This window comes from Leucopleurus acutus, assembly GCF_964270905.1.
Source record: "Leucopleurus acutus genome assembly, chromosome: 12".
NCBI lineage: Eukaryota > Metazoa > Chordata > Mammalia > Artiodactyla > Delphinidae > Leucopleurus > Leucopleurus acutus.
This window is the reverse complement of record NC_139154.1, coordinates 688,495-759,986: the sequence shown is the minus strand read 5'-3', so window position 1 is coordinate 759,986 and position 71,492 is coordinate 688,495. Positions and strand designations below refer to the sequence as shown.

At 42.3% G+C, this 71,492-nt stretch overlaps 3 protein-coding genes across 4 annotated transcripts in view; 2 read left to right on the top strand and 1 right to left on the bottom strand.

Moving 5' to 3' along the window:
* Positions 1–15,906, bottom strand: part of MTHFD2 (methylenetetrahydrofolate dehydrogenase (NADP+ dependent) 2, methenyltetrahydrofolate cyclohydrolase) — a gene marked incomplete at its 5' end in the record, with an annotated part of 21,804 nt that extends 5,898 nt beyond the window's left edge. Inside the window, 2 exons of one of the 2 annotated variants that reach the window (XM_082852329.1) lie at positions 1,123–1,307; positions 15,806–15,906. In XM_082852329.1, coding sequence (XP_082708455.1) covers positions 1,123–1,307; positions 15,806–15,906 — 286 coding nt within the window. The remainder of the gene's footprint in view (positions 1–1,122; positions 1,308–15,805) is intronic. The other variant, XM_082852330.1, reaches the window with a different exon arrangement.
* Positions 15,907–31,866: 15,960 nt separating this feature from the next.
* MOB1A (MOB kinase activator 1A) lies at positions 31,867–50,953 on the top strand. Its single transcript, XM_082851287.1, has 6 exons — positions 31,867–32,063; positions 35,290–35,456; positions 40,127–40,220; positions 41,677–41,810; positions 45,904–46,067; positions 47,187–50,953. The coding sequence occupies exons 1-6, from the start codon at positions 32,050–32,052 to the stop codon at positions 47,262–47,264; spliced, it is 651 nt and encodes a 216-aa protein (XP_082707413.1). The 5' UTR covers positions 31,867–32,049; the 3' UTR covers positions 47,265–50,953.
* Positions 50,954–57,869: 6,916 nt separating this feature from the next.
* On the top strand, positions 57,870–68,394 carry BOLA3 (bolA family member 3). Its single transcript, XM_082852035.1, has 4 exons — positions 57,870–57,977; positions 60,136–60,259; positions 62,375–62,463; positions 67,856–68,394. Exons 1-4 carry the CDS (start codon positions 57,924–57,926, stop codon positions 67,919–67,921), a joined length of 333 nt encoding a protein of 110 aa, XP_082708161.1. The 5' UTR covers positions 57,870–57,923; the 3' UTR covers positions 67,922–68,394.
* The last annotated feature ends 3,098 nt before the right edge of the window (positions 68,395–71,492 follow it).

Here is a 71,492-nt window from a genome sequence, read left to right as displayed (position 1 = left end):
GTGGTCACAAACCACCTAGCTGATCTCCCTGTGTTATGCGGCTGCTTCCCACTAGCTATCGGTTTTACGTTTGGTAGTGTATATATGTCCATGCCACTCTCTCACTTTGTCCCAGCTTACCCTTCCCCCTAGCTTGATACTTTCTATATATTATGCTACATAATCCTCATCAACCTCATTTTATAGACAAGGCTCAGTGAAATTGAAACACAAGCTGGCTGGTGACAATCTTTCCAGTTCCAAAGTCCATGTTCTTTCCACTGTATCACACTACCTCCCATCCCAATGTCTAAGAAAGCCATGGCTTACTATTTTCTAGAGGTTCTAAAGGTTTTTCAATGAAAAGGGCAGGAGGCTTCATTCCTCAGTGTTAAAGAATAGAGTATACCAAGGGCTCACAGTCCAGTAACACTGGCCAGACACGCCAGTGGTATTACAGCCCTTCAGAAGGGCAGGCACACAGTTCTCAGACCAGCTGAGCTGGCAACGGCTCAGCTGATAAGCCGGCAACGGCACAGCTGAGATAAGCCGGCAACGGCACAGCTGAGCCTACCCACCTCTGGTCTGCGGCCACACAGAGTCTGCAGTATAGCGAGACCTAGAACACAAACCTCCCATCACTCAGACCTGTGCCTTCTGCACTCAAACCTCCAACCACTTCTAAACTGCTGATTTAATTGGCTTTGGAACCAACTGGTGGAGAAATCAAAGGTTATTTCAAAGAAGTCAGAGTCATTTCCTTCAAATCCATGACTGTTCTAGGCCACATCATTGAGGTCTCCTCAACCAAATGCTCAAACACCTCATTCCGACTCATTATTGTTCAAGGAAAGCAGATGTAAACTGTGTTCAGGGTCACCTATCAAATGTTAGACTAGAACAGAATTTAGATTACATTCTAGAAGACACCAAGAATACCAACCATACTCCTGCTGTCCTAGTCTATAAGCCTTCCCAATAGACAGCCTGATTTCTTTATGACAAATATTTGGATACAGTTCAATCACAATAGCCTCCTCTGCCTGGGTTTTCTAATCAGAAAAAGGAATCATAAAGTGCAGTAGAGTTTGCCTCAGATAAGTCTCAATGTAACAGCAGTCGGGGTCTGAGAGTGACACATACCCACATCGGCAGCTGCTCTGGTTTTGTTGAGGACATAGGAGTGACTTGCAGGATTCTCACCAACCAGGACGACGCTCAGGTGCGGCCGTCTGTGGCCTGACGCCACCCACTCTTCCACCTCCTGCCGCACTTCCTGCTTGATCTGCTCAGCAAGTTTCCTTCCCGAAATGACAACAGCTTCATTTCTGCAGAAGGCGATAGAATCACAAAAACAAATAGCTTGAATCCTTGTAAAGAGTAAAGATCAGGCTACAAAAGTGTTATTAAATACCCAAAACTTCAGGAGGTGGGGGAGGGGGAATTGGAAGGTGGTCAAAAGGCATGGTGGGCCCTCCTATCTGCAGGCCCTGCATTTGAGAATTCATCAACCATGGGTCGAAAATATTGGCAAAAAAAATTCCAAAAAGTTCCAAAAAGCAAAACTTGAATTTGCCCTGCACCTGGCAACTATTTACATTGTATTTACACTATTAACACAGCATTTACATGGTATTAGGTATAAATAACCTAGAGATGATTTAAAGTATATGGGAGGAGAGGTTATATACAAATACTATGCCATTTTATATAAGGGACTTGACCATCGGGGAATTTTGGTATCCTGGGGGTTCCTGGAACTAAACCCCTTCAGATACTGAGGGATGACTGTACAAACTTCTAGTTATAAGATAAATAAGTACTAGGGACGTCATGTACGTCCTACATTCCCAGTTAGTGAATTGGCTTTTAATTTATACATGCTTTTAAATCATTTCTCAGTTAGTGAATTGGCTTTTAATTTATACATGCTTTTAAATATATAAATTGTGCTATGCAGTTAAACCAATAAGCAATATGCTAGACAAACCTCAAATACCTACCACTCCCTACAACCACTCCTGGAAAAGACTTTCCTGATGAAGAATAGGGATTGGAAGGGGGACTAAGGCGATTCCATCTCATAGGTGGCAGTGTGCTCTACCCCGAGACCCCAGTGCCCCATCCACAGCTGACACACCTGGAGTAAGTATCTGACGCCAAGAATAACAATTTCTAGGCTGGCCAGTGGTCCAGCTGGCGCAAAAGTTTATTCACCGGGAGCGGTGGTAGTGAACTGGACCAGTAAACGCTCCTCTCTGAACTACATTCACACGCTAGAACCACAGGGATGAGAAACTGCTTGTTGGGGGTGAGACAATGAGAAAACTCAGACCTAGAAGAACCTTCAGTTCCCAAAAACATATTCAAATCTCTGAAAGCCTATCTCTCCCCAATAAGAATTAGTAAGAACAATAAGAACAGCTCTTCCTGGGTTCCAACATGTAAGATTCCTGGTTTTCTTATTTCCACATATATGCTTAAAGTTCCCATTATTTAAAGTAGGACAAGCATCTATTCCTTAAGAAAAAACACCCTGGGGACTTCCCTGGTGGTGCAGTGGTTAAGAATCTGCCTGCCAGTGCAGGGGACACGGGTTCTAGCCCTGATCCAGGAAGATCCTACATGCCACGGAGCAACTAAGCCCGTGTGCCACAACTACTGAGCCTGCGCTCTAGGGCCCGCAAGCCACAAGTACTGAAGCCCGCGCACCTAAAGCCCGTGCTCCGCAGCAAGAGAAGTCACTGCAATAAGAAGCCCGCGCACAGCAACTAGAGAGAAAGCCCGTGTGCAGCAACGAAGACCCAAAGCAGCCAAAAATTAATTAATTAATTAAATTAAAAAAAAAAGAAAAAACACCTCACTGAAAACAAGACTTTCCCGTTAGATCTTTGTCCCCAGTGTCATAAGGAATGCTCCAACCTCAACACCAATGAAGAATACAATTGTTTGAAACATTGAAACAATCTATTTCCCCTTATAGCACATATTTAATTCTCAGCGATAACATCAAGGTACTGGATATCTTGTATGGTCAGATATAATTAATTCTCAAGGCCACTGTTAATTAAAAACTTAAAAGCTTTTATGGTCTAAGCCTTCAATGCCTGCTTTTCAGTTGCACTGTGATTAAATATCTACTTTAAACCAAATCTCAATGTCTTAGATATAATGCAGTAATTTTATATCTAAACCTTATATTAAACATTAATTTGTATTTGCATCTTTTGAAGTATTAAGAAGATATCACACAGACACCCCTGAGCAGAAGTGTGCACAAGCACTTCTCTTGTGGGGGTCCCAGGCAGACTTTATCAACCCCTCAGCGGAGGTAGTGGGTGAGTACCTTTCTCAGCAGGCTTACAAATCTCTCTTAGGAAGCATCATGGCTGTACACCTTCCCTCCTGTCCTGGATTTCTCTTATTATCCTCCTTCTCTCCTGACTTCTTGGACTGTCTACTGATCCTTGAGCCTCCCAGCTGGCTTTGCCAGCATGTTGGGTGTTGCCTCTTTTATTTCTGTGGAGAGGTAGCCCTCCTCAACATCAAAAGGACCATATCCTGAGGGGAGCTGTTACCTTGTATTGTTATCACTGCCTTGTGGCCCTTCAGCCCTACCCTTCTATTTGTTTTTCTTTTGTTTAATTGATAAAGTTAACCCATTTAGTTGGCTCAGGGCCTAGGTCTCCTCCCTCCCTCTCTGAAGGATTTAGGCCCTGGAACTCTGGTTGCTTTTTCTCCCACTGGCTCTTGTTCCTTTCCTTGACTAATCCAAAGGGCCTACTCAGGCTTACCAACCAGGCAGATTTTGGGTGCTCACAGGGACCCCACTGTTGACACTAGGAGAATGTCAGGACAAATAACTACCACCTGGCCGGTATCCATCAGACTCCCATCTTATCAGGACATCCCAATAAAAAAATGGGGGCAACTACAACCATCCCGAAGGACTCGCTGCTAGGATGTGTTACCGAGTCCAAGCTCGCCCTGCCCGCTGCACGACAGGCCAACAGATGGGAGATGAGGTATTGAGACAAGGAATACGACTTTATTCGGAAAGCCGGCAAACCAAGAAGATGGCAGCCTAAAGTCTCAAAATAACCATCTTACCGTGGTTTGGATGCCAGTTTCTTTATAGCACAGAGAAGGGAAGGAGATGAGGAAATAAAGTAAAAGGCCATACGTTCTGCAAATATCACCTGGAATGGCCAGTCTCGGGGAGGGGACGTGTTCATTTCTTCTTTCTTGTAGCCATCCACAAGTGGAACAGGGTCTGGATGTTTCCCTGAACAAAGGCACTTTGGTTTAACATTCAGGCAGAGGGGCAGGGTTCCCCAAGGCAGGTCATTATGTATAGACAGTATCCTTTTAGTGAAAACAGCAGCAGAAAGCAAACGTTAAAGTAAAAGAAACAGGACTTTCCTGGTGGCACAGTGGTTAAGAATCTGCCTGCCAATGCAGGGGACATGGGTTTGAGCCCTGGTCCGGGAAGATCCCACATGCCGCAGAGCAACTAAGCCAGCGCACCACAACTGCTGAGCCTGCGCTCTAGAGCCCTGAGCCACAACTACTGAAGCCTGCGTGCCTAGAGCCCGTGCTACGCAACAAGAGAAGCCACTGCAATGAGAAGCCCACGCACTGCAACGATGAGTAGCCCCTGCTCTAGCCCCTGCTCGCCGCAACTAGATAAAGCCCGTACGCAGCAACAAAGACCCAATGCAGCCAAAAATAAAAGTAAAAATAAACATCAAATAAATAAATAAAAAGATAAAGTAAATGAAATAGATCCAACATGTAGTCTGATTTGGCTCTCCCTGCTACAGATGCATATTAACTAACTGGGGAAAATTTAGACAGGGTGGTTTAAGAAAAAAATTAATTTTCTTTTGCAATACTGTATGGTCCCAGTACAAACTAGGGGACGAAGTGATCTGGCCAAAAAAAATTGGGTCATTGAATTACAATACCATCTTGCAACTGGACCTATTTTGTAAAAGGAAAGGTAAATGGGGGGAAGTCCCATACATCCAAATGTTCATGACCCTATTCCATAATCCAGGTCTAAAGAACTGCCGGGTGTACCTGGCTCACACCCCTTTCAAAGTGCCTTCTTCACAGGAGCCAAATGTGTTAGATGATCTCTTTACGAGTCCACCTCCCCGAGAGGTCTACCGTGAACTCCTACCTCCCCCAATTGTGAGGGGGGACAGTCTTCCGGACCATTTACCCCTGATGCCGCATCCGAGGAGCTGGAGACACCAGACCCCCATAAATCAGCTCATAGATTTGGCCTTTGGCGTATTTAACAATAGAGAGGCAAAAAGGATTCAGGGACAACAGCAAAAAGCAGAGCAATTGGCAGCAGGCCTAACCACTGCACCACCTCAGGGTTACCATTCCTTGCGAAGACCCATGGTGAGGACAGGATCCAGGAATGCTGGATCAGAGTCACTATCTTGCCAAAAACCATCTGTTTTAAGTGTGAATGAGAGGGTCACTGGAAGCAGAACTGCTCCCAGTCCCGAAGGGGACTCGGAGCTCCCAAAGCAATGATGGCCAAGAGGATCGAAGACTGATGGGGCCTGGGACCCTCCCTGGCTCCCAAAGGACACCTGGTCATTTCTCCGGAGAAGCCTCGGGTAACCTTTGACATGGAAGGTAGGAAAGTTATTTTCTTATTAGATACCTGGGCCGCCTACTCTGTGGTGACTGATTTCCCTGGACCCTTGTCCTCCACAAGCTGTATAATAACAGGGATTGATGGAAAGCCCCACACCAGTGATTCACTCCTCCCCTCAACTGCTTGCTAGGAAATTTTACCTTTGCACATCAGTTTCTGCTCATGCCTGAGTGCTCCCTCCCCTTGTTGGCAAGGGACTTGCTCACTAAATTCCCGACAATAATCCAAGCTGGAGATCCTCACAGAGATAGCACCCACCAAGAAAAACAATTGCTCTTGGTCAGAGGAATCTACCTCAGTCCCAGCGAGAGGAGATCTCCATTCCACCCCATCTAAGCTTTTAAACTATGCGCTGTTAAACTAGTTCATAGTTCTAGAACTAAAGGTTGCTTTCTTCTGCATTCCCCTGCACCCCAGTATCTCTTTGCCTTTGACTGGACAGATCCAGACACTGAAATGCCATGAATGCCTCCACTCTGTGTCCTTATAAAATTCAAGCTGAGGGTGCTTACATGATAGGAATGGAATGGACCAAAAAAAAGAAAAAAACGTGGGCTAGAAATTGTCCAGCTACCTTTAAAAATGCGATCACGTGAGGCCATAGGCAAGCCGCCTCAGATCAAAGGCCTGACTGAGGGTCATAATTTAAAAATTTCTTAAACCCAGGGAGGATGACCAAAAGTGTTTGTAAATAGAGTACCAAAATGGGAGGCCACTGGTCTGACTAAGCTAACCATACCTGATAGAAATGTGGCAGAAGGACTTCTCCCCTAAGCTAAATGAGGAAAGTAAAACATACCTCAACATAGGTAAATGTATAGCAGTCCTTCAATATCATTGAGGTAGCCGCCCAATTCTTTAAAAAAAAAAACACCTGTCCTAATTTTACAAATGTAGTCTTTACAGGACCAGAGATGTAGCTCCAAAAAACAAATCCAAAACTCACAATCCTTTTACCACTCCCCAAACCTTCCCTATTTATCTGAAGAGGCTTGTAAGTATTAAACAAAGGGGAAACAAAGGAGGAACTTACCTGTGCCTTTGAGATGCAAATATCCTACCTGTTTTTTTTCCAGGAACCCTTATCTCTGCCATCTTTTTAAAATGCAAACTTTGAAAAAGGGGGTAAATAATTTGGAACTTGTCATGGACAAATAAAAATCTTAAGTATCGGGCTTCCCTGGTGGCGCAGTGGTTGAGAGTCTGCCTGCCGATGCAGGGTACATGGGTTCGTGCCCCGGTCAGGGAAGATCCCACATGCCGCGGAGCGGGCTCTCTGAGCCTATGCTCTGCAATGGGAGAGGCCACAACAGTGAGAGGCCCACGTACTGCAAAAAAAAAAAAAAAAAAAAAACTTAAGTATCTTCTCCATAAATATGAGTAAAAAGGGTTTATCATCTAGACAAGTGAGCTTGATTTGTTCCACCTGTCAGAAACCCAATTTTAATCCAACCTCCTTTGTAGACTGATGCTGTACGTGACTCTTGGCTAAAATTTTGGAATGGGAACTATGAGGCTTCTGTGTTTGTTTGTATGTTTGTATGTATCTATGTGCGTGCTGTAGATGTATGGTATTGCCAAAAATTAATTCATAAAAGAGCTCTATTTAGTTGACTTAAAGAAAATCAAGTGCTTATACAAATACTTAGAAATAGAAAGTAATCTGGCCAGAATGAACTTCAGGTTCATGTTATCTGTAAAATATTCAGTACTAAACTGATATCTGGTATTGAAGGTAGCTTAAGCTTGTTGGTTTGATTAATATAGACATGTCTTTAGAGTCATCAATGTTAAGTATAATACTTCTGTTGTGGGCTTCCCTCGTGGTGCAGTGGTTAAGAATTCGCCTGCCAATGCAGGGGACACGGGTTTGAGCCCTGCTCTGGGAAGATCCCACATGCTGCAGAGCAGCCAAGCCTGTGTGCCACAACTACTGAGTCTGCGCTCTAGAGCCCGTGAGACACAACTATGGAGCCCGCGTGTCACAACTACAAAGCCCGCGCGCCTAGAGCCCGTGCTCCACAACAAGAGAAGCCACGGCAGTGAGAAGCCTGCGCACTGCAACAAAGAGTAGTCCCCACTCACCGCAACTAGAGAAGGCCCGAGAGCAGCAATGAAGACCCAACACAGCCAAAAATAAATAAATAAAAAACACATAAATTAAAAAAAAACTTACTTAAAGAAAAAATACTTCTGTTCTACCTAAATTTACTAGACCTTATTATATGTATTGCAAATTTGTTAGCAAATTTAGTTATGGGAGTAACTCAATGAGGAAAAAACTTATAAGGAAGGTAAGATATGTGTTTTCAGTAAAAGAACGTGTGAGGAATGAAAAAATACTGAAAAGTTATGCCGTTTTTGATAACAGATTGTGTGAGTTTCTTTGCCTTTAATCTGTATTCGCTTTTGAGATCTCTTGACACTTCGGTTAAGAAATAAGTATTGTCTCATAGTGACCAATGATTTTATTTGATCAAGTGTTTTAAAACTTTTTGACAAACTTCCCAAATGTCAAATTTTAATTAAAGTTCTTTTGACTTTCAACTAACTTTGGGGTGTTTTAGAGGGCCCCTGAGGCATCTCAGAGAGAAATATTTAACTAGTATTATTTAGTATGTTAAGTTACATAGACAGCATTATCACAAGAGCAATAAAACTATTTAAAAAATACTGTATGGATGAATGTTATTAATATAGACATTCTAAAAATTATGTAAAGGTTCTAAAATTTGGATATGTCCTGGTATAATGCTATAGTTCTAGTTGTTATCTTAAAATGTTCTATGTCACAACAGTAACCAAGCTTCTTTATCAATTACACTGTAATCAGATATTTAACCTTTTAAGTCTTTTGTCATTTATAGACAGTTACTATTGTACCCTGATGCTGTTCCAAAAGTGCTTCATCTTCAAGAAGATTCATAGGGAGGCTACAGAAGCAGTTCCACATCAAGATGATGGCTATGCAATGATTCCAGCTCATGTCAACTTAAAACGAGAAGGCGTCCTGCTCCTGGGGCCCCTAGATCAGGCATCCAGAGATTTTTCACTCCCTGACAGGCAGGGTTGATGCCCCTACTCAGCCCTGAAGCAGCTACAGATGACAGACCATTGCCCTTCTGCTTCCCATAAGATTATGGGAGTAAAATCTCTGAGGGGGGAATGAGACAGGAAGGGGGCAGGGCACAACCTTTTAAAGAATGACATGGGGCTTCCCTGGTGGCACAGTGGTTGAGAGTCCGCCTGCCGATGCTAGGGGACACAGGTTCATGCCCCGGTCCGGGAAGATCCCACATGCCACGGAGCGGCTGGGCCCGTGAGCCATGGCCGCTGAGCCTGTGTGTCTGGAGCCTGTGCTCTGCAACGGGAGAGGCCACAAAAGTGAGAGGCCTGCGTACAGGAAAAAAAAAAAGAATGACATAGCCCAAGGACATGACATAAATTGGTTAGAACCAGCTAGGTCCAAGATGGTGGACAAGTTGTCTTCCACCAAAACTTGAGCCTCAGTATATGGTCATTGTAACACATCAGTGCACTAAATGACACACCCATATGACAGTTCCAAGGCCGACCATAAGAGGTAAAAAATGGGCAGTTGCTCAATTCCTGGAAATCCCCACCCATTCCCCCAAATAGGTGGAATACTCCTTCCACTCAACAACCTATGATTACCCACCCCTATAAAAACTGACAACCCCATACCCTGGTGCCTCTTGCCTTCTGAGATGGCCCACCCTCTGTCTAGTGAGTGTGTTTCTCCCTGAATAAACCTTCTTTCACTTAAAAAAAAAAAAAAAGAAGAAGATATCACAATTTTATAGCAAACCAAATGCATTTACCCGATTTTACATGATAATTCTAGCAGAGCACAAAATATATAAGAGCATTTCATATATACTCATGATATATTAAAGAACTAAAAACATGTTAATATTTACAAATCCAATCCAGATTTAGGGTTGAGGAGGACTTCTTTAAAAGGGCTTCACTGCTGTCACTGTTTGCAGATGACATGATACTATACATTGAGAATCCTAAAGATGCTACCAGAAAACTACTAGAGCTAATCAATGAATTTGGTAAGGTAGCACGATACAAAATTATTGCACAGAAATCTCTTGCATTCCTATACACTAATGATAAAAAATCTGAAAATGAAATTAAGAAAACACTCCCATTTACCATTGCAACAAAAAGAATAAAATATCTAGGAATAAACCTACCTAAGGACACAAAAGACCTGTATGCAGAAAATTATAAGACACTGATGAAAGAAATTAAAGATGATACAAATAGATGGAGAGATATACCACGTGCTTGGATTGGAAGAATCAACACTGTGAAAATGACTATACTACCCAAAGCAATCTACAGAGTCAATGCAATCCCTATCAAACTACCACTGGCATTTTTCACAGAACTAGAACAAAAAATTTCACAATTTGTATGGAAACACAAAACACCCCGAATAGCCAAAGCAATCTTGAGAAGGAAAAATGGAGCTGGAGGAATCAGGCTCCCAGACTTCAGACTATACTACAAAGCTACAGTAATCAAGACAGTATGGTACTGGCACAAAAACAGAAGTATAGATCAAGGGAACAGGATAGAAAGCCCAGACATAAACCCACATACATATGGTCACCTTATCTTTGATAAAGGAGGCAAGAATATACAGTGGAGAAAGACAGCCTCTTCAATAAGTGGTGCTGGGAAAACTGGAAAGCTACATGTAAAAGAATGAAATTAGAACACTCCCTAACACCATACACAAAAATAAACTCAAAATGGCTTAAAGACCTAAATGTAAGGCCAGACACTATCAAACTCTTAGAGGAAAACCTAGGCAGAACACTCTCTGACATAAATCACAGCAAGATCCTTTTTGACCCACCTCCTAGAGAAATGGAAATAAAAATAAACAAATGGGACCTAATGAAATTTAAAAGCTTTTGCACAGCAAAGGAACAAGACAAAAGACAGAAAGACAGAAAGACAAAAAGACAACCCTCAGAATGGGAGAAAATATTTGCAAATGAAGCAACTGACGAAGAATTAATCTCCAAAATTTACAAGCAGCTCATGCAGCTCAATAAGAAAAAAACAAACAACCCAATCCAAAACTGGGCAGAAGACCTAAATAGACATTTCTCCAAAGAAGATATACAGATTGCCAACAAACACATGAAAGAATGCTCAATATCATTAATCATTAGAGAAATGCAAATCAAAACTACAATGAGATATCTCACACCAGTCAGAATGGCCATCATCAAAAAATCTACAAACAATAAATGCTGGAGAGGGTGTGGAGAAAAGGGGACCCTCTTGCACTGTTGGTGGGAATGTAAATTGATACAGTCACTATGGAGAACAGTATGGAGGTTCCTTAAAAAACCAAAAATAGAACTACCATATGACCCAGCAATTCCACTAATGGGCATATACCCTGAGAAAACCATAATTCAAAAAGAGGCACATACCAAAATGTTCATTGCAGCTCTATTTACAATAGCCAGGACATGGAAGCAACCTAAGTGTCCATCCACAGATGAATGGATAAAGAAGATGTGGCACATATATACAATGGAATATTACTCAGCCGTAAAAAGAAATGAAATTGAGTTATTTGTAGTGAGGTGGATGGACGTAGAGTCTGTCATACAGAGTGAAGTAAGTCAGAAAGAGAAAAACAAATACCGTATGCTAACACATATATGTGGAATCTGAAAAAAAATAAAAGTGGTCATGAAGAACCTAGGAGCAAGACGGGAATAAAGACACAGACCTACTAGAGAAAAGACTTGAGGATACGGGGAGAGGGAAGGGTAAGCTGGGACAAAGTGAGAGAGTGGCATGGACACATGTACACTACCAAACGTAAAATAGCTAGCTAGTGGGAAGCAGCCGCATAGCACAGGGAGATCAGCTCGGTGCTTTGTGACCACATAGAGGGGTGGCATAGGGAGGGTGGGAGGGAGGGAGATGCAAGAGGGAAGAGATATGGGGACATATGTATATGTATAACTTATTCACTTTGTTATAAAGCAGAAACTGACCCACCATTGTAAAGCAATTATACTCCAATAAAGATGTTAAAAAAAAAAGATAACTGTAATAAAATCTTAAAAAATATATAAAATAAAATAAAAGGGCTTTGCTGATACAAATACCCCGGCAACATTCTTTTTTTTTTTTTTTTTTTCTGTACGCGGGCCTCTCACTGTTGTGACCTCTCCCGTTGCGGAGCACAGGCTTCGGATGCGCAGGCTCAGCAGCCATGGCTCACGGGCCCAGCTGCTCCGCGGCATGTGGGATCTTCCCGGACCGGGGCATGAACCCGTGTCCCCTGCATCGGCAGGCGGACTCTCAACCACTGCGCCACCAGGGAAGCCCAACATTCTTGAATTATAGTAATATCTGCCCTGTGCCAGAAATAGATTCCCAACCCTGGAATAGAATAGAGTGAAAGATTACTTTAAAAGGGCTTAGGACAGTCATTTATATTGAATGAAATAACAAATAAAGTGCCAGGAATATGGGGACTTCCCTGGCAGTCCAGTGGTTAAGACTCCGAGCTTCCAATGCAGAGGGCAGGAGTTCGATCCCTGGTTGGGGAACTAAGATCCCATGTGTCACGTGGCATGGCCAAAAATAGAAAATAAATAAATAAAGTGCCAGGCATATATATTCACTAAAAATTAATATCTAATTCTGTTGGCTAAATTTATACACACACACATCCTTAATATACAATAGATATATTTATCTATTTATACACTCATAAGGATAGCTTTATAAAAATAATCAGTGAATAGGACTTAGATTGCACTTCATTAAAAAGCTCATTTAAAAAAATGTTTTTTAAGTTCCTTTTGAAAGCAGTAAACTTAGAGAAAATGGTAGCAGCACATTTGGGCTAAGCATGATATAATAAAGTTAAGGACACAGGGTTCTGGGAGAATCCATTGTTCCAAGTTCCAAAGGCAACTTCTGGATGTTATGCCAATTTGCTTAAAAAGAAAGAAAGAAAGAAAGAAATCAAAGAGTAACAAGAACCAAAACAAAGCCACAAAGCAACGAGTATCTTTTACAACATAACTGTGTTTTAGCCCTCGCCTGCATACCACAACTCTGCCAAATGTGAAACACAGTCCTGAGAGGGAGTCATTACCTAATTTCCCAACAGTTTTTTTTTTTTTTGCCAATGGGCAGATAAAGTTACTGCTACCCCAAAATAAATGGAAATGGAAACTGAGATCAGTCCCAAGGGGAATCCAAAATTTATTAACCATATGAGCTAACACATTTAGAAGTGCTTTCACAGATGTTTTTAGAAAAATTTCCAATAAAATTATGCATCAACAGACTAGAAAGAAGAGGACTATCTAAATAAAATTAAAAACTGAAATCCAAGTCAGTAGCATCTTCACTTTCCTTCTAATTCAATAGTTTACAGTACTGTAATTTTCCATGAAAAATTAATATCAGGTGCATTTTACAATTCATGATCAACTTATTTTGGAAAGAGTTCTGTTATCTACTAATTAATGGAACCAGTAATGAGTGAACAAAGACACAAAGGGGGTTGGATCTAACATCTCTGAAACAGGAGATATTTTGCTTAGAGTTTTACATATATTACTCTCAGTTACCTTGGGACTATTATAAGCATGTTATACAGAACAAGAGACTGAGGACAGTAGAAAAAAAATTAAAACACAAACTGCTGCCTCCAAAGTCCATTTTTTCCTTTACCTCACTGTCGCCTAGACTACAGTACTATCTAACCATGAAAACTCTCACACTACCCCCCCCATAAAAAGGAATATATGCAGACCCATATTTTTTTTCATTTCTGTTCAATTTTATTTTATTTTAACATCTTTATTAGAGCATAATTGCTTTACAGTGGTGTCAGTTTCTGCTTTATAACAAAGTGAATAAGTTATACATATACATATGTCCCCATCTCTTCCCTCTTGCATCTCCCTCCCACCCTCCCTATCCCACCCCTCTAGGTGGTCACAAAGCACCGAGCTGATCTCCCTGTGCTATGCGGCTGCTTCCCACTAGCTAGCTATTTTACATTTGGTAGTGTATATATGTCCATGCCACTCTCTCACTTTGTCCCAGCTTACCCTTCCCTCTCCCCGTATCCTCAAGTCCATTCTCTAGTAGGTCTGCATCTTTATTCCCGTCTTCCCCTTAGACCCATATTTTTTAAAGGATGTTTTAATTTTACCAGCTAGCAGTAATCAAAGCAATACATTAGAACCCTGAATACCAAATGTACTTATTGCCGTCAGAGATGTGGAAACCTACATTTCATTCAGAAAAGGAAGTGAAAGGAGGGCATTTTTTGTGTGTGTTTTATAAATTTATTTATTTTGTTTATTTATTTTTGGCTGCATTGGGTCTTTGTTGCTGCGCGCGGGTTTTCTCTAGTTGCGACGAGCAGGGGCTACTCTTCATTGCAGAGCCTGGGCTTCTCATTGCGGTGGCTTCTCTTCTTGCAGAGCACAGGTTCTAGGCGCATGGGCTTCAGTAGTTCTGGCTCGTGGGCTCAGTAGTTGTGACTCGCAGGCTCTAGAGCGCAGGCTCAGTAGTTGTGGCACACGGGCTTAGTTGCTCCGCGGCACGTGGGATCCCCCCGGGCCAGGGCTTGAGCCCGTGTCCCCCTCATTGGCAGGTAGCTTCTTAATCACTGCACCACCAGGGAAGCTCCAAAAGCAGGGCATTTGTTACTGGAGAGTGTGAGGAAACTGTTCCAGTTCTTTAGGTAAGGAATTGGAGTATTTTTATAAATCTCTTCAATCATGAAAGCACATGTGGCCAGAACTCAGGAAGGGAGGAAGAGGGAAGAGAACAGACAGTAATGAAAGATGGGGCTGGAAAGGCAGGTCAGGGTCAGACTAAGAAAATCCTTAAATGTCCCCTCTGAAGTCTTCTTTCAAGAACGCATTAATCCCCATTCTGTGCTCCAACAGCACCTTGGAAACGTCTCTAATAGCATTTTTACACTGATTGGAAATTACATTTTCTGCCACATGTACGTGTTCTGCCTCTTGACAAGTATGGAAGTTCCACTAAAGAAAATCGCTTTTACCATCTCTGAATTCGCACAGCCTAGCACAGTGCCTTGATAAAGGGGCTGCTGTTTCAAGGCTTAGGTCTCTGCAGTGTAAAGGCTCTAAAGATTGACGGGAAAGAGGGTGCATAGCTTAAAGGAACAAAATCACAGCTCTCCCTCCACCCCCCCCCAGAAAAAGATTCTTCAACCTAGGTTTAGAATAGGAATTTGAATTGAAAATCACAGCTCTCCCTCCACCCCCACCCCCAGAAAAAGATTCTTCAACCTAGGTTTAGAATAGGAATTTGAGGTCCAAAAAAATCAGGAAATATTTATTACCTCCCTAAGAAAACGCAAACAGAGCTTTCCCTCTTCTCTTCCCGGGCGTTTACCACCTCAATTTACTCGGTCTGGCACTGACCGACTCCGGGTGGGCTGCAGTCAAAGTCCTGGTGACCACAACACATTTATTCCCTTAGGAGGGAAAGGGGCAGCTTGTAGAGCAGCGCGCGCCACACCCATGACCGGGAGAAGGAGGGAAGTGCTGGTACCCGGCGAGCAAGGCTCCGCCCTAACTCCCACCGCCGCTAGGGTCCCGGGAAGGGACGGCTCACTGAAGGCTGCTCAGTCACAACTCTTCCCCGCGCTCGCCAAAACATCTCCTCTGCTTTCCCGCTCTTGGTATCAGGGCCAAGGGCGGCCGGCAGGCCCTGGCCGGTGACCTCCGTATGCTCCCAGGTAAGTCGCTGAGTCCCAGGGCCCGCCAGCACCTCCGCTCCACACCGTGGGCCCCGTTCAGCCGGCGGACTGGCCTTGAGACAGGACGACGCCCGGAGCCTGCAGGAGGCCGGCTCCTCCGAAAGGCGGGCTCTCGATTTCAGCCCACACAGCCGAACGAACGCCCTGGTGGTAGGCTGCGGCCACTCTGGGATGCCACGTCGCCCCGCCACACCCTTCTCGGTGGCCACCACCTCCCGGGACGGAGATGCTCATGAAGGGAGTCCCCGGGCGGGCCCCGCGCTCGGTTCCCCTCGGATTTCCGCGCTAACCCAGACCCCCGACCCTCTTACCGAACTGCCGAGAGGTGGAAGGGGCGATGGTGGAGGCGGCAGCTCTGCGCCGGCCGGAGCAGCCGGATGGCCAAAGTGGATAAGAGGCACATTGCAGCCATGGCCAGCGCCGGGAGGCAAACGCGCGCGGGCCCTGCAGTTATACCGCAGCCGCGTGGCAGGCCCCACCTCCTGCCGGCACCCATTGGTCCCTGCGGCTCTCCACTTGCAGTCTGTTGGGCCGCTCGAGCTGAAGGAACCGATCGGTTGTCTTCCTTCAAACGTAGAGAAGCCCAGTAAAGCCATGCTGGTGATTGGAGCAAAAAGCGCCAAGAGCGGGGCCCTGGATGGTTCCGAAGGCTCGATAGCTTGCCGAGACTGGCTGAGGAAGGCAAGCCCCTGCCAAACGTTGTCACGGAAGCCTGGCCAACGCGTTCATTCACTGCCCAAATATCTGAGTGCCTACTGTGTGCCAGGCGCTTTAAGAGTGGATAAAAAGATAGGCAGATGGAATAGCAACTAATAAATGTAGAAGAATGATGCAGTTAGAAAACGACTATTTGGCAAAATCATAGTAAAAACTGATTGAGAATCATCAATGGTTGTCAAAACAACTGAGTGAAGTTGGATGAGGACCAAGTTATTTACATATAGGGTTGCCAGATCTTGCAATAAAAATACAAGATGCCCAGTTAAATTTGGATTGGGAGGAGGGGTCATACTTTACTAAAAAGGTATTCGTCTGTTACCTGAAATTCAAATTAAACTGGGCTACCTGTATTTTATCTGACTGGCTGCCCTATTTGCATAGTCTCAAAGTATCTCTCCCACAGAGTATTTTTTTAATAGCAAAGGGGGGGACTTCCCTAGTGGCACAGTGGTTAAAACACTCTGCTCCCAATGCAGGGGGCTGGGGTTTGATCCCTGATCAGGGAACTAGATCCTACATGCATGCCACAAGTAAGAATTCAAATACCACAACAGTGGAGCCGGCGAGCCGCAACTGAGGAGCCCGCCGGGTGCAACCAAATTAAAAAAAAAAAAAAAAGATAGCAAAGGGAGAAAATGGTACATTTACAGTGGAGAAACCTGACAGTCATCACCTTAAACAAGTGATCAAAATTAACACCAGTAATAGGACAAAAACACATTATATGCCCTCAGATATGACGCATTGAGGAAGACACACCACTTCATAAATCTTAGCAAGTCTGAATATTGAATAAAATGATTTTCCTAAACCATTGAATTCCCTAAAATTGTTACAGATTTCTTATTTACACAGTGAGAGGAGAGATCATAGACCTGGAATGTTAAAACAGTCCAGGAAAAAGGCACATTCCTGAAATTTTGCAATGTACTAGTAGATCTAATCGCAAGGAAATATCAGACAAGTCAAGACTAAGAGATGTTCTACAAGAAAAGCAGCCTGTACTCTTCAAAAATGTCAAAGTCATGAAAGACAAAGAATGAGGAACTTTTCTAGATCAAAGGAGCCTGGGCATGACAATTCAATGTAATATGTGATCCCAGACACACACCCCCAATTATTTTCTTTCTTTTTCCTTCATTCTTCTTCTTTTTCTGTCTCTTTTTTGCTATAAAGGACATTATAGGACAACTGGCAAAATAATAATAAAGTCTGTAGATCAGTTAATAGCATTGTATCAATTTAAATTTCCTATAGCTAATCATATTGTGATTATGTAAGAGAATGTACTTGCTGTTAGAGATAAAGGGACGTCATATCTACAACTTACTTTCAAATGGTTAAAAAATATATATATATAGGTTTTGTTAGGGCTGCAATAAAATACCACAGACTGGATGGCTTAAAAAAATTATTATTATATCTATATGAGATGATGGCTGTTTGCTAAACTTATTGTGATGATCATTTCTTGATGTATGTAAGTCAAATCATTATGCTGTACACCTTAAAATTATACAGGGCTCTATGTCAATTATATATCAATAAAATTGGTAGAAAAAAACAAAATTAATTTTCTTGCAGTTCTGGAGGCTGGAAGTACAAGATCAAGGTGTTGGCGGGTTTGCCCTCTCTTGAGGCCTTTCTCCCTGACTTACAGGTGGCTGCCTTCTCACTGTCCTCACATGGTCTTTCATCTGTGGGAGCACCCCTCTGGTACCTCTCTCTGTATGTCTTAATCTCCTCTTCTCATAAGGACACCAGTCAGATTTAATTAGAACCCACCATGACCACCTCATTTTAACTTTATTGCCTTTTTAAAGGCTCTATTTCCAAACACAGTCACATTCTAAGGTACTGAGGGTTAGGGCTTCTACATATGAATTTTGGGGGCGGTGACACAATTCAGTCCATAAAGATGTATATACAAAAAGAGAAGCTAATAAAGCATATAGTGAATATAGCATATTAACAACTGGGGAGTTGGGCGAAGAGTACGTAAGCATTCCTTGAACTTTTCCTGCAACCTTTCTGTGTGTCTGAAATTATTTCAAAAAAAATTTTTAAATCAGATTTCTTCCCTCCTGGGGTTTGAGGGAAAGGTAGACATACAGTGATCAGGAGAAGAGACTAAGAAAAAGACTGTGGTGCTGAGAACCCTCCAGACAGTAGGTGTGAAAGGTTGTACAGCTCAGAGCATGCCCTCAGGTTATATGCCTGGGTGTGATAACTCGCAGAATCTATCCCCAGCAAGCCCTGGTGAGGAGGACCTTACAGTTACTTGGACCTTGCAGCAGTGGCTTTGAAGAGGGAAAGGAACCAGACATGCCCAGATTTTAGGATACACAACCCTCTCACCACTCTGCAAAATTTTGGAAATTCTCTTTTCCCAAAAAGAAAACTCTTGAGAGTGAAAGCATGAGAACATTATTATACATTTTTTACTATGCTTAATGAAAGAACTTCCCTCCATGCTCCCACAGTATTATATTGAAATACCACTTGTTTAACAAAATTACTTTATGCTCTAATTTTTAGCCCAAATTCTGTGGGGTGCTCAGGCCCTTCTAACTCAGGCCCTAAATAGCCTTTCTGCATACTCTTTCCTTGCTCTGGCCTCCACTGAGCACATCCTGTACTTCTACCTGCTGTTTGATTGCCCTCCTCCATCTACGCCCCAGAACCACTGCTACTCATCCCCAAGGCTGCACCCCCAGACTGCCTGACTTGCCCATCTTGCCTATGGGCCTTCACATTAAGTGGCCTCACATGTTTCATTGACACATAAGGAAGAATTGGGACCACACACGGGCAAAAGAGCATTTTTGCTCCAACCTAATGCCGATAGGCAGAATTAATTGCCCTCTCTTTGGGGCTATCATAGAATATGAGAATACTCCTATGTCAGTCCTCAGAAGGACATCTTGATATTTGTGCATCTGTCTATCTCTTCAAATACTGAAACTGTGCAACTCAGATTGGGACTTACATGCTGGGTCTTTTTTTTTTTTGGCCCCATTGTGCAGCATGTCGGATCTTAGTTCCCCAACCAGGGATCAAACCTGTGTTCCCTGCATTGGAAGCATGGAGTCTTAACCACTGGACCCCCAAGGAAGTCCCCCATGGTCTTTTAATTGAGATCACACACCTGGTCTCAGGACCTAATGAAGCTCAGGTTCTTGTTGTCTCATCGCAGAAAGAATTCAGAGAGAGACAAAGTGATAGGTAAGAAGTGGATTTATTTAGAGAGAAACACACTCCACAGAGTATGGGCCATCTCAGAAGGTGAGAGGCCCCAAAATATGGCATGATTAGTTTTTATGGACTGGGTAATTTGATAGGCTAATGAGTGGATTATTCCAACTATTTTGGGGAAGGGGCAGGAATTTCCATGAATTGGGTCACCACCCACTTTTGGGCCTTTTATGGTTGGCTTCAGAACTGTCATGGCACCTGTGGGTGTGTCATTTAGTATGCTAATATATTACAATGAGCGTATAATGAGGCTCAAGGTCCACTGGAAGTCAAATCTTCTGCCATCTTGGACCTAGTTGATTCTAGCCAGTTTTTGTCATGTCCTATGGTTATGTCATTCATTTAAAGGTTGTGCCCTGCCCCTTTCCCTCCTGTTTCAATATGATGTGAGCTTATTAAACCAATACAATTCATATCTCATGATTCATTTCATTCATGCAAGCACAAAGCACATTTATAATCAAACATCTATTAATAATCATTCTAATAATAGCTAAGCTTTATTGAACACTCATAATGTGTCAGGCACTGTTTTATGCCCTTTGCAAATATCCTATTTAATTTTCACAGTAAGCCCATGAAGTAAGTGCTATTATTATGTCCATTTACAGATGGGGAAAATGAGGCACAGGAGGTTTAAGGAACATGTCTAAGGTCAGGGTGCTAGTAAGGGGAGGGCAGAGATTGAAGCCAGACAGGCTGGCTCCAGAGTCCATGCTCTGCTATTAAGTACTATTTATTGAGCATTTATTCTGTGCCAGGCACTGGGTTCAGCACCATCTTCTTTAATCCCAACAACCCTGTGAGATACGTATTATGTTCTGCATTTCAGATGAAAAAACTGAGACTCAGAGAGATGACCACTTGCCTGAAGTCACTCACCAGCAAGATGAGGCCTGGCATGGAAGCCTTCCCTCTAGCCCTCCACTTCACGTGGGCCTGAATATTTAATAGATAGCTAAGGAGAAAAACGGACCACACACAGGCGAAATCACTTAAAACGATAAATGGGTGAGAGAGAACTGTTGGGCAGAGGAGGCCATGGTGGTGGGACCCACAGAATTGGCAGCTAAACTCTAACAGTGTTCCACGTCTAGAAGGAACCACAGAGCTTATGAACACCAACACATTCCACCACCCATCAAACCTCCAGTGTAACTGATTTACCTGAAGAAATCAAGGACTCATTATCATCCCAGAGCAATTTCTAAGTAAGGACTATGCTGGGCACCCCTCATGACCTAGAGCTCATAATGGCATCAGGATAGCCACTGCAGTTGTGAAAATATTGAAATGTTTCTGTACCGATTGGTAAAACCTGTTCTCCCAAGCCCTCTGATTGTCTACCACACCCTAGTAGCCCTCCCTAGGGAAATTAATATCAACACCCAGACCATGATCCTGCTTTCACACTAGGCTAGTTTGGGCCATGCCTATCCATTTCATACCCCTGACTTTCTCTCATCTTAGAACATACTGTTTTTGGGGCAATGTGCCTTCTATTTCAATACCACCAAAGTAGACAGCACTAAGACAGGACAGCCCAGTCTCCGAAACACCCAACCAGAGAGAATTGTTCTTTTTTTCTTACTATGAAAGCAATTCATGTTCTTTGTTTAAAACACACACATGAAAAAAATAAAAAAATAAAACACACACATGTACGCATACACACTGGAGAATACAAAAAAGATTAAGAAGCAGAGATAAAATGACACCCACTCCAGCACCAATCAGAAACACCCAGGTTTAGGTAAATGGCACTGTGCTTGGAAGTAAGGATATTTTTAAAAAGTTGAATAAGATACAAACTTGTTCTAACTAGGTTTCTAGCTCAGTGAGGTGGAAGACAAATCATGTTAACATTGAGTAGGTAAGTGACAGAGGTATGCCCAGGGGTCTCTGGGAGCTGAGTGGAGGGACCCCTGACTCTTGGCAAAGTCCTGTCCTCGCCTTTATACTGGAATCACTTTATGGCCATAGTGAAAGTGTGGACTCAGGGAAGCAGGCCGAGGCGTATGTTCAGCCTTTTTGACAGGGCCATAAGGCTGACAGAAAACAGGAGAGCTCGTGGCTCACAAGCAGTCCATCCCAGCTCATAAGAAGCTGGGAACTTTGTTCAGAAGCCTGTACAGAAGCCTCCAGTGATTTACAGGGCCACTTTGCATATCTCCTTCATAAACCATTATAGGGTGAAAGGCAGCAGGTTAAGGATCCAGTGGTTGGAGAATATCAGCCTCAGAATTTTCAGGATTTAGGTTCTTTCTTCAATTCTTCTCATTCTTATATTTGAACTGGGGGTGGCTTCTGTTTCAAGGATTCTGGATATTGGGGGAGTCCGTGTAGCATCCTGAGGAGATGCAGTTCAGTTTTCTTCTAATTTCAAGAAGGAAGGAGACCTTACTTACTTGACAGGATAGGAAAGGGGGCAGGGAGTCAGACTGCGGAGAAAAGGGAACTAGTTTCATAGACCATTAACCACGTGCCAGGAAATATGCTAGATACTTCCCCTACATTTACTCATATAATCCTAATGTTCCTGTGAGGTCAATATATTATTATATCTATTATAGAAGAAGCAACAAAGTTAAAGTAATTTGCCCATGACCACCAGCTAGTAATGGCAGTGCCAGGATTAAACATAGGTCTGTCTTCATTCAAAACCCATGTTCTAAAAAAAAAAAAAACCCATGTTCTTTCACAAAATATGTCTATCACAGTTGTGTGAGGTCAGATTGAAGAGAGGGCATTTGGCAGAATGTAATGGCTGGAATGGAGCAAGTGGAACAGGAAGGTTGACAAGGTTACAGAACATTTAATGACATGCTCCTCCCCAAAGGTTGTACTTTATTAGCCTGCTTTCCTGCCTTCTTCCTTTTCTTCTCCTCTTCTTTTTCCTCCTTTTTCTTCTTTTTGGCTTGCCAAAAAGAACTCTTACTAAATTTTTATCATTTACAAAAATTTTGTATGATTTTTTTTTTTTCCTTGAGGTATGCGGGCCTCTCACTGCCGTGGCCTCTCCCGCCGCGGAGCACAGGCTCCGGACGCACAGGCTCAGCGGCCATGGCTCACCGGCCCAGCCGCTCCGTGGTACGTGGGATCCTCCCAGATCGGGGCACAAACCCGCGTCCCCTGCATCGGCAGGCGGACTCTCAACCACTGCGCCACCAGGGAAACCCTGTATGATTTTTTAAAGAAGAGAGATGATGTTTTACCAAAGCGGTTAAAAATACATGTTTCTAACAGCAGCACCAAAAATTGTTATGGAAAATATTGTTTATCTTCCAAACTTCAGTACTTAGATGCCAATCCATCATGTTCTTCCTTATTATCTCCTTAGAATTAATTACAAATAAATCAAAACTTGTATTTTATCATGAAAAAAAAATCATGAAAAAAAATCCTTTACACACTTTCTCCTTGTCCTCATTTTATCACATTCAAGATTAAAGGTGATGGCAATACTGAGGGAAATGATTAGCTGCAGAGAACAACATAACTAACAGGTAGCACTTACTATGTGCCAGGCACTGTTCTAAATGCTTTACACTTCATAACTCATTTAATCCTCACCATAACTCTATAAAGCAGTGTACTGCTATTATCCCCATTTTGCAGATGAGGAAACTGAGGCACAGAGTGGTTAGTAACTTCCCAAAGATCACACAGCTAGTAAATGGCAAATTTAATTTTCAAATCCATTTCCTTTTTTTTTTTAATATAAATTTATTTATTTATTTTTGGCTGCTTTGGGTCTTTGCTGCTGCGCGCAGGCTTTCTCTAGTTGTGGCCAGCGGGGGCTACTCTTTGTTGCAGTGCGTGGGCTTCTCATTGCGGTGGCTTCTCTTGTTGCGGAGCACGGGATCTAGGAGTGCGGGCTTCAGTAGTTGTGGTATATGGGCTCAGTAGTTGTGGCTCGCGGGCTCTACAGCACAGGCTCAGTAGTTGTGGCACATGGGCTTAGTTGCTCCGCGGCATGAGGGATCTTCCCGGACCGGGGCTCGATCCCATGTCCCCTGCATTGGCAGGTGGATTCTTAACCACTGTGCCACCAGGGAAGTCCCTTTCTTTTTTAAGACACGAGAGAAATAGCTTTTGAACTCTAGGAGAAGAGAAAAGACGTCAACAATACAAACTTTGGTTTCTGAGACTAATAATAGCCAACATATATTAGCACTGTTCTGAGTATTTTACATGTATTATCCAATCCTCTTATCAGTCTTATTATTGTCCCTATTTTACAGATGAGAAAACTGAGGTACAAAGAGGATAAATAAGCGCACAGGTGCACAGCTAGTAAGTACACAGCTAGTAAGTGGCAGGGTGCACAGCTAGTAAGTGGCAGGGTTAAGATAGCAAAGGAAAATGGCAAAAAATATGAGAAAAGGCATTAAAAACTTTAGAGTCTTTGGGCTCTCTTTGTGACTGAAGGCAGTCTGAGCCAAATTCTTGTCACCATTTCTTACTCAAGAGTATGCTTTCAAGGGGATTATATGAAATGTGAAAATTTTGAAAACTGTAAAGCACTATAGAATTTAAAGAATCATTCAATTAAAACCAGTTGAAGCAAAAAAAGAGTACACTTTCAGAGAAGGCTACTCCTCGGTGAGTACCACAGGACATGCCTGGGTGACAAAGGTTTTCATCAGTACATCTGGTTCCTGCCTGACTCTCCTCCCCCACAATGATGGCATTTATAAAACTTCTCTCCTACATCACCACAGTGGAACATGAAGATGAGAACACAGTCAGAAGATTTCCCCAAGGTCACCACTTTTATAAACTTTCCCTTCAGTCCTCTTCCTGGAACTTTCAAGATCATTCCATAGAGTTGACCCCCTCTCTTATCCTTCAACACTCTTCTCTTGTTTTTATAACATCCCCTCCTAGTTTCCCTCCTACTTCTCTCGCTGCTCCTTCTCAACCTCCTTTGCCAGTTTCTTCTTTCTATGTGGCCTTTAAATATCAGGGCTCCTCGAGGTTCTGCCCTGGCATCTCTTACTCTCTACTCTCCCCCTGGCTATTTTAGCCACTGCCATGGCTGTAAATATCTATATGTTGGTACCTGCCAAGATTATCTTCATCCTGGTCTCTTCTTTGAGCTTCAGACCTGTATATACCTGCATCGTAGATATTTCAGTGTTAATACATTCAAAACAGAACTCCTGATCTACCCCCAAAGCTGCTTTTCCTCCCATCTTCTCTATCTTAGTAATTGGCAACAACCAGCTAGTTGTTTGTGCCAGAAACACAGAACTTAGCCTTGACTCACAGTCAGCTCATCACTGAATTATTTCTCCAGAGTAGACCTCAGTTCTGTCTACTTCTCCCCATTGATCTAGTCTAGGGCAACTCCATCTTCTGCCCAGACAACAACAATAGCCTCTTAACTGCTTCCACATTTTAAAGTGTAGATGGCATCACCCTTCTCCTGAAAACCTTTCAATGGCTGGCCAACCGGCTTCAACTAAGATCTAAGTTTTTGGTGGCTGGTTTCAGCTTCCTCCACTCTCCCTTTGCCTACCACATTCTCATTACACTGGCCTCTTCCGGTGCCTTTTTTTTAAAAAATTAATTTTTATTGGAGTATAGTTGCTTTATGATGTTGTGTTAGTTTCTACCGTACAGTAAAATGAATCAGCTATACGTATAAATGTATCCCCTCTTTTTTGGATTTCCTTCCCATTTAGGTCACCACAGAGCACTGAGTAGGGTTCCCTGTGCTATACAGTAGGTTCTCATTAGCTATCTAATTTATACATAGTATCAATAGTGTATATATGCCAATACTAATCTCCCAATTCTTCCCATCACCCCCGCCACCCCCCACCCCGGTATCTATACATTTGTTCTCTACATTTGTGTCTCTATTTCTGCTTTGCAAATAAGATCATCTATACCATTTTTCTAGATTCCACATATATGTGTTAATATACAGTATTTGTTTTTCTCTTTCTGACTTACTTCACTCTGTATGACAGTCTCTAGGTCCATCCATGTCTCTACAAGTGACCCAATTTTGTTCCTTTTTATGGCTGAGTAATATTCCATTGTATATATGTACCACATTTTCTTTATCCATTCCTCTGTTGATGAACATTTAGGTTGCTTCCATGTCCTGGCTATTGTAAATAGTGCTGCAATGAACATTGGGGTGCATGTGTCTTTTGGAATTATGGTTTTCTCAGGGTATATGCCCAGTAGTTGGATTGCTGGGTCATACGGTAGTTCTATTCTTTTGGTGCCTTGATCATAGCAAACTCTTACCTGCTTCAAAGCCTTTGCACGTGCTGTTGACTCTGAACAGACCCTCTTCCCTCTCTCTTCATTCGGCTACCTCACCTTTTCGGGTCTTGGCTTAAATGACATCTCCTGAGACTCCCCAGTCTCTCTTAGGTCTCTCCTGTTACGCTCTCTTAATGCATTTTGTGCTTTTCTTCCTAGTAGTAATTATGTAATTCTTTGTTAATATCTATCTTCTCCAACTGAATGTGAGCTCCAGGAGTGCAAGGACCATGAACTGCATTCACCAGTGTATGTGACTGACAGAGGTCTGACCTTAGACTGAAGACATTTTCAAAGTGGAAACTTTCACATGGCTTCTTCACTGAGTGAATTTTCTGTGTTTCAACAAATTGGGATTTCTCTTTCATGACCTGTGACCTGAGTCATGAGATAACGAGCAGGGACAGCTTAGCAACTTTACTGTCTGTTTGTCTTTTTTCATCCACTTGTTGACAGGGGCTAAAACACAGGCTGCCAAGAGCACCAACTAGGCTGGGAGGGGCAGGAACCTTGCTGTGACCAAAGTGAGAAGAGGTGGGGCTTGAGCGAGTTTGTTCAAATGATGAGACAGGACACTTACACAGAATGAAAATGCAAGGTTGCAAATTCTGCCCGAGGGAGCTGAAAAGGGGAACTGCGTGATGAATGCCGGTGGGGCAGGGGGTGGGAGAGGTTCAGAAAAGGCAGTATTGGCTGCGGTACAATTTGCTGCTTAGCTTCTGCTTTCAGCATCTGCTGTGACCAGATGGTGTGCAGTGATCTCTCTGGCCAACTGAGCCAAGGAAAGAGTAAAACCTCCCCAGTATTTGTAGACTATAGGCTGTGTCTGACGGGAGCAAATTGCCCTGTAGCAATTAGCAATTTCTCTCACTCTCTTCCTATGTTTTACTCTATCTTTCTCTCTCTCAGAAATCTTATTTTTGTTTTACATTTTATTACTTTTAAAATTGAAGTATTATTGCCTTGCAATATTACATTAGTTTCAGGTCGATATTTTTATACACAAATGATCATCATCATAAGTCTAGTTACTAAGTGTCACCATACAAAGTTATTACAATGTCATTGACTATATTCCCTATGCTCTACATTACATCTCCATGACTAAATAAGTCATTTTAACTGGAAGTCGGTACCTTTTAATCTTCCTCATCTACTTCACTCATCTCCCCCGCCACCCCCACCACGACAACCACCAGTTTGTTCTCTGTATCTATGAGTCTGTTTCTGTTTTGTTATATTTGTTCATTCAGAAATCTTATCTTTGATCTCTAAGTGATCTATATTGATATCCTGGTCAAATATTTCCAAATCCCTAAGGCTCCCCCTCCTCCCCTCTGCTCTCAAATGTAGCTATCTGGAAAGGTTTTCTTATAAATGGCTGGCCTTTCATATCCTCGGTGATTCTCCAACTCAAGGAACAATCCCATTAAAAGGGAGGAAAATTTTCACAAACTCACTTCTCATGCTGTCTGGAAATATTTTTAATGACAATTACATTATTTAAATAATATAAATTATTATAAAAGTATAAATTTCTAAATGTCCTTATGTTTATAACTTTTAAAAAGCTATCAAATTACAGTTATAAATGAAACACCAACAAAACCAGTAAAGTTAATAAAATCCAAATAACATCAGTACTTAATGTGACAGGGAATATTTGGATGAAATAAAATCACCTGCAACATGAATGTGGTCATGACAGGTACAGGGTAAATTCTTTTGCACTGGGCATCCTGCACCACCATTTGCTGAGCTAGTCTTGATTCTCTCCCAATTTTGCTTTTTCTTGGTTTCTTCATTCCACGGCGTGTCATGTGGCTGTCAGTTGGTACTGATGCATTGTTTTCACATTGCTTGCTTCTGTTAATGTTTTATTAGATCATGACAACTGGCACTTTGATACCAAAAAGAGCAAAAAGGAAGGTATGTTATGAGAGGATTATGCAGATGATCTAGAACTGTATTGTCCAACACGGCAGCCATTAGCCATATGTGGCTACTGAGCCCTTGAAATGTGGCTCGTCCAAACTGAGCTGTGTGTAGATGTAAATACATTCATATCATGTTTTGCAAAAAAAAGTAAAATATCTTATTAAAAATGTTTAAATTGATTCCATGTTAAAATCACATTATTTTGGATACATCAGGCTAAATAAAATATATTATCGATTAATTCCACTCGGTTTTTTAATTTTTGCTTTAAATATCTATCTATCTATATCTATCTATCTATCTATCTTTATATATATTAGAAAATTTAAAATTACTTATTTTAATATTACTTATTTTAAAATTTAAAATTATTTATTTTAACTCAAACTCTATTAGACTGCACCTTTCTAGAATAATTGTGTGTGTGTGTGTGTGTGTGTGTGTGTGTGTGTGAAAGAGAGAATGTGTACAACAAACTGAAAATACCATATAAAAACTCTCATAGGGACCTCCCTGGTGGTGCAGTGGTTAAGAATCTGCCTGCCAATGCTGGGGACATGGGTTCGAGCCCTGGTCCGGGAAGATCCCACATGCTGTGGAGCAACTAAGCCCGTGTGCCACAACTACTAAGCCCACGTGCCACAACTACTGCAGCCCCCGTGCCTAGAGCCTGTGCTCTGCAACAAAGAGAAGCCACTGCAATGAGAAGCCCACACACTGCAACAAAGAGTAGCCCCTGTTCGCTGCAATTAGAGAAAGCCCGCGCACAGCAACGAAGACTCAATGAAGCCAAAAAATAAACAAATTAATTAATTAATTAAAATTCTCATAGAAAACACGTGGGTAATGAAGAGGTTTCCAGTTTAAACCACTGCTCTATCATTTAATGGCTGCATTCTTTCTCAGAAGCCAAGGTTACAGAACCGGCATAGGACTTTCCTTGTGGCTCTCACTCTAGTAGCCTCGTGATATAATATCTCTGTTGTTTTCCCACATGACTTCCTTATTAAAATATTTTGGGGAAGGATCCAGGCACTTCCATCCCTTCCAGAAAATACATACTGCCTTACCTGGTCATTTTACTGCCATTTGACCAAAGATTGTTCCCCATTGAGGAAATATGAGGTAGGTTAAAAACAACAACAAAAAGTGAGAATGTACTCCCTGGGCAAGCAGATGCAACTACTTCCTAAGCTACACAAGAACTGCTGAAATTCAGGGACTGCATCTGTTTAAAAAAATTGGTCTAAAATAATACGTAGCCCGGAATTCCCTGGCAGTCCAGTGGTTAAGAATCTGTGCTTTCACTGCCGAGGGCCCTGGTTCAATCCCTGGTCGGGGAACTAAGATCCCACGAGCCACGCAGTGCCACCAAAAAATGAATAAATAAATAAAATAATACTTAGCCAAATATTCAGTTGCATTACTTAGCAAATATTTGCTACATTTCTATTTGCTAAATATCTCATACAAGGCTCCACAATAGGCACAGTTAAAATACAAAGATAAGTAAGTCAGGGATTTGCTTTCAAGAGGCTGGTCATTCAACCAAGGTAATAAAACATGTCAAAATGTCCTCCTTTTTAAATAGCAAACGTTGATTGAGTAAATATATGTTCTAGAACTGTCTAAGGGAGTTCTATACCTTATTTAATCCTCACAACCCTAAGAGATTGCCCGCATTTTACAAATGAGAAAACTGAGGCAAAAAGTTATGAAAATACTCAACGTTATATGGTTATTAAGTAGCACTGGCAGGGTCCAAATACAAATAGTCACCTCCAAAATATGAGCTTTTTAGTCACTATTCTATCTTGCTTCTCTTTTCAAAAAGAAAGAAAGAAATTAATATTAGTATTTGCTTTGAGAGAAAAATTGGAATTAGACAGAAAAATAGAAAAGAACATAAACTCTCAAAGTCCTACCACCTAACAAAACAGCTGTTAAATATGCAAATACTACTCTTTAACTTCAACTATAATTATATTACAAGAAAGATATATCAATAGATACAGGGCTACAAGAGTTCAGAGGTAGGAAAGAGGATTTCCTGCTGGATCTTGAAGGACAAGGTAAGATGTGGATGTTGAGGCATTCCAGGCAAAAAGAACTGCAAGCACAGGAGCATGGACTCAAAGAGGCCCAGGACTTATTGGAGAAACAGCAAGAAGTTGTTTGGGTGGAAAACCACCTTAAGCAATGAAGCTAGAAAACTAGAAAACTAAAGGCCAAGTCATAAAAAGCCTAGAATTCCTCTACCTTTCATCTTATCAGTACTGGTAATACCGCACTAATTACTGTTTATTCCTGTGTCAGTCTCCTCTGTTAGTCTGGGAATTCCAGTCTATATCACCCTTCATTCATTGAGCATTTATTGGGTGCTAGGCACTGTGCTGAGCACTGGCGATGACAAATAAACAAGTTATGTTTTGCCCCCAAAGGAATTCACAGTCTAGTGGGGAAGAAAACGTAAGATAGTTCTGATGGAAAGATGAACAGTGTGGGCCTGGCTAAAGTAAACTATTATCAACATATCTGGCCATGGTTTCCCCTTCTCTGTGCCCTGCTTGTACCCTATAGAAGCCAGATCACAGGGAGGGACAAAGAGGTTCTTGAAAAATAAAATCAGTGATCAAATCAGGAGTCTAGTGGGATGGGCCAGATAGAACTAAATGGCAAGTAAGATAGTGACTGAAAAATGCCTGTGGGATTTGGAAACTGACACTGGAGAGCCTGGTGAGAGAATTTTCTGTGGGAGGGCAGGCACCCTGCAGAATGTGGACTGACTGGTGTTGAGGAACAAAAGAAATGGTAATGTTGTGGAGATAGTGGATGAAGACTGTTATTGGACCAGGACCCTTTTTCAGATGGTCTTTTGGGGGCCTGAGGTAACTTAAAGGAAGATTAAAATGTATTTGTTTCAAAGGCCAATAAGCACATGAAAAGATTCTCAACATCAGCCAACAGGGAAATGCAAATCAGAATCAAGAGATACCAGTTCACACCCACTAGGATGGCTATAATCAGAAAAATACATAATAGCAAATGCTATCAAGGATGTGGAAATATCAGAACCCTCAGATATTGGCCAGTGGGAATGTAAAATGGTGCAGCCAATTAGGAAAACAATCTGTCAATTACCCCAAAGTTTAAACATATAGTTACCATATGACCCAGCCACTCCTAGGCATATACCCAAAAGAAAAGAACACATTCATCCACACAAAAACCAGTACAGGAATGTTCGTAGCAACAGTATTCATAACAGCCCAAAGTGGAAACAACCCAAATGTCCATCAACAGATGAATGGATAAACAAAACATGGTATATTCATACAATGGAGTAGTGTTCATCCATAAAAAAGAAGGAAGTACTGATACATGCTACAACATGGATGAATCTGAAAAACGTAAGAAGCCAGACACAAAACACTACATATTGTGTGGTTCCATTTAACATGAAATATCCAGATTAGGCAAATTCATATAAAAAGAAGGTACACTAGTTGTTGCTAGGTGTTGGGAGGAGGGAGGCATGGGGTCTGCTAATGGGTACCGGTTTCTTTTTGGGGTGATGGAAAAAAATGTTCTAGAATCAGATAATGGCTATTGTTGCACAACTCTGAACACACACACACACACATACACACAAACACAGGAGAGTACTTTTTAAAAGGGTGAATTTTATGCTACGTGAGTTAGAGTTAGAGCTCAACTTAAAAATCAAATTAAAATTAAAAAAAAATTTGGGTAATTCCCTTGTCGGCCAGTGGTTAACACTCGGCCATTTCACTGCCGTGGGCCTGGATTCCATCCCTTGTTGGGGAACTAAGATTCCGCAAGTAGCACAGCACGGCGGAAAAAAAAAAATTAAAAAAATTTTTGCCCTCACAGAGGCCCCTTGACACCTAGTGAGATGGAACACGCAAGACATTAGCAACAATTCCAACCAAGCACAGGCTCAGCCGCTCTTCCAGTCCGAAGACCGCAATTCCACCACGCCTCCGGCAGCGGAAGTCCCGGCCTAGAGGCTGCTGATTGGCTGAGGCGGAGGAGCGGGCGGTGCGAAAAGCGGCCTCTCGAGACCCTCTCAGCGGGGAGGAGCAGAACGAAGCCTTAGCTCGCGAGATTTTGCTGGTTCCGCATTTTGGGTCTGTAAGGTGGGGGAGGGGGGAGAGGCGGGTGCAGTTGCTTTCACCTGCTTGCCCCAGCTCGATCCCGGCCCGGAGCAGCGGCGGCGCGGGCTTCCGCTGTCCGCTGGCTGAGGACCTTCAGCTCCCCCTTGGTCCCGCGCGGGCTCCGAATCCTGTCCGCGGCAGGGGCCAGCGGCCCCTCCCCTCCCCTCCGAGGATAGAAGATGAGCTTCCTCTTGTGAGTGTGGCCCGGTCGAGGGCTCCAGGACTGAGGGCCGAGGCCCGGGAGGGGCGGACGGACGCCTGAGGCGAGGGCGGGTCCCCGGGGCCGGGGTCGGGTGCCCGGCGCTTGCTTTGCCCACGCTCTGGGTCACGGGGGAGGCTTGGATGTGGGCAGAAGCAGAGGGAGATGAAGGTCGAGGCAAAGGAAGCGGAGCGAGAAGGTTGGGGAGTAGAAAGGCCCTGAGGCCGGTAGTGCCTCCAGACTTTTCCGCCCGAGGGCACCTGAGGGCAGAGGGACGATCTGGGGGGTCTCAATTTGTCTTGAGTCTCGAGCCTTTTAGTAACGATGCATGCTGACTTAGATTTTTACTCCACCGTACGTCCAGCTTTATTATCGTCAGTATTAAATTACCCCCGCGGAAAAATGCCGCCCCAGGAAAATGTGGGAGTGCCGCTGAAGTTAAGCTTCAGGCCTTGCATCCGATTCTGATTCAGCCCACTTTGTGAATTTGTATAATTAACTAACTTCTTTTTAACTCAGTAGAATCCTATTTTAGAGATAACGTCTGGGCCCAAAGGAGCCTTCAATGGGAAAGTTTGTAAATTCTCTGATGATTCTTAATCGCATTAAGGTTTGAGAAGCATTGCTCTAGCACCTTATTTTTCTCAGGTGGCTCTCTTTACCTAGCATGTTGCTTAAATATGTATTGTATGAGCGAATAAATAATCCATTTTCAGTTATGGGCATCACCCACATACTTGACATCTAAAATAGTGTTTCATAACCAGAGTTTACCCCGTTTCTTATTGTGAGAAGTTTGGATTCTTTCTAGTATTTTGCTATTATAAAATAGGACTACTGAGACTATCTTAGTCTAAATCGCTTTTCCCCTCCTTTGGATTATTTTTTTAAGCGTATAGTCTTCAGAGTATGATTAGCATTTAAAAAATCTTTATGATTTATATTTTAATTGCAAATTTCCATATTACTAGAAACCACCACTACCCTCCCCCCACCCCCCAGTCTTTTTTTCTGTTTTGTGGATGCACAGTTCTTATTTGCTTTTTGGACCTAAATGTGAGGCTCTTTATTTCTTTTAAACTTTGTTTTGTTGATGGACATTTGAGTTTCTGCTTTTGGTTATTATGAATAATACTGCTATAAACTTGGATGTACGTGTGTGTTCCTTTCTCTTGGGAATTGCCTGGTTATATGGTAACTATGTTTAACCTTTTGAGGAACTGCCAGACTTTTTCAAAGCACTGCACCATTTTGCCTTCCCATCAGCACTGTATGAGTTTCAATTTCCCCACACCCTCCCTAGCACTTGTTAATTGCATTTTTGATTATAGCCATCCTAAGTGGACGTGAAATGGTATCTCATTGTGATTTTAATTGGCATTTCCTTAATGACTAATGATGTTGAGCATCTTTTTGCGTGCTTATTGGCCATTTGTGTATCTTCTTTGGAGTAATGTCTATTCAGATCCTTTGACCATTTTTTAAATGGGGTTGTCTTTTTGGTTTTAAGTTGTAAAAATTCTTTATCCTGGATACAAGTCCCTTATCACATCTATGATTTGCAATATTTTCTCCTACTTTGTGGATTCTTTTCACTGTCTTGATGGTGCCATTTGAAGCACGAAAGTCTTAATTTAGATGAAGATCTTACTGAACCTTGAGACATCATTTCTTGCTAAGTACGGAAAATATTTAGCTACCTGTCATTCACAGCTTGTTTCTATTGAAAGGACCATTCCCTCTAATTTAGTACTTCCTTATTAACTTTAGCTCTTTATCATGTTAAACACAAACTTTCCATATTTGATTTTTATTGTTTTCATAACTCCTTTTTACTTCATAATCAGTCTTATTTAAAATTCAAATTACCCAGGTAAAGTGAAAGTCCTCAGTTTTATTCCCTTCCCCTTCCTAGAAGTAATCACCACGATCAGTTTGATGGGTGACACTTTCTATGCATTTACAAAATGGGCTTCTGCTGTACATTTCATTCTGTAATATGTTTAAGCATGTATTGAGATCTATCGGTGTGAATACAAGTACCTCTATCTTGTTATTCTTAACTACTGTATGGTATTCCATGATATAGATGTATCATAGTTATTCATTCCTCTACCAGTAAGCTCTAGGATCATTTCCAGGTTTTTCGCTATTAAAAATAATCTTGGGAAACACATCCTTATCCATATCGAGGAGAGACACCTAGAAGTAGAAGGGATGGATTGAGAAGCATTTCAGTGTTAATAGATATTGCCGTGTTGCCCTCTTAAAATGTTAATGCACTTTGACTATTAGTGAATTAAAGTACTAATTTCGCTCTACCCTATCCCACACTTAATGTAATTGTTCTGATTTCTGACAGGTTAAGGAAAAATAAATCTAATTTTAATTGAACAGCTTTTCATATGTTCATTTGTCATTCTGTTTTTCTTTCTGAATTGTGTATTCATCTCCTTAGCCCATTTTTCTAAAGCATTCTTTGCCTTTTTCTTAACAGATTATAAAAGCCCTTTATAATTTAGTTAATATTTTTAATATATGTTGCAAGTACTTTTTTTGGCTACTTGTCTCCTTGTTCTGAATTACTGAAGTTTTAATTGTTACCGTTAGAAAGCTGTCCATTTTTTCTGGGCTTTGTGTCATGTTAGGAAGACCTTCCTTAGGAATGGTGTGAGTTAGGAATAAAAACTTGTTTTCCCCCCCCCAAAACCAGTTGTCTCATTTATTTTCTGTGCTATAAACTCTAAAATGTTAGTGCTACTTCTCTGGTTTGCTTTGATGGCATCACAAATATTTTGATACAGAAAACTGGATTTTTGAGCTATACGAACCTTAAAGCTAACACCCTCACAGCACTATTAGGTGAAAATTGAGGCCAAAGGAGGTTAGGTTTCTCAGGCAGTCACATAGTTAGTGGCAGATCAAGAACTAGAATCCAGGTTTTTTCTTCTTTTGGTTAAGGTGCCCTTTCTGTTACACCAGACTGCTTCATGAGGCATAGCAAAATTGCCTTCTGTGTGAAATTGTGCTGCTAATCCTGTTTCTATGTAGGGGAAAAAATATAACTCTTTCTTTTATTGTGTTTATTCTCTCCTCCCCTACCCCCCATCTTGGCACTTTTCAGGGAATATTTTTAAATTTCAAAACAATTTATATGCCTAAAATTGTCATTCTGCTTCCGGTCCTAAAAATTGATGTACTTTTACTTTTAACCTAACAGTAGTAGCCGCTCTTCTAAAACATTCAAACCAAAGAAGAATATCCCTGAAGGATCTCATCAGTATGAACTCTTAAAACATGCAGAAGCAACTCTAGGAAGTGGGAATCTGAGACAAGCTGTTATGTTGCCAGAGGGAGAGGACCTCAATGAATGGATTGCGGTTAACAGTAAGTTCTTAGTAACTTTCAACTTTACTGGTTTATAAGAAGATTTTGCTAAAATCTTTTTGTTAATGAACTTTCTTATGGATGTAGCTGTCTTAGTAAAACAGATTATCTGTAAAGAAACATGTAAGTGCAAATACATCCAAAGTGTGTTCTCTTCAGAGTGTACCTGATTGTAGCTTGTGTGGTTAAATAGAGAAAGACCTGAGGAGAAATGAAAAGTACTTTGGGGTTATCTCTGAGGAGAATGGTCTGAATTGCTGAGTAAGGTCAAATGAAAGATTGATAAATACAAAGATTCTACCTGTGGTGGACATGACTTTGTAGGAATCCATCTTCATAGTTATGCCCCCACTCCCAGCAGCTTTCATCTGCCTGTGTATACAGAAAAGTCAAGTGCAGTTGTTATGGTCAGTCACTTGATTATTGTGAGTTAGGAGTAGTCAGAAGAAAATTGAGAGATTGGGAGAAAACAGAGGGACCCATGAGCTGAAAGTCACTCTGAATTCAAGAAGTAAGGGCATGACATGGAAGGATATGCTGAGGCTAGAGGTTTGAATATTAGTGTCTATCATTTCTGAGATGAGATCAGTTCTGGATGATAGGGTTTAAGTCTATTAGGAATTTTAGTTGTTCCAGGAATCTTTAAATTTTTTTTTTTTTTTTTTTTTTTTTTTGCCGTACGCAGGCCTCTCACTGTTGTGGCCTCTCCCGTTGCGGAGCACAGGCTCCGGACGCGCAGGCCCAGCGGCCATGGCTCACGGGCCCAGCCGCTCCACGGCATGTGGGATCTTCCCGGACCGGGGCACGAACCCGTGTCCCCTGCATCGGCAGGCGGACTCTCAACCACTGCGCCACCAGGGAAGCCCTGTACATATGTTTCTTGAATCTCTTAATTCACAGGTTGCCCTTCATTGCAGTTATTTTTCCTTGCTCTTTTTGTTGTTGAAGAAACCAGTTTGTTTTCTACAGAATGAGTTTTGCTGATAACATCCCCAAGGCGTCCATTATCTTGTTCTTTTATTTCCTGTAAATGTTAAATCTAGAGCAGCACTGTCCAAGAGAACTTTCTGTGATTAGGCAAATGTTGTATATCTTCACTGTGGCCATTTAGCACTTGAAATGTGGCTACTGTGACTGGAAGTGAATTTTAAGTTTAACTTCATTTTAACGTAAATTGCCCTGTGTGTCTAGTGGCTACCATGTTAGAACAGATGTGGAGCTTTGATCAGATTCAGGTTTGATTTTGTTTAACACTACTTCGTAGGTGGTGGTATATACTTCCAACAGTGTAGATATTTCCATAGTGTCTAGTTGTCTTTTTATGTGATATTCAACTGTTGATAATCATTGCCTTGGTCAGTGTGGTCCAATAGAAATAAATACATTGTGAGCTACAAATGGAATTTAAAATTTTCTAGTAGCCACATTAAGAAAAATTTTATTTTTCTCAACTCATTAAAAAGCCATTATTCATATTACTAAGAGAAAAAAAATCAGGTGTAGAACTATGTAATGTGTTATCTTTTGTGTTAGATGGGATAAAGAAACTTAGGGGGCACGACACAGAAAAATTAGTATAGTAGTTACCTGTGTGTAGGGGGGAAGTTGGAGTGGTTGGAACTTAGATTTTTCACTGTATATTTTTATCTATCTTTTGGCATGTGAACCATGTGACATATTATCTATTCAGAAAAGACCCCTTTTTTGTAACCTTATTCAAATTATTATCTTTCATTCTTTTTTTTGATTTCTCTTAAATTGAAGTACAGTTGATTTACAGTGTTGTGTTAATTACTGCTATACAGCAAAGTGATTCAGTTATACATACACATACATCTTTTTTTATGTTCTTTTTCATTATGGTTTACCATAGGATATTGAATATAGTTCTCTGTGCTATACAGTAGGACCTTGTTTGTCCATTCTATATATAAAAGCTTACATCTGCTAACCGCAGCCCCCCCACTCCATCCCTCCCCCAACCCCTTCCCCCTTGGCAACCACCAGTCTGTTCTCTATGTCCATGATTCTGTTTCTGATTCATAAATAGGTTCATTTGTGTCATATTTTATTTTATTTTTAAATTTTTATTATTTTTAAAATTTATTGATTTTAATTATTTATTTTTGGCTGCATTGGGTATTTGGTTGCTGTGTGTGGGCTTTCTCTAGTTGCAGTGAGCGGGGGCTGCTCTACATGCGGTGTGAGGGCTTCTCATCCTGGTGGCTTCTCTTGTTGCAAAGCACAGGTTCTAGGCGTGGGGGCTTCATTAGTTGTGGCACGTGGGCTCAGTAGTTGTGGCTCGTGGGCTCTAGAGCGCAGGCTCAGTAGCTGTGGCTCATGGGCTTAGTTGCTCCGCGGCACGTGGAATCTTCCTGGACCAGGGATCGAACCCATGTCTGCTGCACTGGGCAGGTGGATTCTTAACCATTGCACCACCAGGGAAGCCCCTGTGTCATATTTTAGATTCCACATATAAGTGATGTCATATGGTATTCGTCTTTCTCTTTCTGATTTACTTCACTTAGTATTATAATCTCTAGGTCCAAATAGCATTATTTTGTTCTCTTTTTTTTTGGCTGCACTGTGAGGCATGTGGGATCTCAGTTCCCTGACCAGGGATTGAACCCATGCCCCCTGCATTGAGAGTGTGGAGTCTCAACCACTGGACCGCCAGGGAAGTCCCATATTTCGTTCTTTTTTATGGCTGAGTAATATTCCATTGTATATATGTACCACATCTTTATCCATTCATCTGTTGATGGACATTTAAGTTGTTTCGATGTCTTGGCTATTGTGAATAGTGCTGCTATGAACATAGGGGTGCGTGTATGTTTTTGAATTATAGTTTTGTCCAGATATACGCCCAGGAGTGGGATTGCTGGATCATGTGGTAACTCTATTTTTAGTTTTCTGAGGAACCTCCATACTGTTTTCCACAGTGCCTGCACCAATTTATTGGTACATTCCCACCAACAGTGTAGGAGGGTTCCCTTTTCTCCACATCCTCTCCAGCATTTATTTGTTGACTTTTTAATGATGGCCATTCTGACTGGTGTGAGGTGGTACCTCACTGTAGTTTTGATATGCATTTCTCTAATAATTAGCAATGTTGAGCATCTTTTCATGTGTCTGTTGGCCATCTGTATATCATCTTTTATTCTGAAGGCATCTGTTGACCTTCAGCTTTCAATTTTTCTTTGAGACTTAATGCTCTAATCAACTGTTCTCAAACCTTTTGGTTCCAGGATCCCTTTATTCTCTTAAAAATTATTGAGAACTTAAAGGGCTTTTAATTATGTGGGTTATATTTAGTGATACTGTGTTAGAAATTAAAACTGAGCAAGTTTAAATACTTATTTTAAAATACATGTTAACATAAATATATTTTTATGAAAAATGACTATTTTCCAAAATAAATTTTAGTGAGAAGTGTGGCATTGTTTTACAGGTTTGCAAATCTTATTTAATGTCTGACTTAATAGGAGGTTGGCTGGATTCTCATATCTGCTTCTGCATTCAGTCTGTTGTGATGTCATACATTATGGAGCCTCTGGACAACTCCACTGTGCCTCCTGAGAGAGAGTGAAAATTCAGAGCAATTACAATGTTTCTGACCTCACAGATTCCCCTCTGAAACAGGGGATCTCTGGACCGTATTTTGAGAACAGATCAATAAACCAGCACACCATCTGGGCACACTCTTTGTTTTGAATGAATTGAATGCCTAAGTATTACTTTCTTAGAAACATGACTAATTTAAGAGGAAGGTTTATAAGTGAGGGAGTTTTGTATAAAATTCCTTTTGACATGGTGGAATATTGATTTGTTTTCTAAGAAACTTGGAAAAGCCCTAGTTGATTTTTTAGGTAGTCTTTTAGATGGGGAACTAAGACACTTTTTAAAAAGCTTGCCAAGGCTTATGTGCTTCTCTTTGCACAGAGTAATATGTTTCACTCAGTTAAGTTCATTTCTTACCCCCTTCCTCTTCTGTTTTCTTCCAGATCTAGCTGAAGCTCCTTTAGGAAGTACTCCTTGACTATCTCAGCTCCTCGAGATGTTGCCTTTTCTCTGAACTCTTCTAGCACTTATTGTTGGCCTTTGTATGCTATCTTCCTATATGTTGTATTACTCCTCTCTTTTAATTTTGTCCCTTTTGTTAGCTGGAGACTCTAGGGGAAGGGGCATTATCTCCTGTCTTTTTTATGTCCTCAATATGCACTAGGTCTCAATTTTTTATGATGAACTAGATTTTTTAAATGCCCGACACAGCTGATACACCTCCCTCCCAGTATATTCTGCAACGATTTTTTTCTCTTTCCCAACACAAATGATATTGTCTGGTCCAGATTGGTAAGAAGCTATGGATTTTTTCATTTGCTTGTATATGATCAAATTGTATATTCTAATGTAATAATCACCATTACGTTAGAATTATCCCTAATATTTTATTTTCCTGCTTACAGGCTGTTTAAAAGCTTAGTATATTAAAAGTTAATGTATATTAAAAGTTAACTTTACTTAGGTGTAACAACTTAGAAAGAGAATTTATGTGCCCCTGGATTGTTGAATCTCCTGAGGATTCTTGGCTGAATCCTCCGACTGAGAGGTCTGATGTTTTGTTGTGTTTACACAGACATTTTAACACAGTTTTGCTATTATCTTTCCAGCTGTGGATTTCTTCAACCAGATCAACATGTTATATGGAACTATCACAGAATTCTGCACTGAAGCAAGCTGTCCAGTCATGTCTGCAGGTCCAAGGTACATATACTGGCTATTATATAGGTATTTGAATTATTACCAAATAAAGCTAATCACCAATTGATATAAATTAAATAATAAAGACTTGTTTTTCTTACCCATTTGCTTGTGAAAACAAAAAGTTTACCTATAAGCTTTTAGTTATTAAATAGTTCGGTATGTGGTACCCAGTATTTTGATTTTTTATAATTGCATTATATTAAGTATGAATATTCAGTAGTAGGATTGAAAGTAAAGAAATTTGAGTTAGATTTATCTTGCTTTTACAAAAGTTATTTTTTTCAATTTTATTAATATTTATGGTTCTGTTTCTGGATTTTAAATTAATTTCTTGGAATAGTTTTTAGTTGACCCTTTAATATTTGATTTTTTTGTTGTTGTGCTTTTTACTGTTAGTTACCTCCAAATTGTGCTGCTTTAGTTATCTGGCTTAAAAATGCTAGATTAAAATTTTTTTGACTATCATAAATTTCTAGAAATGTTGAGAAAGAGATGGAACTCTTTATCACCCATAAAGTTAAGATGTGATGGAATTAACATTTTAGTGTGTCCTTCCGGCCTTTTTTCCTATAACAAATGATTGATTTTATGTGATGACAGATGGTAGCAAGATATTTACCTCTTGGGAAAAAATAGTCCTTTCTGAATTTGCTATAGATGTAAAGGAAAAAAAGGAAGGGCCCCAATGAATTTGAGTCCTATTTTTATTATGTTATTTTAGGAGAGATGTTTTTTATTTTGTGAAGTGTTAAGTTTTATTCCTCAAACTATCTTTGGCTTAAATGCTTCACACAGTGAAGTTTTGATTAAGTCTTATTAATCATTCTAGCTCAGCAAAGGTGAGGTAGAAAAAGACGCATGCCTAAGATTGTTTCTTTAAAACCCTCTCCAAGAAACAGGGTTTTATAATCTTGGCTCTGTTGATGATTACTTAATGGCCAACAAGCTCAGAATGTGGTGGATCCATCAGCACCTTACCCAGTCCTCAGCACCCTCTGTCTAACAGACAGGAATGCAGTTCCTTTGTTTTTCTCAGGGCTGTGTTGTAAAACAGATTCTGGCACAGCCAGCTGCCATACTGGCTTCCTTTTCTTTTCCATTTATTACCATCACATTTCAGAATACAGTGTAACTATGGTCGGCCCTCCGTATCCATGGTTCTCTGCACCTACAGATTCAACCAACCGTGGATCTTGTAGTATTTACTATTGAAAAATATCTGTTTGTAAGTGGACCTTGTGTGGTTCAAACCCACATTGTTCAAGCGTCAACTGTACTTCTACAGGGAACTCTCAAGTAATCTTCAGTAGAACTTTAGGTAATTTACTAAAAATATATACTATACTATACTATAGTACTATATATATAACTTCTGTTGACAAACTGTGAACCTACTTTGATTACAAGTTGCAACATGTTTTTGAAAACTTTATCACTAAAACTTTTTTCTCTCCAGATATGAATATCATTGGGCAGATGGTACTAATATTAAAAAGCCAATCAAATGTTCTGCACCAAAATACATTGACTATTTGATGACTTGGGTTCAGGATCAACTTGATGATGAAACTCTTTTTCCTTCTAAAATTGGTGAGTTAATGTTGTAAAACTAATTTTCTTTTTAAAAGATAAGTGTGTTATTGTCTTTTTAATGCTCTGTTACTATAAAAAAATGTAATAAAGACTGCCAAATTCCTCTCCAAAAAGTTTGTGAATGTATACTCCTTCTAGCCATGTTTGTGTCTGCCTGTGTTTCTTCATCAGTACTAGTTGTTACTCAGTTTTTCATCTTTTCTAATATGGGTAAATAAATTTCTAGTATAATGTACATTCTAAAAAATATCAATAACATTGAGCATTTTTTGGTTTATTGATCCTTGTGTGTTTTCTGTTTATATCCTTTTTCTATTTCTTTATGTTAAGGTTATTAGCTCTTTGTCATGCATGTTGTGTGTATTTTTTCCCTGGGTTGCCGTATTGTCTTGTTTATGAGGTTTTTTTCTATGTATAATGTTCTTATTTTGACCTATTAATCTTTCCCTTTATGATGTCTGGATTTTAATACAATGATTAGAAGGGATTTTCCTACTTACAAATTATAAAATATTTGTCCATGCTTTTATTTAGTACTTTTGTGGTTTTGTTTTTGCATTTTATTTTAATCTTTGTTCTGTCAGGAATTTTTTCTCAGTGCTCCCTTTACTTTTTTCCAACTATAAATGCTAGTTTGTCCAGTACCATTTATCGAATACATGTGTCTTTTATCCCCTCATTATCATATGTGTACACCAAATTGACATATATCTTGGAGTCTTTTAATTTCTTTATCTATTGTTTTAGAAATTCCACACTGTTTTAATTACCATGGCTATGTATCTTTGAACATCTTGTAGGGCTAGTCCCTCTTCCTTGCTCTTCTTTTTCAGAATACTTACAGCTATTCTGGAAAATTTGTTCTTCCAAAGAATTTAGAAACATTTTGCAAGGTAAAAAAATAAAAACTGAGATTTTTATTATGATTTCATTCAATTTGTAGATTAATGTAGGGATTCTCGTTCTCTTGACAATACTGAGTCTTCCTATCCAAGAACAATTCATATTCATTTATTCATGTCTTTTAATTATTTCTTATTTCCTCGTGTAAGATTCTGTATTTTACTTTATGCTAGTCCTTCAGGTTTCTTAAGTTTATTCCTAGGCACTTAATGTTTTTATTGATAATCTGGTTTCTAACTGGTTATTGTTTAGTATATAGGAAAACTATTCTGATTGTTTCTTTTGGATTGGTTTTCTTGAGTTTTTAAAGTATATAGTTACATCATACTAAGATAATATTAATTTCACCTCTTCTTTTCTGATAAATATACTGCTTGTGTAACTCTTATCTAATTGCAATAACTAGTACTTCCAGAGCAGTACTGATTAATGGTGATGATGGCAAACATCCTTTTCTTGTATACTTTTATGTGAGTGCTTCTAGTATTTCAGCATTAAGTAGGAATCTTGCTTTTGGTTAGAGGTATGTGAATTTTTAAAAATCAAGTTGGTTATAGGGTTTTATCAGATACTCTTCTAGTATCTGTTGTTGATCATAAGGTTTTCTCCATTTTTTTTTAATGTTCCGCTGCAAGAGTATTTTTTTTATTTCTGCTATTTTGATTAAGATTTTGGCATTGGTATTCATGGATGTGATTGGTCCTTGTCACTTTCAGTATAAGGGTATCTTATGAACAACATATTGTTGGATTCTGTCTTGTCTGTTCGGGCTGTTATAACAAAAAATACTGGAGACTGGAGGGCTTATAAGCAATAGAGATGTATTTCTCACAGTTCTGAAGTCTGCAAGTCCAAGATCAGGAGCCAGCATGGTCAGGTTCTGTCATAAGTCCTCTTCCTGGTTTACAGATAGCAAAAAGCAGTGTTTTTGTTGTATCCGCACATGGCAGAGAGGGAAATCATCTTTGTTGAGTTTTTTCTTATAAGGGCACTAATCCTATTGATGAGGGCAGATGCCCTATGACCTAATCACCCCCAAAGGCCCCACCTCTTAGTACCATCATCTAGGGGGTTAGAATTTCAACATGATTTTGAGGGAGACACAAACATTCAGAACATAGCAGATTCCTTTTTGAAGTCTAATCAGAGGCTCTTTCAGGAGAAAAATTTATATCATGTTGTTTGGTCTGTTTGTTTTTGGTCAACTTTTCCTTTCTATAAAACCTTTTGTTTCCTTTCTCATAGATCGTTTATTGTGTATAGGGTGTGTCTGAATGTTAAATTTGCTTGGAAAGTGCTGCTTAGATTAAAACAAATCACTTGTATATTTCTTTATTAAAGTCTCCCTCTTATGGAGGTAAAGAATACTTTTGTCATTATTCTCTTTCCTCGGCTTCCCAATTCTTCAGTATTTTATCCTAATGTTCTGGAATTCTTTCCCCCTTCATTAGGCTATTATCCAGAGCTTACTTATGCTAATTATTTATTCTTATTAGACAAAACTGTCTATTATTCATTTTTAAACAAATATATCCAACTTATTAATGTTTTTTTCTTTGTTTTTTTTTAATTCTTTTTTTAAAATTCTTAATGTTCTTTTTAATAGCATGGGGCCCATTTGCGAATTCTGAGAGAAAAAGGATTTGACTTAAATCCATCTTTTCAGTACATGAATATAAGACCAAGTCCAGAAAAAACATGTCCATAAGCCCCAGAATAATGTGTGAAAAGGCAAGTTGTTACCAAGACTAAGGGTGGGGGGTGGGGACACACACACACACACACACACACACACACACACACACACACACACATCAGCTAACAAGAGCAAACTATACTAAATTTCAAGCTATTAAGGACTGGTTGAGAAATAAAGAATACAAAATGCAGGGAAGGAGAAAGTGACAGCCTTTGTTTTCTGAAAGATTAGAGAAAAGAATATGTTCAAGAGTAGTGTAGTGGAACAGACCTTTAAGGCCAACTAATCTAGGTTATTTTGGAAGCAGATGCCTTCTTATGTGTTTGTTAGCTACACACAGTGCCAGTTGTATTGTCTTTCTCCTGTCCCTGTTTTCTAAGAAACATTGGTCTTGTCAACCAAAATTCTCAGGAATGCAACCAGTCACATCCCCACCTGCAGTGCTTGGAGAGAGATGACTAAGTCCTCTCCCAGTTCTTTTCTAAGGAGGTGTTTATATTCTTTGAAAACTAGGGAGGTGCCATTCCTCCCCTTTACAGAAAGTATTATTCCCCTTCTTAGACTATAGGAAAATGAAAATAGCACTTTAAAAAATTAAATAAAAAGTTGAAGAATCCTAGTTTAAGAAGGAAAACTGGCTTTTCAGAGTACTTCAGAAGAGGAAATACCTTTTTTTTTTTTTTTTTTGCGGTACGCGGGCCTCACTGTCGTGGCCTCTCCCGTTGCGGAGCACAGGCTCCAGACGCGCAGGCTCAGCGGCCATGGCTCACGGGCCCAGCTGCTCCGCGGCATGTGGGATCTTCCCAGACCGGGGCACGAACCCGTGTCCCCTGCATCGGCAGGCGGACTCTAAACCACTGCGCCACCAGGGAAGCCCCGAGGAAATACTTTTTATTTGTAGACAGTAGATAATAATGACTCAAAGTGTGCCTTTCTTTTTTTTTTTGCTCGGGAGAGTTTCCAGTCCTGGTTGAGTGTGTATGTGTTTGTGTAAAAAAATTTTTTTAGAGTTAAAAAGTAAAAATTTTCTATTTATAGTCAAAAATACTTATTCTCCAGGACTTTCCTTGTGGTCCAGTGGTTAAGACTCCGTGCTTCCAGTGCAGGGGGCGTGGGTTCAATCCCTGGTTGGGGAACTAAGATCCCAACATGCCACGACGTGCAGCCAAAAAGAAGAAAAAACTGGTTGCATTTAATTTTAGGAAGAAACTCTCCTGTATTAAACAACTAAAATTGTTTTTGATTCCTCATCATCTTGCATAACTTGATACCTGTGTCTACTATTCTGAGGCAGTCAGGAAAAGTGTGGTATGTGAGGATACCTCATATACTTAGGTTTGGGGGGGGTTTCCCTTGCCTTTTAAAAAAAATGGAAATAGGCTTGTATTTGTGAATTTGTGTATTGGAGTTGCTCATTTCAGCATCTAAACTTTTCTGCTATTTTTCTTGAATTGATAAAAGACTGATTGATACATACCTATATTACAGGTGTCCCATTTCCTAAAAACTTTATGTCTGTGGCAAAGACCATTCTAAAGCGTCTGTTCAGGGTTTATGCCCATATTTATCACCAGCACTTTGATTCTGTGATGCAGCTGCAGGAGGAGGCCCACCTCAACACCTCCTTTAAGCACTTTATTTTCTTTGTTCAGGTAAGTTGAACTGCGTTGACTTTTGTGTCCTTTGACCTGGACATATCCGGATTGGTAGTTTATATAGAGTAATTTTTAGAGTCTTATTTATAGATGTAGAGCTAAGCATGCAGGGTTCTCGTGTTTTGTTCCCTTTTCCATGTTTATTTCTTTGATGTGCGTAGCAGCATAGAAACCATTACCCCCATTTTGGACCTTTTGCCTCTGGAGAGACCTGCCCCAGGTCTCTGGTTAAGATATGACAAGAAGCACCAAACACTCAAGAAAGCTTGTCCATCCCCTCCTGTTCCATCGCCACCGCTGGGTAAAGGGATGCCATGGGAAAACATCTATGGTTGGGTTGTTTCATGAGATGTCTATGCCTAAAAGAGAAACTTTTGGAAGAACTCATTAGCTACTATCTTGGGTTAAGTTTCCAGAAGTCCACTTCAGACCAAATCTTACAAAGCCAGCAGCTAGAAACTTCAAAAAGAACCACCCTCTTCAGAGGTGTGGCCTATTTCCTTATGGGCCCTTAGTTGGAATTAGAACTTTTTAAAGTCAAAATAATTCACACTGTTTGAAAAAGATATCAAAGAATAGGGACTCGTTAGCCTAACTTTCGAGATATATAATTCTATATGTAAAATATAAATATGTCTCTCTAGATATTTTGGAGGGAAAGCAGGTAGTTTTATAGTAGATATTGTATGTCACAATTCTATGTACCACACAAAGGAGAATGTACTGTGCTCTCTTCTTTGTTTTCCTTCTGAGATTATTGCATGGCATAGATAGAGTGTAGATATAGATATACGAAAGTAAAAGGTCTGCTGCCCCAGATGAGGCCACTATCAATGGTTCAGTGTATAGTTTTCAGATAATTTCTGTGTAAATGCAGACATTTTACGATTTTGATTTTACACAGGATCATGCTAATATGTACGGTTGCTTACTTATTAAGTCCCCTGTATTTTAAAACAGGGAGTAAAAATGACCCCATTTTAAAATGTTCATAGAGATTATTTCATCATTCTTTTGGATTTCAGAAAGCTAGGGTTGGGAAGCCCTTCTCAATGACATTTATAGAGTTTTAATTTTAGATCTGTTTTTAAATTTTATTTTTCTTCTTTATTTTAGGAGTTTAATCTGATTGATAGGCGTGAGTTGGCACCTCTTCAGGAATTAATTGAGAAGCTTGGATCGAAAGACAGATAAATTTTTCTTCTAGAACAGTTACCCTCTTGCTTCATCTACTGCTAGAGCTATCTCGTTGCTTTCTGTTATAGACTAGTGATACAAACTTTAAGAAAACAAGATAAAAAGACACCTATTGTCTGTGTCTACTGATAAAATTGTCCCAAAGGTAGGTTGGCCTAATACCTTCAGAGTGAGAAATTCAGGACACAGCTGAATCTGAGGCACTGTGTGACCACTGCTGTTACTGCCATAGAGCCATACTTGGTTGTAGAATGTGAGGACTAACCTGTAGTTTATTAGTTTACTTACTCTTTTACTGAAGAAGATGATCGACTCTGTTTCAGGTGACAGCACGATGGATATTAAGAATTTCCAATAATTTATTAACAGGTTTCCAGAACAAATTTCCTAATAATGCAATCACAGATCAGTTTTATTCTGCTTTTATTTTACAAATAGAAGAGGTGTTCTAAAATTTCCTTAAGATTTAGAACATTTGTGTCACTTTGGATAACCTTGTAGTTTGAAGTTTGTATGCTAGTGTTTTTATAGGTAAGATTATATATATGTATATTTTTTCAAAATCCATGATTGCAGTTTAAATCATCATATGACGTGGTATGGGAGTAACCAAAGTCATTTCTAAAAGGACTTTATTTTTTAATCTTTATTTGGGATTTTATTCACATAAACCTATCTAAATTTTTAGTGTGTGTGTATCAAATAATGTTTTTAAGGCATCTAAGGATTGTCTTGCAGATTTTTATTTTGAAATGCTTCATTCAGATTAATTTTAATATGTAGGTTTTGGCTGAGAAAAGAAAAACTTCCAAAAAATTATGACAAATTTGGGTCTCATAAACCATTATTTTCATTCATGTTTGTTTCAGAGGCCTTAAAATTTGGATAGGAGAATGGAAGAAAGTATTCAGAGTACTTGACTATTTTATTTTGAGTTTTCCTTTAAAAAGAAACTACTTTTATACGTTTTTATTGTGACTTGAGACTTAGTTAAGTGTAGTGTAGAAATGCACGAACCTTATCCCAATAAGGATAAAACGTAAGGAAAACCACAATAAAAAACCTTGAAGGTGTACACATTTTATAACCCAGCTAAAAGTTTGATGTGCTGCCTGTTCTTTAATGTGTGTGTGTGTTGGGCGAGGGGGGGTAATATGTTTAAAGGAGACAAAATGGGATAAGTTAAAAAAAAAAAAAAGAAAACTTCATCTGTTAATAGTCAAAGGATGGATTGGGATTTTATTCTGTTTTGTTTCTGTATTAAAACTTGAAATTATTCTATTTCTATTGGGATAAAAAGAATCTTTAAGGAAGAAAAGATCTAATTTTCTTTAGGTTTCTAAGATTTAGACTGTTTAAAATGTAATGAGGCACACATATTACTAAAGACTTGCCAGACTGGCAACACTTTAATTTCATCAATGTTCTTCGTTTCAGAGCTATGATTTTTTTTTGCAAAGTACTCACCATCTTCCATCTTGATACCTTTGGTTAAGGTTAAATTTGATAGGGTTTTATTTTTATTATTGCACTAGAATGTAAAGAAAAGAGTTGCTTAGAAACTCCATTTTTGTAATAATCCAATTTCAATAAATTCTTAAATATATGTAGAATTTTAAAGGAAACAAAACATTTTATCTGATTTAGGCTGAAACCGTACATCGTTGTTTTGGGAAATAAAGAGTAGAAAAATCCCTTATGAAAAAAAAGAGAAAAGCCCTCTATGAAACATTCCATAATCCATGTTTTAAGAATATCCAAAGTCCCTGTCACGCATTCTGTATGTTTATGTTGATCATTTCCAAACAAGAAAGACGGTTTTTACATGCCACCTAGAATGTTACTGACTCTTGACTTTGAACATTGTTGGCTTTAAGTATGCAAGGAATGAAATATTTCTCACCTAGGATTGTACTTTCATCATTTCTAATATTTCACATATCATCAAACAAAAGGATTCTCACTTTTCTCCATTTATTTTCAGTGGTAGAAATCCTCCCTCTCTTCATGACTCAGCCCAAAAACTAACTAAAGATGGCCACATTTAGGACAGTAGTAGAGGCAGCTTAATAATGGGACATAAATTTTAAAATTTGTTGGTAATTTGGGGATTCAGGTAATTCAGAATGTCCTTTTTTTAAAAAAAAAATAAAAGCATTACTAGGTTCCCAAGCTAATCTGGCTTAACCAACAATGCATCTAAACATTGGTGTTAACATTATTTGTTTACATACAAGGCCAGGGAGTTGAGAACAGGAGAGTTGGAGGAAGGGGAGAGAATAGGGAGAGGATGACACCTTTCTGACTTGGCCGGAGGGCCAACCTTTGATTAAAGTTGGAAGAAATCAGTCTCTCTTTGACTCCTCTCAATCTTGATTTATCTCCCTGAGTAACACTCATTCGCCTGGCTCCTCCTAATCAGAAGTCATCTCTCAGTGTCTGATCACTGCCCTTCACACCTGACTAAAATCATGGGTTGGACAGTACTTGCTAAATTATGCAGTTAATCCTATGGTGCTTTAATTTCCAGGCCTTTAAAAAAAACTTCTGGCCTGGAAAGTTTTTTTTAAAGGCCTGGAAATTAAAGCACCATAGGATTAACTGCATAATTTAGCAAGTACTGTCCAACCCATGATTTTAGTGCAGGTTTTTGTTTAAATAGTGCAACTTCCTTGTACTACAGTTTTTGTATTGACAGCCAGATGTATCCTTTATTCTCCAAACTGTGAATAAAGTGATTTTTAGTGAGCTGCCAGCTAACAAAGTATTTCCTTTCATCTTAGACTTGTAGATCCCTAGCTCATGTAGCTGCTTGAGAAATGCACATCTGTATTCATCATTACATTGATAACAGCAAGAGGAAGGTTTTTCTAGTAATGCAAGAGGAACAATTCTGGTGGTGATTTTAATTTTTCAAATATTGTTGAGGTTTCTTGATTATACTCTTGGCCTTCTCTCTGAGCAGTGAGGTCACATTAGAAGTGGAGAAGCTTCTAACCATAACATCATCACCTTATAAGCATAAATAAATCATTACTGAAGAGTATAAGTCCTAGAAATTTGTTTCTAAGCAACTCCAGTCATGATGCTGTTGTTACCCTTGCCTGGTTGTACGAGGCTGTCTCTCCTGTCTAGAATTCTGGCCTGAAAATACCAGCTGGTACACCAAACTAAGCAGCTTCAACAGGGACATTATTTCCTCCTAATATCAGTTCAGTAACTGGATTTGGTTTTTTACTATTGTACAATTCTGGCAAAGAGGGAAAATAAGTAGTTCCTCAGTGTTCCTTTGTTTTGCATTAGATTTTGATATTTCAGACTGTAAAGGGCTTTGGGGGATGCTATTGATATTACCTGTGATAGCAGTAATTTTATTGAAGCAACTGCATTGAAATTCACTTGGGTTTTCTCTCATTATCAGGTTCTTTTCCAAACAAGTATTCTGTAAATCCAAATGGATTACCAGTGTGCTATAGATTTATTATAGAACAACATTCTATGTTTGGTCTACATTTAAAATAGTTTAAGTTAGTCTTGGTTATCATCTAAAATATTTTTAAATGTTCTTTACCTGAAAATTTATTTTGTATTTTTAAACCTTTAGGGGCTTTATCTATTTTTCTAAGTCAGTTAACTGTACTTTTAAAAAAATATATTTTGTATCTACTTTTGTAACTTCATCAGAATAAAATATATTGAAAGAAAGGAAGGACTGATGAAAGTATGTCTCAACACACTTGTTTCTATTTAAATGTGAAACTTGAGATTTTTGCAGGTTCTGTGGAAGGTTACCTTTGCTTATCATTTAGTAGCAAAAATGTTTTCTTAACTCTTAGAAGAAAGGGAAGTTCCTAAATGAACTAAACATCTTGTAATAGCAGGCCCACCCCCAAGGAACAGACTGTGCCTCTGGATGCAGTGGCTAAAACCTATCCCAGACAAAAAATAAGTTGTCTCCTTCTTACCATGCTAACCAAGCTCTTGACCTTTTTTGTACATTCCTGGTTGTGAGATTGAGAAAAGGGAAGAGGAAAGACTAGACTTACTAATTTTCTGACCTTGAAATTTAGTATTCGGCTTATCCGTAAGACACCTCTCCCCACATGAAACACATTTTTCATTATTATAGGAGAAGTATTATTTTTAGAGGTTCAAATGACAGATACCTAATTTTAGGTCCATTCAAAACATCATTGCTAGAATTGTTTCGACCTTTTTTGAGTAGAGTTAATGAAAACTTAACGAATGTGGCTAAATAATATGGGTTAACACTCATTTTGTATAAAGGTATGGGTAAGCTAGTAATCAAAATTTGGACTTTCTTTTTTGATGGTTATATTTCAGTAAACTTAAAATCTGTTGCGAAAGTGTTAAGTTTGTGAAGGTGTCTAATGGCTAAGTTTGAAAGCTATTTTAAACTTTATAAATGAGTAGAAGAACTCAAATAATATTTGGGAGAGCCAGAGTCTGGCTTTGAAGCTGCACAGCCAGAAACAGTGTCCAAACCATGCTTTGAGCCTTCTTTAGCAAATACCCCAGTGCTGTTGAGGTAGTTTTGGACACTGTAGCCTGCATTGTTGTTGCTGACCACTAGATGTCAGTGAGCCTTACCTCCTCCCCAAAGCTAGATGCATCTGCCTTGACCAGAATAAAGGATTTTACCTAGCACCTCCTTCCTTTCGTGTCTCTTCCTAATCAAAAGCTTAAATGGTGACTCTCATTGGCAGATCCTAGGTCACATAGCTCTCTTCTGGCTGCAAGAGGGGCTAGGAAAAAGTTTCTGGATTTTACTTGGGGTTCAGAGTTCATAGCAAATTGTTGAACAATCCTGGATGGTCCAAAAGCTTGGACAGGCTGCTGTTCTGTGAGCTTTTTGCTCCTGTTCTGTGAAAAGATGAGGAGTTTTCACTATAATGTAAGTATACTTACATTATAGTGAAATGTGAGTATACTGTTTAGCTGAGCTGACATTTTTTTATAGCAGATTTGCTAACTGAAGGAAGTAGATTATTGATTCAGATTCTGGCCTCTTTGTCTTGTGGCTGACCAGCATTTTGAATATCACTTCCTTAGAGGAACCTACCTGTTTTAGGGGAGACTTCTAGCAGGTTTATCTCATTTAATCCTTACAGCAGTCTGTTGAAGGGGTGACAGTTGAGAGGTATGTTAGGAATTTTTCAGTGTTTTTTAGACTATGTCACAAAAGCTCAGACTTCGAATACATAGTGAGGTGGGTCTCCTTCTCTGGCTTGCATTTGTAAAAGTTCTGTGTACTCAAGAGTGCTAGGAGACTCTGTAAAATAAAATTACTGCAATTAAAAAATCATTCCAATGAGGTAAAAAAAAATAGATATATCCAAATAGATCCTACTTAAGGAATTTTCTGCAGTTAGCTCAGATATAAGTATGAAAGCTGGGAGTGATCATGGACTGATACAAGTGAAGAGGAGAGAATCTCAAGTTCAGGGCAAAAAGAGTAAATGCAGAAGGGATAGACCCATTTCTAGAGACTAAAGGCATTATGCTTCTAATCATAAAGTAAAACTGGCCTTTTTTTAAAAAAATAAATTTATTTATTCTTGGCTGCATTGGGTCTTCGTTGCTGCATGCGGGCTTTAGTTGCGGTGAGCAGGGGCTACTCTTCGTTGCAGTGTGTGGGCTTCTAATTGCAGTGGCTTCTCTTGGGGCGGAGCACGGGCTCTAGGCGTGCGGGTTTCAGTAGTCATGGCACATGGGCTCAGTAGTTGTGGTGCATGGGCTTAGTTGCTCTGTGGCATGTGGGATCTTCCTGTACCAGGGCTCAAACCCGTGTCCCCTGCATTGGCCACTGCACCACCAGGGAAGTCCCTCACTCTATTTTTTATGCCACCAATCCTCTTCTTTTGCATTTTTCATCCAAGTCCTAAAACTGACCTTTGATTTGCTTCTATTATAAAAAATTATGTGAAGTTACGTTGGAACTAATTTGGAAGCCTAAGATCGTGAGATTGTTCTGAAAATCCTTTTCTAAAAAGGTTCAGATTCATACTGTGGAGCTAGAATTGTTAAACCACTGTCAGTCACGTGCATACCCTTTTTGTCCCATGCCATGCTGGGCCTTTGACATAGGTTACTAAAGCAAGATCCTGTCATGGAGTTTATGGACCAGTGCGAAAAACAGACATATACATAAATTGATAGTTCTAAAGGGCTATTTTGTGTAGTAAAAGTTATGCAGAAGTTATGGTTTAGTTTACTGTGGGGCAGTCAGAGGTGAGTAGGGGCTCAAAAGATGGGTAGGGGCTTCCCTTATGGCACAGTGGTTGAGAGTCTGCCTGCCAATGCAGGGGACACGGGTTTGTGCCCCGGTCCGGGAAGATCCCACATGCTGTGGAGCGGCTGGGCCTGTGAGCCATGGCTGCAGACCCTGCGTGTCCGGAGCCTGTGCTCTGCAACGGAAGAGGCCACAACAGTGAGAGGCCCGTGTACCGAAAAAAAAAAAAAAAGGGTAGTTACCAAATAACCAGAATTGTTGCATGGTTTGCATAGGGAGGTATAAGCAGTCCAGTATTAGTGAAGGGTATATTTCAGTTGGACAGGTAGGTAGGGGTTAAATCATATGAAAGCACTTGGATTTTTACCTGTAGGTGATGACTCTGAAGGATTTTAAGTAAGCAAATAAATGGACAAGTTTTCGTTTCAGATTGCTCTGACAGCAGTGTGGAAAACTGAGGGTAAGAGGAGGATACTAAAGCTTTAATTAATTAAGTTAGGTATTAAGCCCCAGTTTGGTGGTGTGGCCTGGCATAAGTGACCCCATTTGGGGCCTGTGGTTTTCTTTTTAATAATAGGAGTCGGAGCTTCCCTGGTGGCACAGTGGTTGAGAGTCCGCCTGCCGATGCAGGGGACACGGGTTCGTGCCCCGGTCCGGAAGGATCCCACATGCCGCGGAGCGGCTGGGCCCGTGAGCCATGGCGGCTGGGCCCGTGAGCCATGGCCGCTGGGCCTGTGCGTCCGTAGCCTGTGCTCTGCAACGGGAGAGGCCACAACAGTGAGAGTCCGCGTACCGCAAGAAAAAGGAGTCAGGCTTCCCTGGTGGTGCAGTGGTTGAGAGTCCACCTGCCGATGCGGGGGACATGGGTTTGTGCCCCGGTCTGGAAGGATCCCGCGTTCCGCGGAGCAGCTGGGCCCGTGAGCCATGGCCGCTTGGCCTGCGCATCCAGAGCCAGTGCTCCGCAGCGGGAGAGGCCACGGCAGTGAGAGGGCCGTGTACTGCAAAAAAAAATAATAATAATAAAAATAATAGGAGTCATTCACCTAATACTAGAACGAATGAGCATACTTTTAGCTGATCACTTTGAACAACAACTGTAGGTTCATCTGATATCAGGTGGCCTTGGCCTGCAGTGGCTTGAAGCAAGATTTCGGTTCCCTGGCCAGAGATTGAAGTCAGGCCATGGCAGTGAGAGTGCTTAATCCTACCCACTAGACCACCAGAGACAGTGGCCAGTGACAAGGCCCTGGCCTGTCGGTTTTTAGAAATGAATTTCCACAAGGAGATGGAAAGTAGTGAAACAAATGAAGTGTTTATTAGGAGGAAAAAGAGTATGTGTGAATAGACACACACAGGCGGACTCGAAGAGTCATGCCCTCGTGGTAGTTTGAATCACTTAATATGGGGCATTTCTTCCGGGTTTCTTCTGGCCAATCATCTAGCATTGCCTGGCTCTGAGTCCATATTTGGTTTATCTCAGGGTCCTCCCTGTGTGCGTGCATCTCTTAGCCAAGATGGCTTCTAGTGAAGAGGCCTATGGGTAGGTTGACATCATCTACTATGTGTAGTCGGGAAGGTCTCCTTGACGTCAAGGATGAGAAATATGTGGTCTCTTTGTCTCTTATGTGGTCAGGGCTCAGCTCCTCTCTGCCCCTGCCATTACTGTTATCTTAAAGTGTCCACTGGAGGCAACGTCTAGCTATTTACCCTGTTCCTTTTGTTACTTCTATCTGGAAGTGTAAACAGAAGGCTGTCTGTAAATGTCTCCTGTCTCACGTCCAACTGTTAGCCCACACCTGGGTTTGCCTCTTGGTGGGTGTCAAGCCAAATGACACAACCAAGTCAAAGAGGAGGAGAAGGGAGGATTTATTGCAGCAAGTAATAACACTGGGGATCTTTCCCAAAGCAGTGTCTCCCCAAGAGCAAAACTGGAGAAGTTTTAAGCTAAGGGTACATGCATATTCATGAAGGGGCTTGAGCAGAGGAGAATTCAGTCTAGAATTGGGGCACAGGTTGACAGAGTCAAAGTTTTAGTTGAAGTCACAAGGGTCAGGAAAGATCAACATAATTTCTTAGCTTCCAGTTGATCTGGTGGCTGAGCTCTCAAGGCGGGTGGGGATGGTGTTTGAATTCTGCAGAACAACTCAAGAGTGTGTGCCAGGCTAATCCTTACCGTTGAAACAGAACTGGGAGTCTTTATAAGTGATTTATTATCTTTGCGATTGTTGCTACTCTTGCTGGGTTACAGTCGTTTGTTCCTGCATTCTTTTATTTCCTTAAGATCATTAATTACTGAGACCTATTCAAGGGCAAGTGTTGTGGCCAGGATTAGATCACAAAATGACTTAGGCCAGAAATGGCTCATGTCAAGAAAGCCATGCCTGATTCTCTTTCTCCGGGGACCTCCTACCTTATCTGCTTGCACAACCCATCCAAGTGCAACACCGAACATGTTGATTGTATAAGCCAGAAAGCAATACGAAAAAGCTGGTACATCCTTCAGTGTATACCAGACCACGTGCTGCAAATATCCTACTAGAGAAAGGGCTTGGCTGAATTTTGGCTTTGATATCTATCTGAAGCATTCCAGCAGTGGGGCAGATTTGCTGATAATCATACTGAAACCACAGAAATGTGTCTCGGGGCTCCAAGGAGCTCTGGTTCTTTATGGCTCAGCGCAGAAAGAATGCAGCAAGAGGCAAAGTGATAGATAAGTGATTTATTAGAATAGGATGCTTGTGAGGTTACAAGCAACCGGCAAGAAGGGTGCTGCCCCGAGAGCTTAGTGGGCTACAGTTCAGTGATCAAAGGAGAAGTGGGGATGGGGAGAAGACCACCACCTTCCTCATTCTTCAGTAGATGTCAAGCTTCCGTCATCAGTTCCTCCTCCATGTCAGGCGGGGGAGTTTTCCTGTCCCTACATGGTCAAACTGGGGCTGCCGTGGCACAATGGAAATGAGCAAAAAGGCAGTAACAGGGCTTCCCTGGTGGCGCAGTGGTTGAGAGTCCGCCTGCCGATGCAGGGGACACAGGTTCGTGCCCCGGTCCGGGAAGATCCCACATGCCAGGGAGCAGCTGGGCCTGTGAGCCATGGCCACTGAGCCTGCGCATCCGGAGCCTGTGCTCCGCAACGGGAGAGGCCACAACAGTGAGAGGCCAGCGTACCGCAAAAAAAAGAGGCAGTAACATATAGTAAATGTGATAAATCATCTCAGGTTTCAGTATAATGTCACCTTTTCCTTATATTACTGTTTTCAGTGCGTGAGGAGAAGTATGTCTTAGGCATCATCAACTTCCTGAACTTACTGGGTAGGATGTGGGTCTCATTACACCATTGTTTTATTGTTTTGGGGCATGTCTCATGCTTCTGTTGCATGGTTTTGTTGCTAGGCAAGCCTGCTTGGTTTTGTGATTAAGCAAACCTACTTTCTTGGGTGATCGTTAACTTACAGGGGTCTTCTATACTTTTTTATTTACTTATGATTCCTCAGTGGGATTAACTATTTAATCACCTACTTTGTTCCTTTACTCAGTCCCTATCAATACCGGTCCCTGATGGTGTCAGTTTCCACTGCTTTGTGAAGAATCCAAAGTCTGTGTTTCCAGCAGCATCTCTGCTGGGCCGTGTCCTGCAGGCACCTTAGACTCAGACGAATCCAAAACTGAGTTAGTCGACCCCCTTCACCCCAAACCTAGTTCTCCTCTACTCATTTCATTGTCCAAGCCAGAACCCTGAGGGTCCTCCCTGCTACCTTCATCCCCTCATCCGCCAATCGGGTCACTCCAGTCCATTCACCTCCCAGGTGTCTCAGTCCACTCCTCCCATCCCTGCTGCTGCTGCTGCTGCTGCTGTAGTTCGGGCCTCAAGTCTCACTTGGACCATTGCAATAGCCTTGGGACTTCTGTCCTCGTCTCCAATTTCAGCCTCCTTCTGTCCTCGCTCCTTGCAGGAGCGAGTGATCTTTCTAAAACGCGAATCTGAAAACGACTCCCCTGCTTAAAATCCTCTCCTGGTTCCCTCCTGGAGGGAGAAACCCAAGCTCCTCAGTTTAGCAGCAAGTTTTCGGGTGGGGAGTTGGAATGGAGGCGTTCCACCTAGGGCCCCAGGGTCCTTGGGACGAGGGAAAGTCCTGCAGGACCGAGCACCTAGCACCGGCTTCTAGGCAGAGGAGGAAGGACCCGCTGGGGGAGAGCCTTGGGAGGCAGGGGAAGCCGGGCCAGAGCCAGGGCAGAAGGCAGGGCCCTGGGCGTGGGGGGGCGGTGTGGGCGGGGCGTGCGGGGGCGGCTCGCGGCCTCCGGACGGCAGGGGGCGGCCTAGCCCGTGGCGGCGGCGGCCCTGGACGCAGGCTCCGCGTCTTTTGGGCGACAAGGCGACCTCAGACGGCGGGCCGCGTCGGCCGGGCATGGCGGCGTGGAGCCCGGCCGCGGCAGCGCCTTTGCTCCGCGGAACCCGTCGGGTGAGCGCGGGCGGGAACCGGGCTGCTCTCCCCTGGGCGGAAGCTGCGCTGGGACCGCGGGGCCGGCCGCGGCCGCGGAAGTGGTCCACCGAGGGAGGCGCGCTGGGCCCAGGGCCTGCCCTTCATTTCTCTTATTCACTCCCTCGTTGGTTCGTTCATTTAGTGGGCCCGGCTACGGGCACTGGGAGAAGTGTCAGGCTCGGCGCGTGCTGGGGGAGCTCCCGAACGGAGTGGGGGTTGAGGCCGAGGGGAATAGGTAGTCATAATACAGCGGGCACGGAAAAAGCAATGTTGATTTACTGAGCCGAAGACATGGGACTCATAGCCCGGAGTCGCGGCGTGCGTGCCGGGGACTGTTGGCTGGGTCAGGGCTCCGGAAAGTCCGCCTGGCTTCTGTGACCTTGACCCTCCCGAAATCCCATACTCCCGGGGTAGGAAGCCAGCAGAGGGCACTCACCACGCGCCCTGCTAATATTCTCTCCGCCGTTTCTGAGTCATTCTTTCCTCACTTCATCCACTTCTTTCGCTTTCCTCTCACATTCCTCCTCTTGGACCTGCTTCCCCCAAGCATGAAGGGCACTTCTGCTGGTGACTTTCAGAGTGGACAGTCGGCTTTCCGGGGATATTGTCAGTAGATTACTGGTTTAAAGGCCGCTGCCTGCAGATCAGCTGAGATGAGGAAAAGGCTTCTCCCAAGGAGTCAGCAGTGCTAACCACCCTCACTCCTTAGTGATTGCCGCTTCTGCGTGCCACCTGGCTACCCTCTGCCTTTGCCCCCCAGGGCAAGAGGAGGTCCCATTCCCCCCTGCCCCCCAGTCTTACCCAGGCCCACAACTTAAGATTCTGTCCCTGTATACATCACTCAGACAGCCTCCCTCCAGATCTTTCTCCTGACCTGCATTTCAGTTGCCTGCTAGAATCAGGACTTCTTTGCAGGTGCCCAGTACATATGCCTTGAATCGTGTGGTTCTACCCCTGCTCATTCATTCATTCACTCATTCATCCATAACCCAAGTCCTCCTGAGGGCCTGCCCTGGGTGAGCTCTAGAAGACTGCGTTAACAAGACAGACCCAGTCTTGGCCTCTAAGACCAGTTGGTGAAAGAGTCAATGCACAGGGCATTTTAAAGGAGGCGCTCTGAGGTTCTATAACCCAGGACCCTGCTCTGGGCCGTCAGAAAAGGCCTGAGGATGGGCAGGACTGAGGAGGTGAAGGGATGTTACCTTCAGCACCAGCACTTGATGAACAGCGCTCCCTCCACCCGCCTTCCTCCTCCAGTTAGGGATGCCTGGTACTACTCCCTTTGTAATGATACCATTATCTGGGAATCTTTCCTGACTTACTTCAAAAGGCACTGTTACTTTGGCACCAAGAAGCCTGTCTAACAAAGTCCAAAATCTTTGGCCTGACATTGAAGGCCTGCCATGCTCTATTTTCAGTCTCCCTTTTCAGCATGTGCTCAGCCCAGCCAAGGGGCTGCTGACATGGTTTTGTGCTCTTTCATCCATAAGGGTTGAGACACATTCCCATCAGGAGCACTGGGTCCTTAGGGTAGCCATTGGGGGAGGGGGGAGTGTTACTGTCAGTGGTAAATAATCTAAAAATGTTCTGACTTCAGGTCCTTTAATAGAATTCTGTTTCTTCTCCCAGTAAGAATTGCAAAGGGTAGCTGGCTTATTGAGCAGTAGGTCACAGGGTTACACCCCACTGGAGAGAATGTAGAATGTTAATCAGGCTTAAAGGGTGGGTGGCATTTGGCCCCATCAGTACATGGTCAGTGGCATGCTGGCCTAAGCAGGGCATGCCTGAGCCAGGCTGCTGCCCGGCCTCTCCTGACTCTGCATCTTATTAAGGGATCCAACCTTGGCATATTACTTAGTGCTTCAGGCGCCTCACTTATTAAACCGTCATCATGTTAGTGTCTCACTATCATGAGAAGTTAAACACTTGTTGAATTAAGTTGGGGCCCTTGTTATCTCTAGAGTCAAAGTGAGTTATTTACAACTCCACTCCCCCCTCAAAAAAAGTTTATTCTGCATCCTGGAGAGCTTAAATGGACATCAGACACCATGCAGGCCCCCTGACTTAGCTCAGGGCCCTGCCTTGCAGGGGAGGGCAGGGGGGGCCTGCACAGTGACTCTCCTCTGTTCTGTGGCAGCTTCCTCTTCTCCACTGTGCCCAGCGTATGTTTGCCTCGCAGACTGAGGGGGAGCTCAAAGTGACCCAAATTCTCAAAGAAAAATTTCCTCAAGCTACAGCTATCAAAGTCACTGACATTTCAGGTAAGGTTTTCTCTCATCTTTCCCACAGAGTTTGGTAAGATTTTACCCGCTGGAGGGGTAGAGGGCAGGAGGCTTGAATGGAACTCGCCATCAGTGGCTTCTCAATACATGTGGCTTTTAGACACATAGACCTTGGCCTCTCCCGCTGGAAGGGTGGAGGTGGGGATGCAGAAACATTGGTGGGGAGCTGCGAGGACTTGTGGTTGCCAGCTTGGCGCAGCTCAGATTTAGGTCTCTCTCAGTCACCCTGGGGCTCCGGTCCTTTAATTTGACTTTGAGATGAGCCAGACTTTAATTTCCCCACATTCTTCTGACACCCTAGAATGCCAGAGCTAGAACAGACTCCAGGAAGACGAGCCCAGAGAGGTCTAAGAACCTGCCTAGCCCTTCACAGGGCATAGGTGGCAGAGCCAGAACCCAGGGCAGACTCTGTCCTGAGCCCAGTGACCAGCCCCAGACAGGCCCTGCCTTTCTCAGATGGCTGCTGGCACCTCAAAGTTCAGGCTGACTGTGAGTTAGGAGCAGGCTGGGATATCAACTTCTGCCCACACCAGACGGGGAAGATAAGGCCTTTATCTAGACACACATGTGGAAGAGCTGGCCAGGGGTGGCATCTCCCACACCCAGACCCAGTCTTTGTCACTCTGCATTGCTCGAGGGCTCACTGGCTTCCCTGGGAACATAACATTTACAAGGACAGGGAGAAAGTTTAGAAAGTAGTTTTACTCTGGACACTATAGGAAATTAACCCATCTAAAGATCTGTTGGAATGGTAGGTTGGGTGAGCCCTCTGCAGGGGTCCCAGGGCAATGCTGAGGTCTTTTTTTTTTTTTTTTAATTTATTTATTTAATTTAATTTATTTTTGGCCGCGTTGGGTCTTCATTGCTGTGCGCGGGCTTTCTTTAGTTGCGGCGAGCGCAGGCTACTGTTCGTTGCAGTGGGCGGGCTTCTCATTGTGGTGGCTTCTCCTGTTGCGGAGCATGGGCTCTAGGCGCGTGGGCTTCAGTAGTTGTGGCTTGTGGGCTCTAGAGCGCAGGCTCAGTAGTTGTGGAGCACAGGCTTAGTTGCTCTGCGGCATGTGGGACCTTCCCGGACCAGGGCTCGAACCCGTGTCCCCTGCATTGGCAGGCGGATTCTTAACCACTGTGCCACCAGGGAAGTCCCAGTGCTGAGGTCTTGATGTCACCAGTCTTGTACCTGCCTCAGGCCCAGTTAGGGGAGAGCTGGAACTTGACCTCCAGTCTCACTCTGCCCAGCCCTGGGTAGAGTGCAGAAAGGGGATCAAGGCTAGGAACCTTGGTTTAGCCAAAGCTTAGCCTCCTAGAACCCATGAAAAAAGCTTAACAAAGCCTATTGAGTTCTTTCTTGCCGCTTTGTGTCATGCTGGAGCAGCACATTTTATTATCATCAGTCATCAGCACTAGCTTTCCAGCCATGTGGAGACAAAGCTCGGGTTGGGGGTGGATGGGTCCACACAAGCTCTGCCTTGAGAGCATCCCCAGACAGCCACCCACTCCCTGCCGCAGCCCAGGGGGAAACCCTTAATGCTGCTTGTAGAGCAGGGGCGCTGGAGAGCCCAGCTCCGTGACCAGCATGTTTTCACTGTTTATTGTAATGCTGTGTCCCTGTCTCTCACGCTTCCTTGTTCCTTTTATTTTGGATAGTATTGCACGTGGTTTTTGAATCACATTTTAGTGTGTTTTTGCATTTTTTAAAATACCAATTGCTAGTCCTTTGGGAGGTGGAGCACTGAAATTCAGTCCCTCCCACCTTCTTCCATGGCATTTGCTGGCTTAATAAAAGGAAATAGTAGGAAAACCTACATTTCCTAGGCTTTACATGTTTTGTGCCTTATCTTTCCTACCCCAAAAGCAAAATTCTGGGCAGTGCAAGTGCCTTACAAAAGGAAGAGCATGTTTTGGATTGAGGCAGCCTGCCAGGAGGAGGACATGGTCAGATTGTAAGCCATGATCCTCTAACAATCTTAGCAACTTTCTACAGAATGATAACATTCAGACCTTCTTTGGATTGTGTGGTACTTACTTCAAGGACATAAGGAACTGTGGCTGCTGTAACTTAATAATTGAAACACTTTCAAATCACATTTATTTCAGGAGGCTGTGGGGCCATGTATGAAATTCAAATTGAATCAGAAGAATTTAAGGAGAAGAGAACTGTCCAGCAGCACCAGATGGTAAATCAGGTCAGTAGAGGCCTTGCCACTGGTCTCCGCATCTGAAAGGGCCTGCAAGTGGGGATGGTATTGTACCACCAGTCCTAGGAAAGAATAATGCAATACCACAATCATGTGAACAGGACTCAGGATCTGAGAAAAACATAAACAAACTATCTGGGATTGGATTGTAGGCAGATATGAATTTTATTCAAAATTGAAAACAAGCCACCCAATAGTTATTTTGCATTTCCCTGTATAGTGCTACCGATGTTTACTGTGTACTGTTATTGTTGCATATTGAATAGTATTTGTAAACACAGGAGTACTAAAATATATATGTTTTTGTAGATTTGAACATTTTTTAAAGCCTCTTTTAGGACTACTAAAGTAGTCCTAAATTGGATAAATTGAAGGATGGCCTGATTGAGAATTGCTCCAGCTGCCCTGGACCCAGTGACAACAGCAGGGGTCCGGAACATCAGATTAAACCAGACTAAGGCCCAACGTATTCATTTTCTATGCTTATTTTACTTGGAATTTATTCCAGCCTTGACCCTTGGGCCTATGTCTATAAACTCACCCCGTTCAGCCAGTGTGTTTGACATCATTCTGGAAAGTTGCACTTTGTGAACTAGTTTAACTTTTGTAAAGCACAGCTCTGGTCATGAAAGTCGAGTCCAGGTGTTCCAGACTGCTCTTCCAGGCCTTTCCCCACCCTTCTTGGCCTAGAGTCTACCTCTGAGCCCTGCCCATTGGTCTCTCCATGCATCTGGACCTTTGTCCAGATCAGACCTCCTACCTGGGCTGCCCCTCCCTCACTCCTCTGCCAGGCTCAAATGCTGTCTTCCCACCTGCCTGGCAGGGAATGAATGCCCTCCACCGCCTGACTCCAGGCTTTTCTGGCTTGTGTCCTGGAAACTTAGGTCCCTGCCTCCATCCCTTGGCCCTGCGAGCCCTTTGTGGTCTGGTTTCTTGTTGGATCCATCTTTGGATTCCTCGTGGAGTCCAACTTCACTTGGATGTGGGCACATACAGCCCTAAGGCGTGCTGGTGGTCTGACTGGGCAATCTGGGGTGGAACAGCAACCACTTCTGTCCTCCAGAAGCACTTCTAGCCCCATGTGATCCCAGGGATTGGAGCCAAGGTAGAAGACAAGGCAGGGAAGACCCAACTGGCCCAGATCATCCCCAACTGGTAGGACTTTGTTATCAAAACTACTCAGGCTGCCTAGTGCAACTGGGCTCCTGGGGGTGCTGTTAAGTACAGCACATCCCCTGGCCTGAAGCCATGGTTACAGGGATGCAGGTTCTGGAGTTGGACTGCCCACATTTCAAATCTGGGCTCTGCTACTTTCTGCTGTGTGACCTTGAGCAAGTTACTTAATCTCCCTGTGCCTCAGTTTCCTAATCTGTAACAGGGAGAGTAATAGGATTTGCCTCAAAGGGCTCTTTTGAGGATTAGTGGTAAAGTCATGTAAAGCACTGAGAACAGTATCTGACACATGCTAAGTCCTTCATAAATGTCAGCTGCTGTCACCATCATCATCACTGTTACCTATAAATGCTGTGAGGAACCTGCCACAAGTTCAGGGGGCAGCAGTTTTCCTCTGCTTGGGAGAATGTCACCTACATCATCTTGGGCTCAAGGTTTCCTTTGGGCCCCTACTGAACATGTACCTTCCCTGGCCCCGTCCTTGCTGGAGAACCTTGCTCGTTTGTCTGTCATTGCCCTGGAAGCAGACTATGCAGGCCAGGTCCAGGTCTGTTTTCTTTTTCTTTTCTTCTTTTTTTTTTTTTGTAATTTTTATTTTATACGGGAGCATAGTTTATTAACAATGTTGTATTAGTTTTAGGTGTACAGCAGAGTGATTCACTTATACAACCCAGGTCTGTTTTCTTCACTGCTGTGTCCCCAACACCTAACAAAGGACCTGGTACATAAAACAGCTCAATCAGTGTTTGTTGAGAGTTTATAGAGAGTAAGGAGAGCTGGCCTGGGTTTTCTAATTGATTTACAGAGAAATTAAATGTTTAATGCCTGAAAGGCTTTCCACTTCAGAGAATTCACCTCCTGGCATTGGTGTACTTTTAACCTGGAGCAGCTACTGCCTGGGTTACCATAGCAGCCGCTTTGCTGGGCCAAGCACTGCTTGCCGTGGGGTGGGTGAGGCAGGAGGCAGTGGCAGAGGGCATCACCGCCATATGCTTTGGGCCAGGCCCCAGTGATGGCAGGATGATGAGGATTCCTTCCCCATCCATCCTGCCTCTGCCCTGGGGAGCAGCCACACAGAGGAGAGCAAGCGCCGTGTTCCCTCTGTGTCGGGCGAGCTGGTCCATCCCAGCTCCGCACGTTACAGTGCGACTAGAGCTTCAGATTCCTCGTTGGTGAAGACCACGTGAGGTGCTGGCCACACGTGCCCGCCTTGTGCTGGCATGGGAAGGGCGTTTGGTAAATAGCAGTTGCCCTCTCCCTTTCTCTGCCCTCTTTCCTGTCTGTTGTCCATCATCCAAGGGTGCCTCTGCCCTTGCTCCCCTACTCAGAACCCTTCGCTGGGCACCCTGGTTGCCCATGGAGCCCGTTCCACCCTCATCTGGGATTTCTGATCCTCTTTGTGGTCGGCCTCAGTCTCCCCTCCATGGGCCTGACTCAAAGCCAGGCTTTTCCTGGTGAATTGCAGCAGGTTCCCAGCCTTTCCTCACCTGCTCTCCTGGGCCCTGTGCCTGCTGCACCTCCGGCCGTCCCGCTCCTGGGCTACCTCCTGCACAAACGGCCAGTGCGGTAGCAAATGCTTCTTCCTAACAGTACCCGCAGCAGCGCTGAGCTGGCTTGTGGTCTGGCAGCATCCATCACAGTCTGTGCTGAATCCATTTCTTGTGGGCTTGAGTTACTTTCCTTACCTTTTTTATCATTTTCCCATGCCTTTTTCATTTGTGTCCCCAGCACCCAGTATAATGCCATGGGCATAGTGGGTGCTGAAAAATGTTTACCTACTGTACATCTTATAAACTGTGGGACTTTGGCCAAGTCATTTCCCTACTAGGGCCTCAGTTTCCTGACCTATTTAAAGTGACCCAAGTGATCTCTAAGGCCCTCTGTAGCTGTAAGATCCTGTGACCTGTGTTGGGGAGCCCTCTGAGGGCTGCAAGAGAGTGGGGAGAAGGCCCTGGAAGGGGAAGTGCACAGGGCTTAGGGATCAAAGCCTGGATGGTTTCTCTGTCCAGGGTCTTTCATGTGAAGCTGTGACTGGGCCCTCATCTAGCCACAGAGGCTTTAAGAATTGTGGCCGAGACACAGGGACAGCCTCTAGGGAACATTCCATGCCTGCAGAAAGCAGAGAGCATGTGGCTCAGGGCGCTGTGTTTCCCTCTAGCAGCAGTGACATGAGGCTTTTTCCAGGGGCATTTCTGCTTATCTGCAGAGCTGAGGGGCTTATTTGTGAATATGGAGATGGTGGGGCAGCTCATTGGCTCCCAACACAACCACAGCTCCTGGCATCAGGGGTGGCCAGATGTCAGGATTCCCTGGGTTCAGGTTCTATCTCACTTGCTGTTACTCACGTGCTGACTTTGGACAAGGGATAAACTCTATTTCTTTTTTTTATCAAAGATGGAGATAGGACTAGATTATCTCTAAGGATCCTTCTGACTCAATAAACTTGACCGCATGTGTTAGTATTCTCTTTGTTGTAAGTGGCAGAGACAAAGTTAAAACGAGCATTAGCAAACAAAGGTAATTAATTGGCCCATGTAATGAAATTATCTAGATTCAGGGTCTTAAGTTCGTCTGCTTGTTCTTTCATATTCTCTTTTTCTGAGCTTCCAGTTTCTGTATGTTGGCCTCATTTTCTCCTACTGGAGATGGGCTTTCTCTTCTTGGTGGGGAACAGGACTCCAAGTTGCCTCCAAGTGACAATATTCCAGTATGCAGGCATACCTCAGGGATATTGCAGGCTTGGTTCCAGACCATGAGGATAAATCAAGCACATGAATTTTTTTGGTTTCCCAGTGTATATAAAAGTTATGCTTACACTATATTGTATCTATCAAGTGTGCAGTAGCAATATGTCTAAAAAATAAAAAACTATATATCTTAATTTTAAAATACTTTGCTAAAAAATTCTAATCATCATCTGATAATACAGGGATGCCACAAACCTTTAGTTTGTGAAAAAACACAATATCTGCAAAATATAGTAAAGCAAAGTGCAATAAGACAGGGTATATCTGTGGTGACCAAGAGAGAAGGCTCTACACTGAAAAATCCCAGGGAAGACTCTGATTGGCCCAGTTTGAGTCATGTGCCTCCCCTGGACCAGTCAGGCTGGTCCAGGGGCACATAGCTACCTCAGTACAGGTCAACTGGTAGTCCCACCAGCAGTACACAATTAAAGTGGAAAGGGAGAAGGGAGATTGCTGGATAGACTGGAAAAAAATGTCTACCCCACTGTGATGTCTTGGGCCTAGTATAAAAGGACTTAGACTCTCATGCCTCATTCAGGTCCTGTAGTGTGTCTCCTGGTACTGCAAGAGCTAAATATCTATTTGATTGTGGTTGCCCATTTACACTTGGGCCCTGACATCATTTGTAACCTTAAACAAATCTTGTAATTTACAATTTTATTTTCTGATTTAGAGTAAAATTGGGGAATTGGTGCTGATTAGTGTGGTTTTATCTTTTTATTTAAAAAAAATTTTTTTTACATGAAGCTATATATTTTCTTTTATTCAAGTAATTTTTTAAAATTTTGGCTGTGCTACTCAGCTTGTGGAATCTCAGTTCCCCAACCAGGGATTGAACCCAGGCCTCTGCAGTGAAAGCGTGGAATCCTAACCACTAGACCACCAGGGGACTCCCAGTGTGGTTTTAAAGAACAGCTGTTCTTTGCTCAAAATAGCAAAATAAAAAACAGCCTGAAAGTTCTTCATTAGGGGACAGGCTAAAAAGTTACGATACATATAATGGAATGCTATGCTGATACAAAAAAGAATGAGGGCATGCTTTGTGCCTGATGTGGAAAGATCCCCAGTGTTAGGGGAAAAGAGAGTGCAGAACTGTGTTTGAAATACTATCATTTGTGTTTTAAAAAGGTATTGGCATGGAATATATATTAATATTAGTTTGAATATGCATTTTTAAATCCTTGCAAAGATGCACATGAAAATACCAACAGTTCTCTATTTGGTTTGGAGGTGGAAACTGGGGGACAGGTGTGGGAGGGAGACTTTACTGCATGCCTTTTATGCCTTTTGATTTTTGAGCCAGCTTAAATACTGATTCCAAAAATAAAAAGGAAACATTGTTAAAGAAAGTGTGTGCAAAGTTTCCTACAGAGATAGAGCTATATAAAAATACTCCCATAGAGACTTATTGTAATCAGTGTCAAATACAAAACAATGATGATGCTCTTCTGCTTCCTTAGGCACTAAAAGAAGAAATCAAAGGTATGCACGGACTGCGGATATTTACCTCTGTCCCCAAACACTGACCACGCCTTGGCTGCGTAGATGTTGCTGCTGAAACCTTGGATGTATCTTATTGCCACCATTCTTTCCTAGGCATATGACAAAAAATTTATCTATTTTGTTCATGGACATTTCCATATTGTAATTATAGAAGAATATGATATCTATTTAGATGTTAATTAAAGGCAACAGACAACTAAAAATTTTTTCATTACAAAAATATTTATTTAATCCTGCTCTGTGCTAGGCAACATTCTTCTTTTTTTTTTTTAATATTTATTTATTTATTTGTGCTGAGTCTTAGTTGCAGCACAGGGGCTCCTTAGTTGTAGCTCACCTGCTCCTTAGTTGCGCCACGTGGGCACCTTAGTTGCAGCTTGAGGGCTCCTTAGTTGTGGCATGCGAACTCTTAGTTGTGGTATGCATGTGGGATCTAGTTCCCCAACCAGGGATTGAACCCGGGCCCCCTGCATTGGGAGCGAGAAGTCTTATCTGCTGCGCCACCAGGGAAGTCCTGGCAACATTCTTAATATGGGGATAATGTAATTAATAAGAAGCAGACCAAGAAAGACTATATGAAATTTTTGAACAGTCATGAGTAATGCTTTTAGTCCCTTTGCTTCAGAAGCATGTCCTTTTGTTCAAAGTGGTCTTATCTTTGAACAATTCTGTCCTGATGCTAGAGGCAGAATGGGGTGCCAGCTTCCTTGTCTTGTCAAGAAACTTTGTTTCTCCTCCTCTGTGAAACTGCTCAGGTCCCTTAATTTTACCAAAAAGAAAAGGAAAGACCCTTTGGTTTTGCTCTTCCCTTAGTTCACCACTCTGTTTCCCTTTCCTTCCAAACTTCTTACAAGAATGATCTTGGACCCTCAAGTTTCTTACTTCCTGGAGTGAACTCTGAGGAGTGTGGGCTGCCTGGATCAGGGTCTTCTTCACGTTTGAAGATCCCCCACCCTTTGCATCTTGGTGGGAGGTTGAGCCCGCCTCCAGTGTCAGAAGCTAAAAAGGCTTGCTTTCCTAGCTCCTTGGCAAACACGGCACAGGCAGATGATCTAGACTCAGCCAGATGGATCTGCCTTGAACTTTGCGTTGGGAGCAAGTGACGCTGAGAAGTGGGGCAGTGGCGTGTCCATTTTGGCAGCTGTGGCAGCAATGTCCAGTGTTCTGGGAGGTGTCGGTGTTATAGGCCGCTGTCTCGAGTCCATGGTGGTAGTCACTGTGTCTGCAATATGATCTGGGCTCTGGCCAGTTTTCCTCTCCGGCCCATTTTCAGAAGCTGCTTCATCAATGTTCCCAGAAATTCTATGATTATCCCCATATCCTTTCACTGAATTCTTTTCTGCTCACATCGGCCTGGTCAGTATCTGTTGCTTACAACCGAGAGCTCTGATGGGTTCACCCGCCCCTCACAGTGTGGCTCCTGCCCTCCTGCTCCCATCTCTCCACTGGACAGCTTTATGAGAAATCACATCCACTGCCTCTCTCAGTCCTCCACATGACCTGTCGCCATAGCGATTGCAGGTTGACCATCCACTCCTTCCTCAAACGCCTCCTTTGTGTTTCATGGAACTGACCATCAGAGAAATCACTGGTCACTATCAGTTCTTAAGATCCCTCTTACCTCCCTAAGAAATAAAAGTATGTAGGTAAAACAACCTTAAGCCCCAGAGCTTTGGAGCAGCACAAATTTTAAATATTCTGTTCACATACAGTGCCCTCATTTTTTGGTTTAAAATTATTCTCTAACCCCACAGTCTGGGGGAGGGATTGGTGTCCTGCCAAGGCAGAACTGCCTTTTACATGGAATAGATTCACTAAGTTGTATCAGATTTGAAAAGACAGGATAAAACAACTCCTGAGGGCCCAGGGCACCTCCAAAAGACCTAGACACCCCACAGGACAGCTTTTAGGTGGTATAGTGAGGGAACACCCAAGTCCCAGAGGCAAGAAGAAGGCAGTGGTCAGTGAGAACAGAAAGACCACAGAATTAGATACATGTTGATTACTTGTGTGGAGCGTAAGTGTCCTCCTCCTGAGGGTGGGCTGGACGTAGTGATCTGCTTCTAAAGAACAGATTAAAGTGGAAGTGACTGCAGCTTCAGACACTAGGTCATAAAGGGCACTGTGGCTTCCTCCTTGCTCTCTTGGATTGCTTGCTCTGGGGGAAGGTAGCTGCCATGTTGTGAGGACACTCAAGCAGCCTGTGGAGAGGTCCATGTGGTGAGGAGCCAAGGTCTCTTACCAACAGCCAATGAAGTAGGCCTGCCAGCAGCCCATAGAGAACTGAGCCTTCTGCCAAGACAAGAGCCATTCATCTTGGAAGTGGATCCTTCCAAGTGTGTCACAGCCAAGCCTTCAGAAAACTGTAGCCCCAGCTGACACCTTGACTGCAAACAGCTGGAACCACTCAGCTAGGCTACTCCTCAATTCCTGACCAATAGAAACTGTGAGATAATAAATGTTTGTTGTTTCCAGCCATGGAATTCCGGGGTGAATGTTTATGCAGCAATAGGTAACTGATACACTTGTGCATTACTAGGAGGACACTGGGGATTACACATATTGAAGGAAGGGTTGAACAGCCAAACCTCAGAAAGGACAGGGTTACAGCTAAATGTCAGGAACAGGAACACCACCGCCACTGGGGCTCCTTGCCTCTCCTGTCTGCTTCTCTCTGCAGATCAGCTTTATTGTCTCCTACTGTAAATCAGCGTCCACCACATGCTGCCAGTATACAACCGACTCTACTGCCAGTAGCTCTTAATTTTTATATCTTAATGTGCAGATCATGAGAAAGACAGACTGTCCTTCCAACTTCCACTTCAAAGGATGCCAGGGAGGGCCTTTGATCAGCCTGTCATGAATCAGGAGCTACCTGGAGTCCGGGAGTCACAGTACACTGCAGCCTCTCTCTGGACTCGGGTTTGGAGTGGAGGGAGGAACAACTGCCAAAAGAAGTAGGGGTTCTATTCTCCAAAGCAGAGACTGGGGACGAAACAACAGGAATTCTCAACTGGAGGAAAAGGTGAATGGGAGAACAGGAAGAAAAGACCTCATAGGAGTGTGGAGACACTAGAGAAACTGGGACTCTTGCCTCTGCTTCATCACACCCCCACCCCAGAGGACTCTTCAGACCCAGTGAAATGTGTCAGTCCTACCACCTCACATGTCTGCTCCCAAATATGGCAAGAACTTTTTAATGTACCCCCCCGCCCCCCGTCAAACACACACACATACACAGTTGTTCTTACCCACAAATTAGAAGGCAAGTTGGGAGAGGAATGACTGGGTTTCTTTTTTAGTTGACTGAATAAGAAGAAATTGTTTCATGTTAGCAGCCACAGTATATACATTGCATCTGATACAGCCAACTCCTAGAGTTTAAGTGCTACTTACGGAAACTGCTGAATTAACCTGAGACATTTTCTGAGTCAAGGGTCCTTTTGAAGACAGTGTGCAGTTTTCCAGTGGAAAATCCAAAGTGTCCTAGGGTAGGTGATTGCTAGCTAGGCAAGTCAACCTAAGTAAGAGACACTGCCGGGTCCCAGGCCTGTTTTGTTCCATAGGTTCCTGTGGTGCCCCTCTCACCCCTGA

What these genes read in the sequence shown, in the direction of transcription:
- MOB1A (XM_082851287.1), top strand. An exon ending in GTCATGTCTGCAGGTCCAAG is followed by an intron (nt 40,221 to 41,676) that starts GTACATATACTG and finishes TTTTCTCTCCAG; the next exon opens with ATATGAATATCATTGGGCAG. An exon ending in ACTTTATTTTCTTTGTTCAG is followed by an intron (nt 46,068 to 47,186) that starts GTAAGTTGAACT and finishes TCTTTATTTTAG; the next exon opens with GAGTTTAATCTGATTGATAG.
- BOLA3 (XM_082852035.1), top strand. Translation starts at nt 57,924, where the DNA reads ATGGCGGCGTGGAGCCCGGCCGCGGCAGCGCCTTTGCTCCGCGGAACC. An exon ending in TGCTCCGCGGAACCCGTCGG is followed by an intron (nt 57,978 to 60,135) that starts GTGAGCGCGGGC and finishes GTTCTGTGGCAG; the next exon opens with CTTCCTCTTCTCCACTGTGC. An exon ending in AGCACCAGATGGTAAATCAG is followed by an intron (nt 62,464 to 67,855) that starts GTCAGTAGAGGC and finishes CTGCTTCCTTAG; the next exon opens with GCACTAAAAGAAGAAATCAA.